The sequence below is a fragment of the Aegilops tauschii genome, chromosome 4, assembly GCF_002575655.3.
Source record: "Aegilops tauschii subsp. strangulata cultivar AL8/78 chromosome 4, Aet v6.0, whole genome shotgun sequence".
Taxonomy (NCBI): domain Eukaryota; kingdom Viridiplantae; phylum Streptophyta; class Magnoliopsida; order Poales; family Poaceae; genus Aegilops; species Aegilops tauschii.
Window position 1 is genome coordinate 47,530,035 of NC_053038.3, and position 71,646 is coordinate 47,601,680.

General features: G+C 44.6%; 4 protein-coding genes across 5 annotated transcripts; 3 read left to right on the plus strand and 1 right to left on the minus strand.

Annotated features, from left to right (window-relative positions):
- Nucleotides 1-17,027: 17,027 nt before the first annotated feature.
- On the minus strand, nt 17,028-19,993 carry LOC120962726 (protein FAR1-RELATED SEQUENCE 5-like). Its single transcript, XM_040386564.3, has 2 exons — nt 19,819-19,993; nt 17,028-18,240 (listed from the first exon to the last, which is right to left on the minus strand). Exons 1-2 carry the CDS (start codon nt 19,906-19,908, stop codon nt 17,293-17,295), a joined length of 1,038 nt encoding a protein of 345 aa, XP_040242498.2. The 5' UTR covers nt 19,909-19,993; the 3' UTR covers nt 17,028-17,292.
- A 354-nt stretch (nt 19,994-20,347) lies between these two features.
- On the plus strand, nt 20,348-42,869 carry LOC109760413 (uncharacterized). 2 transcript variants are annotated; one of them, XM_073496200.1, is made up of 17 exons: nt 20,348-20,695; nt 20,796-25,629; nt 25,707-25,895; nt 26,002-26,116; nt 26,833-27,886; nt 28,982-29,429; nt 29,628-29,681; nt 29,775-32,607; nt 32,805-32,918; nt 33,038-33,168; nt 33,492-33,584; nt 33,884-34,156; nt 34,294-34,843; nt 39,605-39,680; nt 39,778-39,906; nt 42,129-42,221; nt 42,330-42,869. In XM_073496200.1, exons 1-15 carry the CDS (start codon nt 20,469-20,471, stop codon nt 39,875-39,877), a joined length of 11,091 nt encoding a protein of 3,696 aa, XP_073352301.1. In that variant the 5' UTR covers nt 20,348-20,468; the 3' UTR covers nt 39,878-39,906; nt 42,129-42,221; nt 42,330-42,869. The 2 variants fall into 2 exon arrangements, with proteins under 2 accessions (XP_073352301.1, XP_040242499.2); XM_040386565.3 differs by having other exon boundaries at nt 20,349-20,695; nt 39,778-39,893.
- On the plus strand, nt 35,454-36,914 carry LOC141021185 (uncharacterized). Its single transcript, XM_073496201.1, has one exon. It carries the CDS (start codon nt 35,526-35,528, stop codon nt 36,912-36,914), a length of 1,389 nt encoding a protein of 462 aa, XP_073352302.1. The 5' UTR covers nt 35,454-35,525.
- Nucleotides 42,870-44,029: 1,160 nt separating the features above from the next.
- Nucleotides 44,030-48,829, plus strand: LOC109760414 (serine hydroxymethyltransferase 1, mitochondrial). The gene is made up of 16 exons (XM_020319245.4): nt 44,030-44,280; nt 44,427-44,465; nt 44,554-44,640; nt 44,733-44,854; nt 44,975-45,051; nt 45,594-45,718; nt 45,979-46,071; nt 46,335-46,427; nt 46,537-46,734; nt 46,848-46,952; nt 47,056-47,121; nt 47,465-47,542; nt 47,729-47,840; nt 47,928-48,038; nt 48,173-48,346; nt 48,622-48,829. Exons 1-15 carry the CDS (start codon nt 44,203-44,205, stop codon nt 48,319-48,321), a joined length of 1,533 nt encoding a protein of 510 aa, XP_020174834.1. The 5' UTR covers nt 44,030-44,202; the 3' UTR covers nt 48,322-48,346; nt 48,622-48,829.
- Nucleotides 48,830-71,646: the final 22,817 nt, after the last annotated feature.

Genomic DNA, 71,646 nt, shown 5'->3' on the forward strand with positions numbered 1-71,646 from the left:
TCCCCCCTTGGGCGTGCGTCCTCCCCTTGGCCGACCCTCTCCTCCCCCTTTATATACGGAGGAGAGGGGCACCCCATAGACACAACAATTGATCTCTTGGATCTTTTAGCCGTGTGCGGTGCCCCTCTCCACCATAGTCCACCTCGATAATATCGTAGTGGTGCTTAGGCGAAGCCCTGCGTCGGTAGCAACATCATCATCGTCACCACGCCGTCGTGCTGACGGAACTCTCCCTCAAAGCTCGGCTGGATCGGAGTTCGAGGGACGTCATCGAGTTGAACGTGTGCAGAACTCGGAGGTGCTGTGCGTTCGGTACTTGATCGGTCGGATCGTGAAGATGTACGACTACATCAACCGCGTTGTGCTAACGCTTCCGCTTTCGGTCTACGAGGGTACGTGGACACACTCTCCCCTCTTGTTGCTATGCATCACCATGATCCTGTGTGTGCGTAGGATTTTTTTTGAAATTACTACGTTCCCCAATAGTGGCATCCGAGCTAGGTTTTATGCGTAGATGTTATATGCACGAGTAGAACACAAGTGAGTTGTGGGCGATACAAGTCATACTGCTTACCAGCATGTCATACTTTGGTTTGGCGGTATTGTTGGATGAAGCGGCCCGGACCGACATTACGCGTACGCTTACGCGAGACTGGTTCTACCGACGTGCTTTGCACACAGGTGGCTGGCGGGTGTCAGTTCCTCCAACTTTAGTTGAACCGAGTGTGGCTACGCCCGGTCCTTGAGAAGGTTAAAACAGCACTAACTTGATGAACTATCGTTGTGGTTTTGATGCGTAGGTAAGAACGGTTCTTGCTCGGCCCGTAGCAGCCACGTAAAACTTGCAACAACAAAGTAGAGGACGTCTAACTTGTTTTTGCAGGGCATGTTGTGATGTGATATGGTCAAGGCATGATGCTAAATTTTATTGTATGAGATGATCATGTTTTGTAACCGAGTTACCGGCAACTGGCAGGAGCCATATGGTTGTCACTTTATTGTATGCAATGCAATCGCCCTGTAATGCTTTACTTTATCACTAAGCGGTAGCGATAGTCGTAGAAGCATAAGTTGGTGAGACGACAACGATGCTATGATGGAGATCAAGGTGTCGCGCCGGTGACGATAGTGATCATGACGGTGCTTCGGAGATGGAGATCACAAGCACAAGATGATGATGGCCATATCATATCACTTATATTGATTGCATGTGATGTTTAGCTTTTATGCATCTTATCTTGCTTTGATTGACAGTAGCATTATAAGATGATCTCTCACTAAATTTCAAGATATAAGTGTTCTCCCTGAGTATGCACCGTTGCGAAAGTTCTTCATGCTGAGACACCACGTGATGATCGGGTGTGATAGGCTCTACGTTCAAATACAACGGGTGCAAAACAGTTGCACACACGGAATACTCAGGTTAAACTTGACGAGCCTAGCATATGCAGATATGGCCTCGGAACACTGAGACCGAAAGGTCGAGCGTGAATCATATAGTAGATATGATCAACATAGTGATGTTCACCATTGAAACTACTCCATCTCACGTGATGATCGGACATGGTTTAGTTGATTTGGATCACGTGATCACTTAGATGATTAGAGGGATGTCTATCTAAGTGGGAGTTCTTAAGTAATATAATTAATTGAACTTAAATTTATCATGAACTTAGTACCTGATAGTATTTTGCTTGTCTATGTTGATTGTAGATAGATGGCCCGTGCTGTTGTTCCGTTGAATTTTAATGCGTTCCTTGAGAAAGCAAAGTTGAAAGATGATGGTAGCAATTACACGGACTGGGTCCGTAACTTGAGGATTATCCTCATTGCTGCACAGAAGAATTACGTCCTGGAAGCACCGCTAGGTGCCAGACCTGCTGCAGGAGCAACACCAGATGTTATGAACGTCTGGCAGAGCAAAGCTGATGACTACTCGATAGTTCAGTGTGCCATGCTTTACGTCTTAGAACCAGGACTTCAACAACGTTTTGAACGTCATGGAGCATATGAGATGTTCCAGGAGTTGAAGTTAATATTTCAAGCAAATGCCCGGATTGAGAGATATGAAGTCTCCAATAAGTTCTACAGCTGCAAGATGGAGGAGACTAGTTCTGTCAGTGAGCATATACTCAGAATGTCTGGGTATAACAATCACTTGATTCAACTGGGAGTTAATCTTCCGGATGATAGCGTCATTGACAGAATTCTTCAATCACTGCCACCAAGCTACAAGAGCTTCGTGATGAACTATAACATGCAAGGGATGGATAAGACAATTCCCGAGCTCTTCGCAATGCTAAAGGCTGCGGAGGTAGAAATCAAAAAGGAGCATCAAGTGTTGATGGTCAACAAGACCACCAGTTTCAAGAAAAAGGGCAAAGGGAAGAAGAAGGGGAACTTCAAGAAGAACAACAAGCAAGTTGCTGCTCAGGAGAAGAAACCCAAGTCTGGACCTAAGCCTGAGACTGAGTGCTTCTACTGCAAACAGACTGGTCACTAGAAGCGGAACTGCCCCAAGTATTTGGCGGATAAGAAGGATGGCAAGGTGAACAAAGGTATATGTGATATACATGTTATTGATGTGTACCTTACTAATGCTCGCAGTAGCACCTGGGTATTTGATACTGGTTCTGTTGCTAATATTTGCAACTCGAAACAGCGACTACGGATTAAGCGAAGATTGGCTAAGGACGAGGTGACGATGCGCGTGGGAAATGGTTCCAAAGTCGATGTGATCGCGGTCGGCACGCTACCTCTACATCTACCTTCGGGATTAGTTTTAGACCTGAATAATTGTTATTTTGTGCCAGCGTTGAGCATGAACATTATATCTGGATCTTGTTTGATGCGAGACGGTTATTCATTTAAATCAGAGAATAATGGTTGTTCTATTTATATGAGTAATATCCTTTATGGTCATGCACCCTTGAAGAGTGGTCTATTTTTGTTGAATCTCGATAGTAGTGATACACATATTCATAATATTGAAGCCAAAAGATGCAGAGTTGATAATGATAGTGCAACTTATTTGTGGCACTGCCGTTTAGGTCATATTGGTGTAAAGCGCATGAAGAAACTCCATACTGATGGACTTTTGGAACCACTTGATTATGAATCACTTGGTACTTGTGAACCGTGCCTCATGGGCAAGATGACTAAAATGCCGTTCTCCGGAACTATGGAGCGAGTAACAGATTTGTTGGAAATCATACATACAGATGTATGTGGTCCGATGAATGTTGAGGCTCGCGGCGGGTATCGTTATTTTCTCACCTTCACAGATGATTTAAGCAGATATGGGTATATCTACTTAATGAAACATAAGTCTGAAACATTTGAAAAGTTCAAAGAATTTCAGAGTGAAGTGGAAAGTCATCGTAACAAGAAAATAAAGTTTCTACGATCTGATCGTGGAGGAGAATATTTGAGTTACGAGTTTGGTCTACATTTGAAACAATGCGGAATAGTTTCGCAACTCACGCCACTCGGAACACCACAGCGTAATGGTGTGTCCGAACGTCGTAATCGTACTTTACTAGATATGGTGCGATCTATGATGTCTCTTACTGATTTACCGCTATCATTTTGGGGTTATGCTTTAGAGACGGCTGCATTCACGTTAAATAGGGCACCATCAAAATCCGTTGAGACGACGCCTTATGAACTGTGGTTTGGCAAGAAACCAAAGTTGTCGTTTCTTAAAGTTTGGGGCTGCGATGCTTATGTGAAAAAGCTTCAACCTGATAAGCTCAAACCCAAATCGGAAAACTGTGTCTTCATAGGATACCCAAAGGAAACTGTTGGGTACACCTTCTATCACAGATCTGAAGGCAAGACTTTGTTGCTAAATTTGGATCCTTTCTAGAGGAGTTTCTCTTGAAAGAAGTGAATGGGAGGAAAGTAGAACTTGATGAGGTAACTGTACCTGCTCCCTTATTGGAAAGTAGTTCATCACAGAAACCGGTTCCTGTGACACCTACACCAATTAGTGAGGAAGTTAATGATATTGATCATGAAGCTTCAGATCAAGTTACCACCGAACCTCGTAGGTCAACCAGAGTAAGATCCGCACCAGAGTGGTACGGTAATCCTGTTCTGGAGGATATGTTACTAGACCATGACGAACCTACAAACTATGAAGAAGCGATGGTGAGCCCATATTCCGCGAAATGGCTTGAGGCCATGAAATCTGAGATGGGATCCATGTATGAGAACAAAGTGTGGACTTTGGTGGACTTGCCTAATGATCGGCAAGCCATTGAGAATAAATGGATCTTCAAGAAGAAGACTGACGTTGACGGTAATGTTACTGTCTACAAAGCTCGACTTGTTGCAAAAGGTTTTCGATAAGTTCAAGGGATTGACTACGATGAGACTTTCTCACGCGTAGCGATGCTTAAGTCTGTCCGAATCATGTTAGCAATTGCCGCATTTTATGATTATGAAATTTGGCAAATGGATGTCAAAACTGCATTCCTGAATGGATTTCTGGAAGAAGAGTTGTATATGATGCAACCGGAAGGTTTTGTCGATCCAAAGGGAGCTAACAAAGTGTGCAAGCTCCAGCGATCCATTTATGGACTGGTGCAAGCCTCTCGGAGTTGGAATAAACGTTTTCATAGTGTGATCAAAGCATATGGTTTTATACAGACTTTTGGAGAAGCATGTATTTACAAGAAAGTGAGTGGGAGCTCTGTAGCATTTCTAATATTATATGTGGATGACATATTGTTGATTGGAAATGATATAGAATTTCTGGATAGCATAAAAGGATATTTGAATAAGAGTTTTTCAATGAAGGACCTCGGTGAAGCTGCTTATATATTGGGCATCAAGATCTATAGAGATCGATCAAGACGCTTAATTGGACTTTCACAAAGCACATACCTTGACAAAGTTTTGAAGAAGTTCAAAATGGATCAAGCAAAGAAAGGGTTCTTGCCTATGTTACAAGGTGTGAAGTTGAGTCAGACTCAATGCCCGACCACTGCAGAAGATAGAGAGAAAAATGAAAGATGTTCCCTATGCTTCAGCCATAGGCTCTATCATGTATGCAATGCTGTGTACCAGACCTGATGTGTGCCTTGCTATAAGTTTAGCAGGGAGGTACCAAAGTAATCCAGGAGTGGGTCACTGGACATCGGTCAAGAACATCCTGAAATACCTGAAAAGGACTAAGGATATGTTTCTCGTTTATGAGGTGACAAAGAGCTAGTCGTAAAAGGTTACGTCGATGCAAGCTTTGACACTGATCCGGACGATTCTAAATCGCAAACCGGATACGTGTTTACATTGAACAGTGGACCTGTCAGTTGGTGCAGTTCTAAACAAAGCGTTGTGGCGGGATCTACGTATGAAGCGGAGTACATAGCTGCTTCAGAAGCAGCAAATGAAGGAGTCTGGATGAAGGAGTTCATATCCGATCTAGGTGTCATACCTAGTGCATCGGGTCCAATGAAAATCTTTTGTGACAATACTGGTGCAATTGCCTTGGCAAAGGAATCCAGATTTCACAAGAGAACCAAGCACATCAAGAGACGCTTCAACTCCATCCGGGATCAAGTCCAGGTGGGAGACATAGAAATTTGCAAGATACATACGGATCTGAATGTTGCAGACCCGTTGACTAAGCCTCTTCCACGAGCAAAACATGATCAGCACCAAGGCTCCATGGGTGTTAGAATCATTACTGTGTAATCTAGATTATTGACTCTAGTGCAAGTGGGAGACTGAAGGAAATATGCCCTAGAGGCAACAATAAAGTTATTATTTATTTCCTTATATCATGATAAATGTTTATTATTCATGCTAGAATTGTATTAACCGGAAACATAATACTTGTGTGAATACATAGACAAACAGAGTGTCACTAGTATGCCTCTACTTGACTAGCTCGTTAATCAAAGATGGTTATGTTTCCTAGCCATGGACATGAGTTGTCATTTTATTAACGGGATCACATCATTAGGAGAATGATGTGATTGACTTGACCCATTCCGTTAGCTTAGCACTTGATCGTTTAGTATTCTGCTATTGCTTTCTTCATGACTTATACATGTTCCTATGACTATGAGATTATGCAACTCTCGTTTACCGGAGGAACACTTTGTGTGCTACCAAACGTCACGACGTAACTGGGTGATCATAAAGGTGCTCTACAGGTGTCTCCAAAGGTACTTGTTGGGTTGGCGTATTTCGATATTAGGATTTGTCACTCCGATTGTCGGAGATGTATCTCTGGCCCTCTCGGTAATGCACATCACTATAAGCCTTGCAAGCAATGTGACTAATGAGTTAGTTGCGGGATGATGCATTACGGAACAAGTAAAGAGACTTGCAGGTACCGAGATTGAACTAGGTATTGAGATACGACGATCGAATCTCGGGCAAGTAACATACCGATGACAAAGGGAACAACGTATGTTGTTATGCGGTTTGACTGATAAAGATCTTCGTAGAATATGTAGGAGCCAATATGAGCATCCAGGTTCCGCTATTGGTTATTGACCGGAGACATGTCTCGGTCATGTCTACATAGTTCTCGAACCCGTAGGGTCCGCACGCTTAAAGTTCGATGACGATTATATTATGAGTTTATGTGTTTTGATGTACCGAAGGTAGTTCGGAGTCCCGGATGTGATCACGAACATGACGAGGAGTCTAGAAATGGTCGAGACGTAAAGATCAATATATTGGACGACTATATTTGGATACCGGAATGGTTCCGGGTGAGATCGAGATAATACGGGAGCACCGGGAGGTTATCGGAACCCCCCGGGAGGTATATGGGCCTTAATGGGCTTTAGTGGAAAGGAGGGGAAAGGAGCAAGGGAGGGGGCGCCCCCCAAGCCCAATCCGAATTGGGAGGGGGGCCGGCCCCCCTTTCCTTCCTCCCTCCTTCCTCTTCCTTCCCTCTCCCTCTCCAAATAGGAAAAGGAGGAGTCTTACTCACGGTGGGAGTAGGACTCCCCCCTTAGGCGCGCCTCCTCCCCTTGCCCGGCCCTCTCCTCCCCCTTTATATACGGAGGAGAGGGGCACCCCATAGACACAACAATTGATCTCTTGGATCTTTTAGCTGTGTGCGGTGCCCCTCTCCACCATAGCCCACCTCGATAATATCGTAGCGGTGCTTAGGCGAAGCCCTGCGTCGGTAGCAACATCATCATCGTCACCACATTGTCGTGCTGACGGAAATCTCCCTCAAAGCTCGGCTGGATCGGAGTTCGAGGGACGCAGGGCTGGTCCTGGGGCAGGGCGAACGGGGCGGCCGCCCCGGGCCCCCAAAAGTCAGGGGGGCCTCCCAGGTACATATACGTTTCTACGTACAGGCATGCAGTTCTTCGATTGAAAAAAATTGAAGCCAATCTGAACACCTCGCTCAGCCTCTGGTGTGCTAGCCTAAGAAACTAAAAAAGATATGGTGGGCCTGGCCCATGTTTGCGCATACGTGGAGACCGGAGAGGAAAAGGGATCGTTCGATTCACTAATCACGATTTCCTGTAACTTCGGATCGGTTGTTCCTGCCCTTTTGGCTGTTCCGCCATTCCTGTTCGTCTAACCCTCTTTGACTCTGCCTCCTCGTGAACGACGCGATGACTGCGGCAGGTACGTCTCGTCGCGCCCTCTTCCTTCGCATGTTCTTCTTCCTTTCTTTTATTTCCGGTCCTGGTTCCCAACTTGTCGATCGATTGAACATGTTAACAGGGAATTGTTGTTAGGGCGCTCGAATCATTGCGTGCTTGTAGCCACATTAGATTACGGAGAGAAGGTACTATACCATGCCCTAGCAGATTATCATTAGCTTTGCGCTAATTTTATAAGCTAATTTGTTCCTTTTAAATTTCAGCAGGGTCATGTCGAGTTCGGGTAGAAATTATGCATCCGGAAGTGATAAAAGAAAAAGGAAGAAGGAGGCAGATGAGGAGATAGAAGAATTAAGAGGATCTCTTTCTAAATATATTGTAAGAGCGATACAAGCACTCCAAGAAATCCCGACGAGTTGGTAATAGTTATTGCGGGTGACCAAAACTAATCGCAATCAGGAAGATGATGGTCATACTCCAATAGAAGGCACTGTTGACGTCAACATGCATTATAGCAATGTGAGTGTCCAAGTGATCATGAGCCCATATTTATTTCTATTGCATATCGGATTTTCTTTACTATGCATGTTACTGAAAGAAAGTTTTTCAAAGTTGAAATTGTTGAAGAACTACCTAAGATCTACAACGTCGCAAGAGAGGTTAAATGGCTTGACAACTTTATGCATTGAGAAAAAATTGCTTGATGAAATTGATATTGATACTATCATTAGTGATTTTGCATCTCATAATGTTAGGAGAATTTTTTTAAGGTAATATGTAATACATTATGTGATATGTACAATCATTTTGGACGCACTTAATTATTTTCTTTGACACAAATTATATCTTCATATGATGATTATCAATTAGACATTTATATTAAGGGCCCGAGGGGCCCCGAATTGTAGTTTCGCCCTGGGCCCCCGAATTCTCAGGACCGGACCTGGAGGGACGTCATCGAGTTGAACGTGTGCAGAACTCGGAGGTGCCGTGCGTTTGGTACTTGATTGGTCGGATCGTGAAGACGTACGACTACATCAACCGCGTTGTGCTAACGCTTCCGCTTTCGGTCTACGAGGGTACGTGGACACACTCTCCCCTCTCATTGCTATGCATCACCATGATCCTGTGTGTGCGTAGGATTTTTTTTAAAATTACTACGTTCCCCAACAGATTCTAAAGTAACTATTCACACTGATCATGCTGCTATTAAATATCTTATGGAAAAGAAAGATGCTAAACCTAGACTTATTAGATGGGTTCTCTTGCTACAAGAATTTGATTTGCATATTATTGATAGAAAGGGAGCTGAGAACCCCGTTGCAGACAACTTGTCTAGGTTAGAAAATGTTCTTGATGACCCACTACCTATTGATGATAGCTTTCCTGATGAACAACTGAATGTCATAAATGCTTCTCGTACTGCTCCATGGTATGCTGATTATGCTAATTACATTGTTGCTAAATTTATACCACCTAGTTTCACATACCAACAAAAGAAAAAGTTTTTCTATGATTTAAGACATTACTTCTGGGATGACCCACATCTTTATAAAGAAGGAGTAGATGGTGTTATTAGACTTTGTGTACCTGAGCATGAACAGGAACAGATCCTACGCAAGTGTCACTCTGAGGCTTATGGAGGACATCACGCTGGAGATAGAACTGCACATAAGGTATTGCAATCCGGTTTTTATTGGCCTACTCTCTTCAAGGATGCCCGTAAGTTTGTCTTGTCTTGTGATGAATGTCAAAGAATTGGTAATATTAGTAGACGTCAATAAATGCCTATGAATTATTCACTTGTTATTGAACCATTTGATGTTTGGGGCTTTGATTATATGAGACCGTTTCCTTCCTCTAATGGGTATACACATATTTTAGTTGCTGTTGATTACGTTACTAAGTGGGTGGAAGCTATTCCAACTAGTAGTGCTGATCATAACACTTCTATTAAGACTCTTAAAGAAGTTATTTTTCCGAGGTTTGGAGTCCCTAGATATTTAATGACTGATGGTGGTTCACATTTTATTCATGGTGCTTTTCGTAAAATGCTTGCTAAGTATGATGTTAATCATAGAATTGCATCTCCCTATCACCCACAGTCTAGTGGTCAAGTAGAATTGAGCAATAGAGAGCTTAAATTAATTTTGCAAAAGACTGTTAATAGATCTAGGAAGAATTGGTCCAAGAAACTTGATGATGCATTATGGGCCTATAGAACTGCATATAAAAATCCTATGGGTATGTCTCCGTATAAGATGGTTTATGGGAAAGCATGTCACTTACCTCTCGAACTAGAACATAAGGCATACTGGGCCATTAAAGAGCTCAATTATGATTTTAAACTTGCCGGTGAGAAGAGGCTATTTGACATTAGCTCACTCGATGAACGGAGAACCCAAGCCTATGAGAATGCCAAGTTGTTTAAAGAAAAAGTTAAAAGATGGCATGACAAAAGGATACAAAAGCGTGAGTTTAATGTAGGTGATTATGTTTTGCTATACAACTCTCGTTTAAGATTTTTTGTAGGAAAACTTCTCTCTAAATGGGAAGGTCCTTACGTTATCGAGGAAGTCTATCGTTCCGGTGCCATAAAATCAACAACTTCGAAGGCACAAATCCAAAGGTGGTGAATGGTCAAAGAATTAAACATTATATCTCAGGTAATCCTATAAATGTTGAAACTAATGTTATTGAAACCGTAACACCGGAGGAATACATAAGGGACACTTTCCAGAACGTTTCAGACTCCGAAAAGGAATAGGTATGTGGTACGGTAAGTAAACCGACTCCAAAACAGTTCTAATGGCAAATTTTCTCCATTTTGGAATATTTAGAAAAATAGGAAAATAAGAAGCAGTCCGGGAAGGACACGAGGCCTCCACGAGGGTGGAGGGCGCGCCCTACCCCCCTGGGCGCGCCCCCTGCCTCGTGGGCACCTCGTGCGCTCTCCGGACTCCGTTTTCTTGCACAATACTTCTTTCGGTTGGTAAAAATTCATTATATAATCTCCCGAAGGTTTTGACTCCTATATCACGCAAATATCCTCTATTCTTGTTTAGAGCTGTTTCTGCCGCAGATTAGAGCAAGATGTCATCTCAGGAATCTGACGGAGAGAGCTATGTCTCACACCTCACTGCTGACCCCAAGACCTATGGAGATCTATCTCCTTGTGGTCGAACTACGGATGAGGAGGAGGATGCTCATTTGATGAAGATCAAAGATTCAAGTTCGGAGGAGGAATATGTCCCTCTACCTCAACCTGGGGATATGCACGTGAAGTTCAAGAAATCTAGTCTCCCTAAGAGGGCTAAACTATCTAACAACCGATCTATTCCTTCTCGTTTTCGGCAGAAAAGCAAAGGAGATTTATGTGACAAGATCTTGAAGCTGGAATCAGAGGTCGATGATTTAAAGGAGGAAATTGCTCTTCTCAACTACAATATGAAGAAGCTAAAGGCACAACTGTCATCATCAACAACTCCACCATCTTCTCCGCCAGCAAAAGAGATATAATCACATGGGTATGGGCACTCCCCTTGGCAACTGCCAAGCTTGGGGGAGGTGCCCCGGTATCGTATCACCATCACACTCCTATCTTTACCGTTTTTCTTAGTTCGATCCTTTTGGTATTATCTTGATCTAGTAGAATAAAGTTTTAGTATGATCTAGTTGTGAGTTTTGCTTTATGATCTTTCTATGTAATCAAGTCCGTGAGCTATATAATAAAGATTAGTGTTGAGTCAAGGGCTTGATTATCTTGCTATGATTATGAGTGAATAAAAGAAAAGGAAATAATAAAAAGAGATCATATTGATCTTATGGAGAGTAATGACTTCACATAAAAAGAGTATGATGATTAAAAATTGTTGAGAGTTGACAAACATAGTTTTGGTCATCGTTGCAATTAATAGGAAGTAATAAAGAAAGAGAGGTTTCACATATAAATATACTATCTTGGACATCTTTTATGATTGTGAGCACTCATTAAAATATGACATGCTAAAGAGTTGATGTTGGACAAGGAAGACAACGTAATGGGTCATGTTTTCTTATATCTGAGATAAAGTATATTGTCATGGATCATCCAACATGTTGAGTTTGCCTTTCTCCCTCATGCTAGCCAATTCTTTGCACCAAGTAGAAATACTACTTGTGCTTCCAAATACCCTTAAAACCAGTTTTGCCATGAGAGTCCACCATATCTACCTATGGATTAAGTAAGATCCTTCAAGTAAGTTGTCATCGGTGCAAGCAATAAAAATTGCTCTCTAAATAAGTATGATTGATTAGTGTGGAGGAAATAAACTTTATACGATCTTGTGATGTGGAAGAAATAAAAGCGACTGCATAATAAAGGTCCATATCACAAGTGGCAATATAAAGTGATGTTCTTTCGCATTCAGATTTTGTGCATCCAACCCTGAAAGTGCATGACAACCTCTGCTTCCCTCTGCGAAGGGCCTATCTTTTACTTTTATCTTCTACCTTATGCAAGAGTCATGGTGATCTTCACCTTTCCTTTTTACATTTTATCCTTTGGCAAGCACATTGTGTAGGAAAGATCCTGATATATATATCTAATTGGATGTAAGTTAGCATGAACTATTATTGTTGACATTACCCTTGAGGTAAAAGGTTGGGAGGCGAAACTATAAGCCCCTATCTTTCCCTGTGTCCGATTAAAACTCCGTAACCACAAGTATTGCGTGAGTGTTAGCAATTGTGAAAGACTAAATGATAGTTGAGTATGTGGACTTGCTGAAAAGCTCTTACATAGACTCTTTCTGATGTTATGATAAATTGCAATTGCTTCAATGACTGAGGTTATAGTTTGTTAGTTCTCAATGAAGTTTCTGATTCATACTTGACATTGTGAATAGATTATTACTTGAGCATAAGAAATAATATGACAATATCCATATATGTTGCTGTTATAAGAATGATCATGATGCCCTCATGTCCGTATTTTATTTTATCGACACCTCTATCTCTAAACATGTGGACATATTTATCGTTATCGGCTTCCGCTTGAGGACAAGCGAGGTCTAAGCTTGGGGGAGTTGATACGTCCATTTCGCATCATGCTTTTATGTAGATATTTATTGCATTATGGGCTGTTATTACACATTATGTCACAATACGTATGCCTATTCTCTCTTATTTTACAAGGTTTACATAAAGAGGGAGAATGCCGGCAGCTGGAATTCTGGGCTGGAAAAGGAGCAAATATTAGAGACCTATTCTGCACAACTCCAAAAGTCCTGAAAGTCCACGGAAGTTATTTTTACAAATAATAAAAAATACTGAGCGAAGAAAATACCAGTGGGGGCCCACACCCTGGGCACGAGGGTGGGGGCGCGCCCTACCCCTGGGCGCGCCCCCTGCCTCGTGGGCCCCCTGGTGGCCCTCCGGTGCCCATCTTTTGCTATATGAAGTCTTTCGTACAAGAAAAAATCATAAGCAAGCTTTCGGGACGAGACTCCGCCGCCACGAGCCGGAACCTTGGCGGAACCAATCTAGGGCTCTGGCGGAGCTGTTTTGCCGGGGACACCTCCCTCCGGGAGGGGGAAATCATCGCCATCTTCATCACCAACGCTCCTCTCATCGGGAGGGGGCCAATCTCCATCAACATCTTCACCAGCACCATCTCCTCTTAAACCCTAGTTTATCTCTTCTATCCAATCTTTGTCTCATAGCCTGGGATTGGTACCTGTAGGTTGCTAGTAGTGTTGATTACTCCTTGTAGTTGATGCTAGTTGGTTTATTTGGTGGAAGATCATATGTTCAGATCCATTATGCATATTAATACCCCTCTGATTATGAATATGAATATGCTTTGTGAGTAGTTACGTTTGTTCCTGAGGACATGGGAGAAGTCTTGCTATTAGTAGTCATGTGAATTTGGTATTCGTTTGATATTTTGATGAGATGTATGTTGTCTCTCCTCTAGTGGTGTCATGTGAACGTCGACTACATGACACTTCACCATTGTTTGGGCCTAGAGGAAGGCATTGGGAAGTAATAAGTAGATGATGGGTTGCTAGAGTGACAGAAGCTTAAATCCTAGTTTATGTGTTGCTTCGTAAGGGGCTGATTTGGATCCATATGTTTCATGCTATGGTTAGGTTTACCTTAATACTTCTTTTGTAGTTGTGGATGCTTGCAATAGGAGTTAATCATAAGTGGGATGTTTGTCCAAGTAAGGACAGCACCCAAGCACCGGTCCACCCACATATCAAATTAGCAAAGTAACGAACGTGAATCATATGAACGTGATGAAAACTAGCTTGACGATAATTCCCATGTGTCCTCGGGAGCGCTTTTCTCTATATAAGAGTTTGTCTAGGCTTGTACTTTGCTACAAAAAGGATTGGGCCACCTTGCTGCACCTTATTTACTTTCATTACTTGTTACCCGTTACAAATTATCTTATCACAAAACTATCTGTTACCTATAATTTTAGTGCTTGCAGAGAATACCTTGCTGAAAACCGCTTATCATTTCCTTCTGCTCCTCATTGGGTTCGACACTCTTACTTATCGAAAGGACTACGATAGATCCCCTACACTTGTAGGTCATCACCTCTCTTCCTCTCCCACCCACAAGCCAGATCCGATCCATTCTCTCCAACTTCAAACACCCAAGCGACCGAGCCCTCCCCAAGCGAGACCAAGTGAAGATGTAGTTCAACGGGCCGACCTTCAACCGTCTGCCTGTCATGCCGGAGCTGCGCTACCCACCGGGCGTGCTCGTGGAGAGGGAGCTCCGTGTGTGGGCTATTTCAAGGTGGAGGGGTTCCGTCGAACTCACCCGCGCCTTCCTCAGAGCCGGCTATGCCCACCTCCCATGGGGCTTGCCTAGGATGTTCACTCTCAACGAGGTTCGTGACCGCGGCGGCATCCTCCTACTGCTCACGGTCACCTTCACCAACCCGTTTGACGCGCGCGAGCTCCTCGGCCAAGTCTTTTGGTGCGGCTGCGAGGCCATCTTCTTCACCGTGTACAACATCTACACCAACTACGAGAGCATCTTCCCCACTCCAGGCCAGATGCACTCCCTTCCCTACGAGGAGGAGGAGGAGGTGTGAAGATGAAGACGGTGTTGAAGGGGCGCGCGGCCAAGGTGGAAGAAGGAGGTCAAGATGAAGATGTTCAAGCCCGGAGTCAAGCTCGTCATTGTTTCGTATTTATTTTGTTGCTTTTCTATGTCATGTCGTGTCATGTTTCGTCATGTGTCCGTGAACTTATTATTGTAAGGGTACGGTGTGTTGCATCTTATCTAAGTTATTAGGGTTTATTATGTGTGTTAAAAAATGTCCGTGCCCAAACATATCATTTCTTCCCTAAACCAAGTCATGAAGTTCGAGAACTTGTGGTTTTCATTAATGAAAATCGGAGGGGGTGAGAAGCCCTCTGTTTCATTAAAAAAACAAGTCATGAACTAACATGCAAATTTATTCCCTTTAAATCCTAAACCAAGTGCCACTCTAACCCTAAACCAAGTGCCACTCTAACCAAAATCATGTGTCAGTGCAAACATACGTTTTCAACCTTCCAACCCTCCAAAATTTCAGTGCAAAACAAAGGAAAACCACTCTCACATGTGTGCAAACATTCACGGTCTCACCATTTTTTTGACAAATTTCACGGTCTCACTATGTATACCTTCCTTCCATACCCATGTCAAAGTCTTGCCATCTGTCCTAGCGGTCACCAGCGCAGCCCTAAACACCACAAAACCACGCGGTCCTAGGTTCGAGTCCCCAGCCGCACCAATTTTTTGTGCATTTTCCACCCTTCATTTTTTAGACAAATTATTTTTTTCTCAATGTAATGCCCTTAAAAAATGTTCATTTATTTTGGCACCAGGTGTAAACCTCTACCAGAGCTGAGGCACATTTTCCATGACATTTTGGTCTTTGATTTAAATCACGGTGTATTTGAATTGGATTAATTAAATTGCTATTAAATATTTAACAACTCCAAAAAAATTCTAACCTTAATTGTTTGGCTCTGGAATAATTCAATTAGCTTCCACAAAAAGTTTCAGCATTATCATTTACTGCCTAAATTAAATCAGAACAGAAAACAGAAAACACGCAAGAGAACCCCCGAATGGGCCTAATTGGATGCAGTTGGCCCATTAGTCTAGCCTGCACTTGGCTCTACGCTCTGAATTTGGCCCAAGAGCAACCTTTTTTTTGACAGAAAGGCAGAGCAGAGAGCTGCATTTCATTGATCAAAAGTTTCTGAATTCCTCATTTCTTCTCCTTTTTTCAACATATTAAAATGTTGGTCACTTCTTCTCTTTTTTTTCAAAATTTAAACAACTTTGACCAACATTTAAACTAGGTGAATTTCTCATGCAATTTCAAGATTACAAATTTCTCCATAATTCATGCCTTTCCATACATTTTCAACATTACAACCAGTGCGATTACCATACCTACAAATGCCCAAAAGTATTTGCAAATGGGTATTGGTAGTGCTTGATCTTCAAGCTTCCTAACCTTCTTCTTCAACATCCTAAGCTCAACAGCTAGCTCTCTGCCAGTGCGTGCTTTGCCCTCCATCTCTTCTTCCGGAGCTCGTGCTGCGGCCATTGCCGTTCGTGGCAGCATGCGCAACCATTCTTCATGCTCTTCTTGCAGTTCATTCATCAGAGTCCTGGCCAGAGCATCGACCCAAAGAAAGAAGCATGTCACCTGCATGAACACCAAACAGATCAACCCATTGCTCAAAGATCCCGACCACGAAAATGGTGCAATTGCCCCGATTCTTACCCCATTCTCGTTGCACACGTAGAACGGACGATTCTGGTTCCTCGGTGTGTGAGAAACCCTCCGATCAACGCCCGCCCGGCACCATGGACAGACGAAGACAGGCATGTCCACACGCGCCCGGCTCTGCATCCGCGAGGTGGCGCAGGAGCTTGAGGAAGACATGGAGCTCGGAGCCGAAGGGGATCTCAACGCCGTCGCGCCCTCCACAGCTAGCTTCCCACCGCCGCGCCCTCCACAGCTAGCTTCCCACCGCCGTGCTCTCTCTCTCTCTCGCCGTGGTCACCGCCATGCTCTTTGTCGCCGTGGTCACCGCCGCTGTCGCCCGCTTATATAGCACACCCGCAACGGCTCTCTGCTCAACGGCTCTCTGTTGGGTCCCACAAGCCACGCGTGCAATGGTCTGAATAAAATTGGTCGTCTCTGCCGCTTGGTCCCACCTGTAAGGGCCAAGTCAAAAGGTTGACCTGACGGAGACGGCAGAGTTCACGGAACAAGTCGGTGCGCACGGACTAGGGGCAAAACTGAGCACAATTCGCATCTGAGGGAAAAACTGAGTACATGGACACCACTGAGGGCAAAAGGATAATTAACCCTTGCAGGAAATGGGACACCTAGCTGCACCTTTAAAAACACTTGCACTTTGCACACAGGACATTGTTTAGTTGCACAGTGAAGGTAATCAAGTTGCACAACAAGCACCAAAGTGGTTGCACACTAACCTACCCTCCGCAGCAACCTGGTGTCCAACTAATGAAGTTGCATTCAGTACTTTTTTTAGTTTCTAGTTGCACATAAGTGCCATATCACATCAAAACCTGGTGCCCAAAATGGGAAGTTGGACACTAGTTGCACACTTAAGACATTTTAGCTGTACACAAGTACCATAACAGTTGCACACTGGACTGTCTAGAGGGAAACTTAATACTGTAAGGGATATAGAAACACACCTATAGTCAAGTTGCAGTTATACAAGATGCGCAAAAAGTCCTTTTCATCCGGAGAAATGCCTTGGTGGGATCTCAAGTATTTGGTCAACGAAGGTTTGTTCACCAGCGGATGATTGTGGTCACGAACAAAGTGTATCACCTCCCATCGCCCATCTATCAACTTCACCAACATTTTTGCCTTGCATTGAGTCTGTTTTATTGTCTCGCGTTTCCGTTTCTTCTTTTTCTTACTAGGACCAGCCTCCTCTTTAGCAAAGATTGGAGGTTCATCTTCCATTTCCTCATCACCGTCCACAGCGATTGGATCTGGTATAGGGTCCAGGACAGGAGCAGCCTCCGCTCCTCCATCATTAGCTTTGGGCTTCTTGTACTTGTTGCAACAAAACTGTTGTTTTACCAACACATTAGTGTGAGGTGTCCGCCTAGAGGTGTTCATCTTGACAGAGAAACCCATTCGTAGGGCGTAGTTGTTGTAATGATCCTTAGCAACTTGAAGGCTATCAAACCTCATGCCAACATAGGGTTCCATGGGCTGAGACCCAGCCTCATCCTCTCCTTCTTCTCCTTGCACAACACCGTCAACAACCCCCGCTCCTAGCCCAGTCCTGGTTGGACCAGCAACATCTGCCACGGTGCCTGTGTCATCAAGAGTATGGCTCTCTGACTGCAAAGACACCACTACAGGGGCACCACGGGTTGATGACTGCCCTGCCACATTGTCACGGCCCATAGGGTTAGGCCCACGGGTTGGCTGTGTGGAGTCAACAGAGCGCACATTTTCTGTCCCATAATCAACGTTACCTCCTGGTGGAACGCTGGGTTGCTGTTGATCCATATCATGAGGAAGCTCATTAAGATCATGAGGCAACTCATTGAGATCAATCATTTCTTTTTCTTTTTTTTGCTGCTGGCACACCCCCTGCACATAAAAAAGTGATGTCATCAGTTTAATCATCAAACAACCTAAATCTGTTTCTTTATGCTACAACACAATCATAAGCAGTTGCACACCAGTATGATAATCTTAGTTGCAAAAACTACAGGTTAGTTGCACAGAGTGGTCATGTTAGTTTCACAGTTTGCAATAAATTGGTGGCACAGATAAAGAATATGACTTTATTTACTTAAGTGTTTTTCTGACTTCTTTTATCTGTGTGCTATAATGATGTGCAGGTTTTCTGTTGGCAAGGAGCTGATTGAGATTTTTGTGCACATAATTTGGACATAATTTGATGCTACATTTGAGATGAAAAATCCAGGTGAAATAATAAAGAATATTTGGATGGCAGATTATAGATATATGTTTCATAGCCGACTCTGTTATTACTTCTAGTATATTGAACATATTTTACACTATAGATTTGCAATAGGTGTGGGACAAGAACATATGTGTGGGACGAGAATATATGCGTGACTTTTCTTACTATGGTTTGTGGTTTCATTAGGATGGTTTATTTTTCTGTTGCACAAATTGCTGGAGAAGCTGGTATGGATTATTGTGTGATTTTCACAAAAGTTCTAGTGTTTTTGCTGTCATACTACATATTCTTAGTTTTGGCTACAATGCATGGTGAGTTTGGCTAGAATACATGTTTCAATTGGCCATGATGCTTGTTCAGTTGGCCAACATGCATATTCAGTTGGCTAGGATACATGTTTTTCAACTGGCCAGGATGCATGTTCAGTTTGGCCATGATACATGTTTCAGCTGGCCAGGATGCATGTTCAGTTGCACATTTATGAATTTTTGGTTGCACAGATACTACAGTTTTTTAATGTGTTCATTTACAAACAACAAGTTCAAGTCGGTAGAATGCATGTTTAGTTTTGGCTACAATACATATTGAGTTTGGCAAGTATACACGTTTCAGTTTAGGCTATGATGCTTGATATCTGCAACTCATTCCCTATGCTTGATATCCCAACCAAATAGTTTGTGTTATTCATTTTTTTATTGCACATATACTTCAGGGTTTCTAAAGTGTCCACTCACAAACATCCAGTACATGTGTGGTACAATGCATGTTTCTAGTTTGGCTAGCATGCATGCTGAGTTGACCAGAATACAGGTTCAGTTGGCTGGGATGCATGTTCAGTTGCACATTTATGCATTTTTTGTTGCACATTTTTGTGGACAGTCAATGTGTTCATTTGCAAACAATAACTATAAGTTGGTAGAAAGCATGTTTTAGTTGGCTAGAAAACACGTTCTAGTTGGCTAGAATAGCATGGTATTTGCACTCATCCCTGTGTGTGCTTGTTGAACACATCCAGGAGAACACATCCGGGGAAAAACTTGGGTGGCATGCATGTTAGAAAACCATGTTTAGTTGCACGGAAAAAATGTTTTAACTATGCAGAGATCAGATTCACATCTTTTTGTCTTTGTTGATCTCCTTCTCCCTCCAATCATGGAGAATTTGGGTAGATCTGGGAGATTCAGAGGAAAGGAAGAGAAAGTGAACAAGGTTGATCTGGGAGAGGAGAAGGATCTTACCTGATGATGTTTCCTGATAAACTCTCCTCCATCCTGTTGCAGCTGTAGTTCTCCGACCAGCCCTTCTCCTAAGCTTGTTTGATCTGCCATGACAGCTCCTTGATTTTTGGATCGTGACCTCTGGTTCTTCTTTTTCTTTCCAGTCCCTTTTCTTTCATGGAGAAGAAGGCGGAGGCCGTGGGGGAAGAAAGGGTGGGCGAGGGGGGCGTGGGAGGGGTGGAGAGGTGGCGGCTATCACGTGGGCGAGGGCAGGGCGAGGGAGATCTTTTGCTGATTCTGTTTCTAGGCTATTTTTGTTGTGCGCTCTCGACAGGGAAAAGGCGGCCGAAAGATGGTGGGGGTGGGCGTTTTCCTTCCTGGAACAAGGGGGACAGGCAGTTTCCTTTTTTGACTGGCCGCTCGCGAACGCTAGCGAGCACCCTGCCGCTTGCTAGACGCGTCCAATAAATAAACTAAAAAAACACGAGATCCGGGTGTCTAACGCTTTTTTCCTAAAAGAGGAGATCGGACGGCTCAAAAGAGAAGACGGCCAAAGGAGAGCGGGCTCTCTCTTGTCCCCGGCGGCCAGGCTCCGCTCCGCTGTTTCGTTCCCCTCCCCCTTTGCCTTCGCCGGGCAGCGAGCGGAGCGCCGCGCGGCGGACAGTCTGACAATGCAAAACCCTCGCCCCTCCTACGCCCACCACCAGCTCCAGCAGCACCTCGCCTCCCTCCTCTCCGCCGCGGCCGGCGACCCGCCGCACCCCTCCGATGACGCCTCCCGCGCCGGCGCCCTCTCCAGCCTCCGCCTCTCCCTCCTCCACCCGCCCAACCGCCCGCTCCTCCCCTCCCTCGCCCCCTTCCTCGCCCCGCCGCTCTCCGTGCTCCTCGCCGACGACGCGTAAGCGCCCCCTCCCCCCTCCCCCCTCCCCCCTCCCCTCGCGCATCTGTATGTAGGTAGCACGATTCTACTCACCTCTTCGTCCGTGTCTGTTGCGCAGGTCCTACGCCGTTCGGCGCGCCGCCGTGGCGGCCTACGCGGCGCTCAGCGCGGTGCTGTGCGCGCACGAGGCGCCCGGGGGCCTTCCGGACGGGTTCGTCGCCTGGGCGCTGCCGCTCCTGGGGGAGCCCGCCTCGGCCGCCCTCGTCGCCGAGGGGCTCAGGGAGCTCCTGGCCACCGGGGATGCGCACGCGGTCGAGCGTTTCGTGCCACCACTCCTCGCCGCCTGCCGCGACGTGCTCGAGGATGAGCGGACCTCGCTCGCTGTGCTCAGGTGCCTGCTCGGCCTGCTCACGCTCGTGGCCGCCAAGTTCCCCCACTGCTTCCGGCCGCAATTCGTCGATATGGTTGACCTGCTCCTTGGGTGGGTGTTCGTCCCAGACCTTGCCGAAACCGATTGCCGCACCATCGTGGATAGTTTCTCGCAGTTCCAGTGGCACTGGCTCGGTAATCTGCAGTTCTCCCTTGGACTGTTGCCCAAGTTCTTGGCTGATATGGAGGTCCTTGTGCATGATCCCAACCTTGCGGCCAGCCATAACTCTGGCCGGCTTCGTCCGCTCTTTGCTTGCTTCTCGACGGTGTTGCAGATCATGGCATCTGGTGTGGCAGAGAGAAATAATCTGAGAGAACTTGTAGTAGGGCCACTTGAGGCGTTGGCTCCTCAGCTTTTAAGGTGTGCATCAGTGATAGCTTCGAAGATTGGCTGGTCTGAGAGGATGGAAGAAGCATCCAGATGTTTGGTCTTGCTCGCAGAGATTCTGCAGGAAAGGTTCGCTGAGTTCTATGCTATGTTTGTGGATGTGTTGACACAGAGTTTGGATAATGCGTCGTCACAACAGTTGGTGGTAGCACTTAAGACTAACCTGCAAGTGTTGTCACTTCAAAATTTGGGGCTCCATTCGGCTGCTGTGGAGCACTTGCTTGAATTCAGCTCACTTTTATCTCGGCTGCGTCTTCACCCAAACCACAATGTGGTTGTAAATTCAGCATCCACTTATCTTTTTTGTCTGCAGCATGGATTGGAAGATGTAGCTGAGCAAGCAATTGCATCATTGATGAAAGAGTTGGAGCTATTGAAATTTCTGCTTGAGAACATGCAAGTAAGCTACACTGGTATCCAGAGTCACTCCTTAGAGAACAATACTCTAGTAGGGTATTCAGAGCATCAGTTGCTTTCTTTAATGAAATTCGATTTGAAGATTCTACTGGCCACTATTTCAGCTGATTCTGAAAAGATCGACAGGAGAGTGTCTAGGTTGACATCATTCATTTCAGAGAAGCTTGACCCATTTGGCACCCCGTTTCATAATTTCCTTGAGATGCAGTTTCAGATTTTCTCTACACTTCACAGACTGAGCAATGTGGAACTGTCAATTAATATTGAAACATCTGAAGAATTTAAAAGAGGCTCTGGTGATTCAGGCAGTCAAACTCAGATAAATACTGAATCAAGGAAGTCTTTTTGTGACTGTAAAATGAAGTTCATGCATAAATATGGAAAACACATAGTGTGTGGCCTTAGTGCATCATCATCCATGACACTGAAATTAGACGCTTTAGATTGGATAGATTCTTTCGCGAAACTGATTCTTGCCATGGAAAGGGATCTGAACAAGACCAGTCTCTCTTCTGAGTTTGGGGATGCTACCCTTCCGAATATTATTCTCTTCACTATCTTGGATTGCGCTTATGATAGGGAGACTAAAGTAAGATGCCATGTTGCATTATCCTTGGAAGCACTCTTTCTTGGTAGGCTCATCAATCCCATGAGCTTCTCAGTTGTTTCACAGGTTCTTCTTGACAAGCTCAGTGATCCAGACAGTGCTGTAAAAAATGGATTTCTGAGGTTATTTTCAATTGCTTTGCCTATTACGACATACACATTTGGCTTCCTTGAGGATGGATATAGTTATCAGAATTGCCTAGGTATTTCTAACATTACCAAGCACTGCATGAGTTTGAGGCATGTGCTTGCTGTGAAACAACAGCCTAGGAAACTTCACTGGCAGCAGCTTGTTTCTATTCTGAGTTACCTTTCCCTCAGATTGAAGTTGCCTCTTTCTTCTTGGGTTCAACGGCTGGTCTTTAGTTACCGTGGCAAGAAAGATATGTTTTCTGGTCAAATTGATGTCTCTGGAGATACTGATTGGAATGAATTATTCAAAGGGCCTGATGTGGACATAACTATTATTGATAGGATATATTCAGTGAACAATCTTGCTGCAGTTTGGTGGGGCATCCATGAAGCTGCTCGGCACTGCATAAACCTTCGGCTTCGAACTCATCTCGGTGGCCCCACACAGACATTTGCTGCTTTAGAACGCATGCTTTTGGATGTACCGAATTTATTGGCACTGGAAACTAACGAAGGTGAAGGCAGGTATATAGGACCATCTGACATATCCCTATTACCTATGCGCCTGCTATTGGATTTTGTTGAGGCATTAAAGAAATATGTTTATAATGCGTATGAAGGTTCCTTTGTTCTACCAGCCCCCCCAAAGGCAAGTTCCTTGTTTTTCCGAGCGAACAAACGAGTCTGTGAAGAGTGGTTTTCTCGAATCTGTGATCCAATGCTGAATGCAGGACTAGCTTTGCAGTGCAGCGATGCAGTCATTCAATACTGCTCATCTCGGTTACTAGATCTCAGAAACATTGCTGCATCATCCCTCAAGGACAACAGCCGCATGGGAGGAGCTACTGAAAGTAATCATGCTTTTAGAGAGAGGCTAGAAATGGATATTCTGAAGGTTTTGCGACATGCTTCTCTTGCATTGTGCAGGTGTCATGAAACAGACGCCTTAGTTGGACTCCAGAGGTGGGCTGTGTCAACATTCTACACATACTTTGAGCAGGAAAAGCAACTAACACGGGGTGCATCTGATACCCACAAGCACTTTTCCTGGATGTCAGGACTCATCTATCAATCCCAGGGGCAGTATGAAAAGGCTGCTGCACATTATTCTCATCTCTTGCAGTCTGAGGAAGCCCTTACCTCCATGGATTCTGATGTCATCCAGTACATCATAGCACGTGTTATTGAGTGCTACACAGCTCTGTCTGACTGGAAATGCTTGGAGGGCTGGCTTGCAGAGTTACAAGAGCTCCGTGCTGTACATGCTGGCAAACCTTATTCAGGTGCTTTAACGAGTGCTGGCAATGAGCTTAATGCTATTCATGCAATGGCATGCTTTGATGAGGGTGACTTCCATTCAGCTTGGAGTTATCTTGATTTGACTCCTAAAAGCAGCAGCGAGCTTACCCTCGATCCCAAGGTTGCACTTGAGAGAAGTGAATTAATGCTCCTGCGTGGAATGCTTCAGTCTGACAGCAAGCCTGACAAGGCAAGAGAGGATCTTGATAAGGCTAGATTGATGTTGGATGAAGCACTCTCTGTGGCCCCTCTCAATGGATTGACTGATGCTGCAGCATGTGCTGGCCAGCTTCATTGCATCTTTGCATTTGAAGAGGCCACTGGGTTGACGTGCCGAGATGGACCTAATCAACCACCAGCGCTCATGGATTATTTACTGAGACTATTGCAGGATCCTATTGACAGGATCCATCAAGATTGCAGCATGTGGCTGAAGGTCTTTAAAGTGTATCGTACTGCACATCCATCTTCATTACCCACTCTTCTTCTATGTCGCAAGCTTGCTAGTCTTGCTAGAAAGCAGACCAACTTTATGTTAGCTGGCCGCTTAAACCAGTACCTCATAAACCATCCTTTGGAATCATCTGATGAGACGGACAAGGAAATGCTTACTTTGAACATTAAGTATGAAGGTGCCTTGCTGAAGCATTGCGAAGGAAACAATGAGGAGGCTTTAACTGATCTGTGGTCAATGGTTCGTGCTAATGTTCTTTCTTCAGTTAGTGATTCATCTGGCATTGACGATTCACTTATTGCTAAGGCGTGTCTGAAACTCTCGACCTGGATGGAGGAGAGTTCAACTTCCACTCTGAATATGATCGTTCCAAAGATGGTAAAAGATTTTAGTGATTTTGATGGCTTTCAAAATGGGCCAGAGAAACTTTTGTCTGGTGACAGTGGGTCAGTTTCTACTGCAAACTGTCATGTGCTTGCCCAAGAAATCATAGGCAGTGCTCGAAAGATATCCTGGCAACTTTGTCCCAGTATGGGCAAGGCTTGGCTTTCTTATGCATCTTGGTGCTTTACTCATGCCAATCACTCTCTGTCTGGATCCGATTCAAGTGTGCAGAACAGTTTGTCCTCCATTCTCCAATCTGAACTTTCTCCAGACAGATTTCACTTGACAGATAATGAGAAGTCTGAGGTGGAGCGAACAATAAGAAGTTTCTATGCTGATAAATCTGCAAATTATGTCGATCATAATTCCTTAGTGACAACAGGGTGCAGCAACAATTCTGAGCAAGAGTATCCCATGACCATGATAATTGAACAGGCAACTCAACTGTTAGAAACTGCAGCCGGGGCACCAGGTTTTGAGGCCAGTGATGGTGAAGGTGCCTATGCACTGCTATCATCAGAGCTTAACGTTCTCTTTGGTAAATGCGATTCTGCAATGGACAGTGCTATGCCTTTGATTAACAATCTCACTGAAATTTGGTGGTCTTTAAGGAAAAGGAGGGTATCACTCTTTGGGCATGCTGCAAATGCTTATTTTCAGTACCTTTCTCATTCATCAAGTGAGCTTCAACCTTCATATCAGCGTGATGCCCTAAAAGGGAAAACTAGGGGCTACACTTTGAGAGCATTGTTGTATCTCCTCCATATAATTTTGAACTATGGGGTGGAGCTGAAGGAAACACTTGAAAGTGGGCTTTCAACAGTTCCTTTGTTGCCATGGCAGGTAAATGATGATAGTGGTGCATCTATTCTCTAATTATGATAAGGTTAGTGTATAATTATATGTTTGGATCCATGCAGGAGATTATACCACAACTTTTTGCTCGCTTGAGTTCCCACCCAGAGAAGATAGTAAGGAAACAGTTGGAGAGCATATTGGTGAAGCTAGGGAAACTTTCTCCTTATTCTATTGTATATCCCACATTAGTTGATATCAATGCCTGTGAAGGAGAACCTTCTGAGGAGCTTCAGCGAATATTGAACTTTCTGGTATGATGTTTCGTTTGGTACTTATACTATGATCATCTGCTTTAGGCTATGATGATATATCCATGCTACTTCTATATTTTGAACACTTTCTGTTTTTCTTTCATAGGTTAAGCTGTACCCCAAATTAATTAAGGATGTTAAGCTTGTAATTGATGAGCTAGGAATGATAACCGTTCTGTGGGAGGAACAATGGCTGAGTACCTTACAAGATCTCCATTCAGGTAAGCCTCCCCTCGACTTCTGCAGTTCTGTGAAATCAGCTACCCGAGGCAGGCTTCCATGGAAAATGGACACACCTACATAAGAATCAGCTTGTGCTCATTGTTGTGCTTACTACAGAATCTAGCTAGTTAAAGGGAGCCTTTACCGAACCAAGTAAAATACTTCCGTGCCGTAAGAAAGATGTTGTTGGTTATGTAAGAAGTAAAACAAGCCGCTGCAATTCCAAATACACCCTAAGGTCTAAGCCCCAGTTAGTAACCATTATTTTTTCTTGCTCTGATTTTTGAATTAAGTGTTCCTGTAGAGTTAATTACGGAATCATCTTGTTAACTAGATTGCAATACAAATCCTGAAAAATATTGTTGCATAGGATCTCTAGAATGGTGCCTCTCTTGAGTTTTTATGAGATCCTTTAGCTTACTAAGTTTCAGTACTATAAGAATGCTTGCTTGCACGGCAAATGACATTTCCTCCTCACTTGCAATGTACCATTCTAGAAGTTAGGTTGCAGGTTGTCTACTTTGACTGTTGCATTAAATTTAATCTGTCTGTACAATGGTTCATATCTGGTATATGCTTTTGTTTACTTGTTTGTACAAACCTGCATTTAGAAACTTTATGACCAAATAACCAGCAACCACATATTTATATGTAATATACTTTGAGTATTAGTTTGTTGAGTTATCGATGGGACATTTTTTATGTTGCTATGTAGATGTCTTAAGGAGAATCAATATACTTAAGGAGGAAGCTGCAAGGGTTGCTGCAAATTCTACACTGACTTCAGCTGAAAAGAACAAGATCAATGCTGCAAAATATTCTGCTATTATGACTCCAATTGTTGTAGCCTTGGAACGTCGTTTAGCGTCCACATCTCGTGAACCAAGAACACCCCATGAGACGTGGTTCCATAAGGAATATAACGCTCAGCTGAGATCTGCAATCACAAGCCTTAAGGTGCCCCCTGGATCTCCAGCAGCATTAGGAGAGATTTGGCGGCCTTTTGATTCAGTTGCAGCTTCTTTAGTCAGTCACCAAAGAAAGTCATGCGTATTGTTAAGTGAAATTGCTCCACAGCTAGCAACTTTGTCAATCTCTGACATTCCAATGCCTGGTTTTGAGAAGCAGATACTTGATTCCTCGGAATATTTTTTTGCTGGAAATCATGGCACGGTTACAGTCTCTTCTTTCTGCAAAGAAGTTACAATACTTTCTACAAAGACAAGACCTAAGAAGCTCGCCTTGCAAGGATCAGACGGACAGAAGTATATTTATCTTCTCAAGGGACGGGAGGATCTACGTCTTGATTCTCGGATCATGCAGCTTCTGGAGGCGATAAATAGCTTCTTGCATTCATCTTCTGACACTCGAAGTCGAAATATTGCAATACGATTTTATTCTGTTACACCAATTAGTGGACGAGCTGGGCTAATCCAGTGGGTAGAAAATGTAAGCAGCATATACAATGTGTACAAGTCATGGCAAAAACGTACTCAGGTGGCACAGGCACAGCTTTCTTCAGTTAGCACTGGTAACATTCACAACTCAGTACCTCATGTTCCCCGTCCGAGTGATATGTTCTATGGAAAAATAATACCAGCGCTGAAAGAAAAAGGGATCAAAAGAGTAATCTCACGAAGAGATTGGCCACTAGACGTTAAGAAAAAAGTTCTGTTGGAGCTTATGAAGGAGACTCCAAAGCAGATTCTGTGGCAAGAAATGTGGTGTTCAAGTGAGGGCTTCAAAAACTTCAACTCCAAAGTAAAGAGGTATGCATGGTACTTCTGCATTGAGCACTCTATTTACATTTACCAAGTGTCCTTTGTTTCCACTGCTAGGCAAAATAAAAGTACGAATTTGAGAGTTTTTACTTTTATTGTACTACTCCCTCTGTCCCAAAATAAGTGACTCAACTTTGTACTAATTTTGTACTAAAGCTAGTACAAAGTTGAGTCACTTATTTTGGGATGGAGGGAGTACTAAAAGTCTGTCCAAGCTTTTCTGCTGGTTGTCATTCTCATGAAGAATATGCCACTTTGAGCATAGATGACATATTTGAAACTGAAAATTGTGTTGTCAGTTAAGTCGTTGCTCTTAAGCCCTAATGACTCCTTCCTTACACAAAATTGAAAGAAGAGGGAAACCGCTACTCTTTTCCAGAGGGAACCACATAAAAGTTATGCCGAGTTAAATAACTGTGCAAGTCCCTAGTGAATTGGGATCTGGGGAGGCTGAGACAAGCTCTTCAGGGTGCTGTCACTGTTGACAAGCTTCCCTATGAGTTTAATAATGTACATGCCACATAGTTTCCATGATGTAGATTCTAGTGGTGGGGTTAGACAGGGCTCGAGTCCAACCTCCATCGCCGGGGTAAACACCCAGCAGCAAGCAGGCAGAGGCATATGCAGAGATTAGAGGAAGATTATTTAGCCTAGTGACTCAATCCGTCAAGTTGAGCCCCACCTCAGTTTTATTCCTGGAATCACCTCGGATGTATCATTCATGTAACTTTTTTCTTGTATGTTAATTATGGATTTTCAGATTGTAATTTTGGTGGGAACTAAGATCATATGTTTTGTACTAGTATAACTAGTGATTTGTGAAGCAACACGTGCCACACAAATTATTTATCAATACATACATAAAGGGTAACTGAAACATCAGGAAACCAAGAGTGCCTTGAGGCTATTTTAGTAACTAGTTTGTTCACCATAACACATTCATCAAGATATCTTAGTTTTGCAAATAGAGTTCTACAATATATCTGATAAGAGTAGTAACTGAAGATTCCTTTCGTCTATTATTTCCGACAGAAGTTTTCATTATCTGTGAGTGCTTAGCTATCAATCTTTTTCCTGTTGCAGATTCTCTACCAGTCTAGCGGCTATGAGCATGGTTGGCCATATCCTGGGCCTTGGAGATAGGCATTTAGACAATATCCTTATGGACTTTAGCAATGGTGATGTGGTTCACATAGATTACAATATATGCTTTGATAAAGGGAAAAGGTTGAAGATTCCAGAAATCGTTCCGTTCCGTCTTACTCAAACTATTGAATCAGCCTTGGGATTGTCTGGAGTTGAAGGTGTCTTTAGAGCCACATGTGAGGCAGTTATGGGTGCCCTCTTGAAGAACAAAGATATCATCTTAATGTTAATGGAAGTATTTGTTTGGGACCCATTGATTGAGTGGACACGCGGAAATATGCAAGATGAAGCTGGAATAGCTGGTGAAGAGAAGAAAGGAATGGAATTAGCAGTTAGTTTAAGCTTGTTCTCTTCTAGGATTCAAGAAAGTCGTGTTCCGTTGCAGGTAATTGTCTCTTGGAGTTGGAAATTTTCTTTTGCCTCTTGGCAGCAATATTTTTCAACATCAATTGGGAAGTAGTGTTTCAAGAATGTTGCTTCAGGCATATTCGCAGTTCTAGACTCTGTTAAATCAATGAGTTCCGAGTTATTTTTTATGGATATAATTTATTCCCGGTCTAATTGAACTGTTTGTGATGTTCAGGAGCATCAGGATCTTTTTGTGACTAACTTGCCAGCTACAGTATCTGTTCTAAAGGTATTCTTTTTAAACTTTGTAACCACAAAGTGGAAATATCTCAAATAACGTATTTGAATCACCTGATTTTTGTTTTATTCTCACTATATGCAGACATTCTTGGATACTCTAGACCAATATGAGGTTAAGTCTGCTATATTTTATCATGCTGAGAAAGAGAGGTCCAGTGCTTTACATAATGAAACGTCAGCAAAGTCAATCCTTGCCGAGGCCACTTCAGTTGCTGAAAAGTCCCGCACTTCTTTTGAGCTTCATGCTCATGAATTAGCAGAAGCGAAAACATCGACAGTTGATGAAGCTAACACGCTTGCAATATGGGTGGAAAAACATGGAAGGGTTCTTGAGGCCATACGGGATAATTCGATTACAGGTTCAGAGCTATTAATGAAACTAGACAGCAAGGATGAGGCCTTGAGCCTTATTTCAGCTGTCCTTGTATCTGGGGTCCCCCTTACAGTTGTACCAGAGCCAACTAGAGAGCATTGCTATGAGCTGGACAGGGAGGTCTCTGAACTAATTACTGAGTTGCATGATGGGCGGTCCTCTGCTTTACAGGCACTTGGTGAGTATGCTTTAATCTTGCAGCAAGTTCTTCCAGTTAACTACATCACAACCAGTCCAATTACTGGTTGGGCACAAGCTTTGCAGCTATCTGTAACCAGTGCATCACAAGACATGCTTGATCTTGCCAAAAGGCAGGCTGCAGAAGTCATTGCTAAGGTTCAGGGCGAAGGTAGTAATCTAGTACAGCAAAGATACCGGGATCTCTTAAATCAAATGGAAAGTTATGTTGCATGTGTGGAAAGAATTATGAGGGAATGTTCTGAATTGATGAATTCTGTTGGATCGGATAACGAAGCACAGTCGAAGGATCGGATACTTTCTGCATTCATAAACTCTGTTCAATTGTCATCACAAAAGAATGATGAGGATACCGTTCCTTCTTCGCTGGCAGATAATTTGGAGGTCAAACCTCCAGCCCAGGAGGATGTAAAAGAGAAAGCAAGTAAGGTTCTATCTGTTCTTGGGATCGCTGTGAGTCAGTTATACAGTGGCATTAGAGTCAGAGTGTCTGAACTCTCAACTAAAGCTGTTGGGATAACTAAGTTTAGGACAGATGAAGCTGGTCTTCAAGCTGATGCTGGAATGAGTCTGCAATTGTTTGATCAGCAGATCGAAAAATGTGCATTACTTTCTGGATTTGTGAAGGAAGTGCATGAAGTGATGGGAACAAAATTAGGTGAAATAAACGCTGATTATCTGAAGCATCGGCCTGGACAATGGGCTTATACGTTTCAGGCCATTTTGCACTCAAGTACCAACATGATTGAGCAAATGACCGAAGTTTTTCTTCCAGAAATTATTAGATCGTTTGTCTCGTACAATTCAGAGGTAATGGAAGCCTTTGGTTCAATTTCTCGGATACGTGGTTCTGTTGACACAGCTCTAGAGAAGTTGGCTGAGGTAGAACTTGAGAGAACATCACTGACTGAACTGGAACAGAGCTACTTTGTGGAAGTTGGCCGAATCACTGAGCAGCAAGTAGCTCTTGAAGAAGCTGCCATGAGGGGTAGAGACCATCTATCCTGGGAAGAAGCAGAGGAACTAGCTTCACAGGAGGAAGCCTGTAGAGCACAGTTGGAACAACTTCAGAAAACCTGGAGCCAGAAAGATATGAGAATTTCATCAGTTTTGAAAGTAGAAGCCAGTGTCATGAATTCTTTACTTTCTTCTGAAAAGTACTTCTCATCTTTGGTGAGTGCTGATCAGGAAAATGAATTTCATTTCAGAAGCAAGGCTCTGCTTTCAATCTTGACAAAGCCCTTCGCTGACCTGGAATCTCTTGATCATATGCTATCATCTCGTGGCGCCTTCCCTTCCCACATGAGCGGACCAGTTTCTAATCTAAGAGAAGTCTTGGCTGCTAGTTCTTCATTATCTGATGTTATGTGGCCTTTATCTGGCTTATTGAAGGATCATGCTTTTTTTGTTTGGAAGCTCGGGTTGCTTGATTCAATTCTTGACTTGTGCATGCATGAGATTTCATCTTCTGTTGAGCACAGTTGTACTACCAACCAGCTTTACATTACTCTCAAGAAGAAGCTTGCGATCCATGTGGAAAATCAAGTTGGTCAATATATTCTGAAAAGGATTGCTCCTGCACTGATCCTACATTTAGACAAAGAAATTTGTGATTTGCTAGAAACGAGTCAAGGAAGAAGAGAATCAGGTCAACCTACTACGGCTGTAGGAAGGGTTGCATTAATGCTCGAGGAGTACTGTAATGCTCATGAGACAGCTAGAGCTGCCCGGACTGCAGTTTCTCTAAAGCAAAGGCAATTAAATGACCTCACTGAGGCTTTACGCAAAATAATTTTGGAAATAGTTCAGGTTGAATGGCTGCATGATTTTTCGTCGCCTCATGCACAGAAGGCCAAGATTTTTTCACAAAATATTCTTGGTGATGATAAGTTCATGTCCGTGCTTTTAAATCTGAGCAGAAGGAACTTGTTAGATAAGATCCAGTCTTCGATGTCATTGATAACAAGATCAATTGAGTGTCTGCAAGCTTGTGAAAGCACTTCTGTTTCAGCTGAAGGCCAACTTGAGAGAGCAATGGGATGGGCCTGCGCCGGTCCAAATACTTCTGGACCAGGCGGTTCAACTGCAAAGGGTTCAGGAATCCCCCCCGAGTTCCATGATCATCTATCGAAAAGGAGGAAATTGCTTGGGGGCATTCAAGAACAGGCATCTGACCTTGTTAAGTCTTGCACATCCGTTTTAGAGTTTGAAGCATCTAGAGATGGGCTTTACTTTGTTTCTGAGGATAAATCTTCTGGACAATCTACTGATAAGGGCAGGGCATGGCAGCAAACTTTCGTGAATCTACTGACACGTTTAGATGCAGCATACCATTCCTTTACATGTAAGTCGATTACTTCCCGTTTGTACTTTCTTTACATACATGCTCAGAACTGTGAACGTGTTTACTTGTCATGAGGTCACCAATGTCTAGTCAGAAGTTCTACATAATTTTGAATTTCTGATACAATAGTTCCCCCTGCCTGATAGTATGAGTTCTTCTGTTTAATTGTTTTTCCATTTGTTCTTTGTTGCAAGCAGGTGCAGAACAAGACTGGAAACGTGGCCAGCTCAACATGGAAACTGCCGGAAAAGGCTTGTATTCAGCTACCAATCAACTTTCTGTAGTCTCTGTCAAGGCAAAATCTGCTTTAGGTCCGTCCTCTGCCACTTCTGGAATTGTTGTTTGCTTCTTTTATCGTCCAATATTGAAATTTGTAAGATTCCTTTTATTTTAATTCTTGTAGAATAATGCCATGTATATCTTGTCCCAGTTGATCTGCAGGATACTCTGGTAGACATGTATGAACGTGCTTGTGAAGTCAGTGTATCATTATCTGGATTCAAACATATTTCACAGGACCGCACTGCCTTGACTGCAGAATGTGGCTCCTTGCTCGAGGAGGTACATCCGTACATGATTTATTCCCATTTTGTTGACATATCTCTACTTTGACTGCATGGGAACTCCTAGTTGTGAATTCGGTTGTATGCTTTAAGATTTGCAAGTTTAAATGGTCAGGAACTTTTAAGAGATTTAGTCTGCAGTTGAGGAACTAATATCATTCAGCTTCATATCTGAAATGCTGATAAAAATAATAATAGTCTCCAGTTAAGTAAAACTTGGCAGTTAGATAGATATCTCATCTATGGTATGCATATCCTTTCTAGTTATTGGCAATTATTATTCGAAAACTTACTCTTGATTTCCTGGCAAATTATTTACAGGTTTTGGCTATAGCAGAGGGGTTGCATGATGTCTACACTTTGGGAAAGGAAGCTGCTGCATTGCACAGTTCCCTTACGGCAAATATTTCCAAGGTTTGTCATGAATTTCTTCTATTAAATTTCCTCCCTTCAAGATCAATATAAATACTTGCGCCTGGTTACTCATGGTAATATTTATCTTGTACATCACATGTGCATGCTGTTTGATGACTTCGATTGAGATTTTAATAATTCGGTACTGACATGGTGATGATATTTTTGGCTCTTATAAGTAGTCCAGAGAAATGCTAAGCTTTATGCCTAGGACTCAGGAATACATGGCACCTTTAGTGTATTTGGTAGAATATGATATTTTCTCTCTAATGAAAAAGCTTTGTTTTGATGCTTGGCAGGCAAATACGATCTTACTTCCACTTGAAGCTTTGTTGTCTGCTGACGTGGCTGTTATGTCTGAAGCGATCTCAAAGGAAAGAGAGAAGAATAACACCAGTATGCCTCTTAGTCATGGAAAGGCATTATACCAATCTTACATCACTAGAGTAAGGGAAGCTTGCAAAAACATAGAGCCTGTGGTGCCCCTATTAACCGAATACGTGAAGGAGCTGCACTCCATGGTGATTAAGCTTGGACGCCTTTCAAGTCTTCATGCAGGGAATCTTCATAAGGTACTTAGCTAGGACATGTATACTTGTGTCACAGACGCTTAATCTTTTTATTTATTTTTATGTGTTGATGCTTGACCTGAAATTTTCACATGTCTCTTGGTACATGTAATTTCACTCCGCGTTTCTCTTATTCACAGGCTTTAGAAGTTCTTGAAGAAAGTGAAACTGGGAGATCACAGGATATGCCCTCTGCACGTCCAGATCTTCTGCAAAGTGATTCGTCAGTTGAGAAGGATAAAAGCTCTTCTGGAAGCAGGGAAGGTGTCTCTCAGGATTTGGTTATTGATACTGATGGTTCTCTACAAGATGAATGTTGGATTTCTCCACCAGAGCACTCATATACTAGCAGTTCAGGATGTACAACATTGTTGACCCAGCTTACTTCTTCTGAGAATTTGGAGAAAATAGATGCCCTTTTGGACAGCGGGCCTGGAATAGAGGGTCCTGCTGCTAATAGTCAGCAAGCAAGCGATGGTAGAACTGATTCAGAATCAGACTCAAGTAGCAATAAGCAGGCGTTTTCAAACAATGTCACACAAGCTAGCAATATTCATGTGGCTGAAACTTCTTTTGCGGAGGAGGGAAGAATTGAAACTGAGGATAACACTGGAGCCTTCAAACAGGTTAGAGGACAAGAAGGTGACAGCAGTGATAATAAATCCTATTCAGATACTCGAATGACCAGAGGTAAGATATTGTCGTTGCCATTTATATTTTATTATTTCTATTTGAGGTCAAGTAGGTTGCTCTTCAACTTCTTGTAGCAGTGTACTGCCTCCGTTCCTAAATATAAGTCTTTTTAGAGATTTCAATATGAACTAAGGATGTATATAGACGTATTTTGGAGTGTAGATTCACTCATTTTGCTCCGTATTTATTCCATATTGGAATCTCTAAAAAGATTTATATTAGGAACGGAGGGAGTATATAGCATCCAACACCCCTCAGAGCATTGAACACCACGCAGCAGGCCTGGACGCTTGGCGAGTTTCTGGCCGCGGCCACGAAGCACATCAGCGCGTCACTGCCGACTCCAGGGAAGAGGCCACGTCGTCCCCTCAACTTTGCCCCACGGCGAGGCCGCTCCACGGCTACGGCCGCACCCGCGGCGGCGCCGCCGACGGCAGAACGGAGGGCCCATGTGCAGATTCTACGCACACTGGGGTTCGTTGGCACCAACCAGAAGATCACTGCCATCGAGATGAAGGCCTACGACGACATGTTCGCGGCGCCAATCCCCCTGTCCGTGCTCAAGGCCATCGCTGCCCTGGTCGATAGGGAGATCCCAGCGTGCTTCGCCTCTCCCACGCGCACGGCCGTTGCCGGCGACAGTTAGGGCTGCCGGCCACTCATCGTCGACCTCTTGTTCATGGATCACGGACTAAAAATCGCTGTTTGGAATGTACGCGGCCTCAACTCGCGCGCCCGACGTAGTGCCATCCGCTCCCTGTTGGGCACTACCGGAGCCTCCATTGTATGCCTTCAGGAAACAAAGATGGCTTTGATCTACTCGCCCACTGTGCTTGACATTCTCGGCTCCGAGTTCGACGACTTCACATACCTGCCGGCTGATGGCACGCGAGGCGGCATTCTCTTGGCCTGGAAGAGCAGGGCTGTCACGATCTCCGACCCGCTGTTCACGCGGAACGCGCTCACGGCCAAGGTATCCGTGGCCTCCGGGACACCGTGGTGGCTGACGACGGTCTACGGACCCCAAGACGACGCGGATAAAATCTTGTTCCTCCAAGAGCTGCGCGATATTCGGGCGGCATGCCCCGGCCCTTGGATGCTATGTGGTGATTTCAACCTCATATACCGCGACGAGGACAAGAACACGGGTGGCCTGCATCGGCGCATGATGGGTAGATTCCGCCGCGCCATCAATGACCTCGCCTTGAAGGAGATATATCTCAACGGGCGTCGCTTCACATGGTCAAATGAGCAATCGCCGCCCACGCTAGTGCACCTTGACCGCGTCCTTTGCACGTCGGACTGGGAAGATGCGCATGGCGAATGCCACCTCCGGTGCCTCGCTTTGGTCGTGTCGGATCACTGCCCGCTGCTGCTTGATTGCTCCCCCATGCCGGCTGTGCACAAACGCTTCCACTTCGAGGACTACTGGCTCAGACTTGACGACTTCCATGACACCGTTACCGCGGCGTGGAGCTCGGTGCATGACGACGACCCATTCCGGCGGCTGGTCAAGCGTCTCCAGGCCATTGCTCGCCGCTTATCAAGCTGGAGCGCCAAGGCCACGGGCAACATTCGGGACAAGCTCGCCATATCCCGCAAGCTGATCATGCGCTTTGACAAAGCGCGGGAGGACCGAGTGCTCTCGCCTCCGGAGGAATGGCTCCGCAAGCAGCTCAAGCTCGCCTACCTCGGCATGGCATCCATGGAGCGCACGATCGCTCGGCAGCGTGCCCGGATCGCGTCTCTTAAGGACGGCGACGCCAACACGAGCTTCTTCCACCGGCAATGCTCCTATCGGCGTCAGAAGAACCGCATATATAGCCTTAACGTCGACGGGCAGGTGCTCACGGATCATGAGGAGATGGCCAACGCAGCATTTTCACACTTCGATGGCTTGCTGGGCACTGCTGTAGACCGGGCGCACACGCTGGACCTCTCCCAGCTCATCGCGCCCGGCGACCTCGCATGCCTAGACGCGCCCTTCAGCCAGGAGGAAATATGGGACGCGGTCAAACGCATGCCGGCGCGCAAAGCACCCGGACCTGATGGCTTCACCGCGGAGTAAATATGGGACGCGGTCAAACGCATGCCGGCGCGCAAAGCACCCGAACCTGATGGCTTCACCGCGGAGTTCCTGCACGCCTGTTGGAGCATCATCCGCCATGACATATGGGACGTCTTCGAGCTGCTATACACGCTGCGTGGCCGCGGGTTCAGCAAGCTTAACCAAGCGCTGCTAACCTTGCTGCCTAAGCGCATGGACGCTCACAAGCTTGGTGACTACCGGCCGATCTGCCTGATCCACATTGTGGCCAAGATCTTCGCGAAGGTCCTGTCATTGCGCCTCGCCCCCAAGCTCGACACCCTAGTCAGCCGCAACCAAAATGCGTTCATCGCCGGACGTAGCCTCCACGACAACTTCGTTCTAGTCCGGCAATCCCTCAAGATGCTGCACCAACTTGGCGCGCCCAGGATCATGCTAAAGCTCGACCTCACACGCGCCTTCGACTCCATCTCATGGCCCTTTCTCTTTGAAGTGCTGCGCCAGTATGGGTTCGGGGAGCGATTCCGGGAGTGGCTGGCCATTCTACTCTCCTCGGCTAGCACGCGGGTCATGGTCAATGGAGTCCCCGGCCCTCCAATCTGGCACCGTCGCGGCCTGAGACAAGGCGACTCCACCTCCCCACAACTCTTCGTGTTGGCGGTGGACACCCTTGGGAGGCTGATGCGTCTCGCTCTACAAACGGGTATCCTCTAGCAGCTGCACCCCCGGCGAGCCATCCCGGCGATATCTCTTTACGCCGACGATGTGATGCTTTTCTGCCATGCCACTACCGAGGAAATTGCCGCTGTCAAAGGCATCCTGGACGTGTTTGGTACGGCGTCTGGGCTACGGGTGAATTACGCCAAGAGCTCGGCCACGATCCTTCATGCCGACAACCACGGTGTGGGGCTGTTGGAGCCACTTGGGTGCCCCGTCGTGGCCCTGCCGGTCACCTATCTGGGCATCCCGCTCTCCACTCGCCGCCCATCTGCAACCCAGCTGCAACCCCTCGTCGACGCGGTGGCGGGCCGGCTACCCTCCTGGAAAGCTTGGCTGATGAACAAAACGGGACGACTAGCGCTCGTCAAGTCAGTGCTTAGCGCGATACCGATCCATCAACTGCTAGCGCTAGCGCCTCCAAAGAAAACCCTGAAGCAACTGGAGAAGATTCAGCGCGGTTTTCTTTGGGCCGGCCGCGCGGACGCCCACGGTGGTCACTGCCACGTCAACTGGCGCCGGGTCTGCCGTCCACTCGAATATGGTGGCCTCGGCGTCCGGGACCTCGAGCGCACGGGACTATCGCTCCGGCTGCGTTGGCTCTGGCTCGCGCGCACAGACACAGATCGAGCTTGGCAGGGGCTGGACCTGCAATTCACGACGGAGGAGCGAGCGCTCTTTTACGCTTCCACGACCATGGCCATCGGTGACGGCAGGACGGCCCTTTTCTGGGAGGACCGCTGGCTCAGCGGCCAATCCGTCCACGAGCTCGCGCCCATGCTTATCCAGTGCATACCCAAACAGCGCAGGAAGTCCAGAACGGTGGCGGAGGCCCTAGCCGGCAACAGCTGGGCGCGTGACATCCATGGCCTGCTCGGCCTCCCGGAGATTGGACAGTACCTAAAGCTCTGGCACCTAGTTCAGCATGTCGAGCTGTCCAATGAGCCGGACAGGCTGCTCTGGAGATGGACAGCCAACGGTGTTTACACAGCCCAATCTTGCTACCGGGCAACCTTCCAGGGCGCGACGAGCTGCAATTCCTGGAAACTCATCTGGAGGAGCTGGGCACCGCCCAAGGTGAAGTTCTTCCACTGGTTGGCGTGTCAAGATCGCTGCTGGACCGCGGAGAGACTCGCGCGCCGTGGCCTGCAACACCACCCACGGTGCCTTCTGTGCGGCCAGGAACCGGAGACGATTGGACACCTGATGCTTACGTGTCCATTCACTAGGCAGACTTGGCATGAGGTCCTTTCTTGGCTACGCCTACCGGCACCGGCGCCCGAGCACGACGGCTCGCTCATGGATTGGTGGCTGCGCGCAAAGGAATTGACACTGCCAGCACTTCGCAAGGCGCTCAAATCTGTGGCGCTCTTGGTGCCGTGGATGGTTTGGAAGCATAGGAACGCGTGTGTTTTCGACCATATGAGGCCTTCGCTGAATGAGCTTGTAGACAGGATTAAAGACGAGACCCGATGTTGGGCAAAGACTGGAGCTCAAGGGCTCAGGGTCGTTTTGCCACCATCCTGGGATGTCCACTGAGGCCCTCTTGGCTGTGTAAAACTACCTCCTAGGAGGATGTAAATTCCCCTTTCTTTCCAATGCAATGAAATGCAAAAGCCATTTGCGTTTTCTCGAAAAAATTTAAATTGTAAGTGCTCTGTCAGCACCATTTTAACACTGCGTATAATTTTTCGTCAAGGAAGAACTAGCAATTATACACGCTGCAGAAAATATTTTCAGCACAACTTTTACTTTCTCAACCGTTTCTGTTTAATACTTAATCTTACTTCTCATCTGTACAAAAAATACTGATGCACGAAATGGATATATTTAATATTTTCAAATTGCACCATTCCTACGTAGATTGTATATTACAGATCATCATAAGCCTTCCTATTTTCGTAGCTCGTTCTGTGTGAAATTTTCATGAATATTAGGCCTTTAAGAATTCTGAAGCTGAGACAGATTTATATTGATATGTTTCTGCTCCACAGGTAAAAATCCTTTTGCTCTGTCTATCCTGAAGCAAGTGGAACATAAGTTACATGGACGAGATATAGATGGTACCAGGTGAGCAAATAAGAGGGAAGAGTTTTAGTAGCCATCCAGATCTATTGCTGTATGGTATCCAGTTTTATTGATCTCATTCTCATATCATTCTCTTTAGGTCCTTGAAAATTTCGGAGCAAGTAGACTATCTTCTTAAGCAGGCGACAAGCATCGACAATTTGTGTAATATGTACGAGGGTTGGACACCTTGGATATGAGACAACTTTCATCAATGTATGCTGTCCAGGTACTAGCTGAATATTCTGCTGAAGCCCTGTAGTAGTAACTCTTTTGTTCATCTGTATGTTTTTAAAATGCAAGATCTCCCTGTAGGTGAGTGTAGATGTTACAAGCTAAGAATTGTCTTCATTTCTCCGCAGTCCGTTTGGTGACCTTCTTGAGATAGAAAGGAGCTGTTCAAACAGTGAGATCTCTGACCAAACCTGAGTAGTGACCTTGAGATAGAAAGGGCTGTTCAAACAGTAACAACTTCTAATGAAACCTAAATTGACGTGCTCAGCACTGGCTCGGCCTTCTTTAGTCTTTAACCTGGATCAGTCAGTGCCTAATGGGCTGACTAGTAATGAAACTTGCCAGTAAGCCTAGTGTACACTACAGGTTCCTAAACATGTAATGTTGCACCAGTCATGTCCGGAAACTTGTTCATTAAGTACTGATATGGTGGTGGAACAAACATGTGGTCATCTTACTTTTCCAATAAGGGGACAACAACAGGGGTCTTATTTATTCCAACGAGGGACAAAAATAAGGTTTCAATAACTGCTCAGGATGATGTAAAACATTTCTATAGTATCTTAGAAAACCAGAATGAGTCGGTAGATCCAAAACCAGAAAGTACTATTTCCACAGTTTTTCTCACCATGAGAAGTCGAGGCCTCGATTGACATGTCTTCTGATATATTTTTTCCGTTTTGATGTCAGTATCCAATCATCTAAGTTGATATCTCTGATTCCATTTTTAGTTCAGTGGCAATTTTAGCATAGGAACAGGTCTCTACTTTTGGTCCCTCAGCTATTGCCGACATTAATTTTAACCGTGAACCTTTTACTCCATCAACTCTCAGAAACAGACAAATCTTATCCGAAGCATGGTTGTGGGGTGGTTTTGCCATGTTAGCTAACAGTTATCAACCCTTCCACATAGGCTACCACATCATCAAGCTGACCCAATGTGTCAGTCTCTCTATCTTCTCATCTTTGCATCTCTCCTTGCTGCATCCATCCAAGCAGGTGGCTATTCAGAAGGAGGCGGCGGCAGCGCTGCATGGGAATGTCCGAGTCAGCGTTGAAACTGGGACCTGGTATTCAGAAGGACCTGGTCTTATAACTCTACATGTCCGAGTCAGCGTTGGCAAGGTAGAAGGATGGTGGTGAACAGAATGAAAAAGATCAATTTTGGAGAAGAGTCAATCGATGAAATGAATTTCATAGTGTTGCTAAAAAGAAGCTCACCAAGCTTGAGGAAGAAAGTGGCAGTCCCCTGCCTCTTCATATGAACGTGAAAGAGGATGGAGATAGGGGCACCAGTGGGGCGGCTTGCGGCTTCCTACCTTAAACTACATACAGGTGCTTGCCACCAATTGGTTGGGGCTGCACACCAATGCCCGCGTTTGGTACATTGCGGCAGCCTGCCAGCCATCACAACTGCCAAATAGAGGCATAGAGCTACAACAGAACTGCTGAAAACCTTTTCCCAGATTTTGTCTCAGTCAGCAGAAAACCACTTGGGAGAGGGCCAAGGGAGTAAAGTAAACTAATCCATGAGTTCAAGGTTAAAAACAACCGGTTTCGGAGTTCAAGGTTGAAAAATGAACTTCTGCAATAGTTAAGGGTTGAAAACTATAATGACACATAATCAAGAAAGCACTTACATAAACAGTTTCAGGACAACCTATGCACAGTTCTGAAGTTGATTGACGTAAAATAAACGGCGTTGAAGTTAGGGTAAAATTTAAACTCAGCCGATCGTTGAGGGACCAAAAGCAGGGGCTCAAGGGCGCAGGGTTGTTTTGCCCACATCCTGGGATGTCCACTGATCGGGCTTATGGCCTTGTAAAACTCACCTCCTAGCAGGATTGTACTCTCACCCACCTTTTCAATGCAATGAAGGTCCTTTGTGTTTTCTCAAAAAAAAATGTTTTGCCATTTTTAGATAATTTAGTTTCCTTTTTTTAGATAATATATAGTTTTGCTTTATATTTTTGTTAATACCAATCAGTTTTACTACTTTTTTTTTGCAAGGGACCTATGTGTTTTACTTAGCTACATTTTAATTGTTACATGGTAATGCTTGACTTGCAACCGAATCACTCTCCTTGTTATGTTTTCACCTCTTTTTACCTGTGGGGAAATTCCCTTTCGTGCTCATTTTCAATTTTGACTTCTGTTTTTTTTAGAACTAGCTCTAAAATATAGGTGATTTACCCAAATCATGTTACCCCTTTTCAGAGTTTCGGGCAGAAGACATTCCATGGCAAAAGCAGGATAGCATGTCAAGCAATTGTATGGTTGCTATGAATGACGGCGAGCCAAGTTAAAGAGGTTTGGCCGCACCTACTATTTTCATCTGTTTAACCATTTTTTTAAATATGGCTGCTTGCACATCTGTTTAACCATTTTTTAAAATATGGCTGCTTGCATTTGATCCAGCTCTACCGGTGTCATTTATAAGACAGCGAGGCTCGACTTCCCTGCAGCTTGTGTCATGAACGGCTACGGATGCTTCCAAGCAGAGGAGGGGCACCACTTCGGTACTGTTGGCCTCTGCATCTACAATGTTAGGTTGCCATTCACATGCATTCTGGGATCCAGACAATGACATTGTGGAATGCTGAAGCTTAGCATGATATGAACGAAAATACCCTAAGCATTCGCAATTTGCATGGACATGCGGCGCGCTCACCCACGGGGATTCGAAATTGGTAAAGCTGTCAAATGTACATAATACGTTCCCTGTACATCTGATATTTTGGAAGCTCCTTTCCATGATCCAACTAGCATATTGGAAAGCGTAGGCGCTGGATATGCAACTGTGAAAATGCCGTTTGTATTCCACGACTCCTCGTGGATCATCAGGTGTAAATAGAAATGTTCAATGTCGATCCATGATCACAGTATATTGATCGGAGTTAATTGCGAGTGTAGAGCTATTCAACATGCTAGTAATGGGAACGTATCCGTTATCTCCCAGATGAGATCCTTGCAGTAACTTATGTCCACTCTTGCTGCTTTCTGTTTTTTTGTTTTTGTTTTTTTGTGCAGGTTCAGATTGATTGGAAATCCTAAGCACAGCCTTGCAAAGTGACACGTTACTGGTGAGTTCGTGACAGGAGGAAAAAAAGGAAATCTGCTGCTTATCATGATCAATCAATTCCTGTTCTCTTATTATTGTTATTATTTGAGTCGGAGATTGATCGCTTTATCTACATCCGGGTACGAACGCACGGCTTGTGGTCATGGGAAAGATAGGGCTTGGGTGGCCTGTATGCACGTAAGCAATGCAGCAAGCCAGCAACACCCTGGCCTTGCCCTCTCCTTTTTTTTTTCTGGCCTGCTGTTATTTCACGCTGTTATTTTTTCTCGTGCTTTTTGTATGGCAATAAAAGTATGTGCTCGGTAAATATCTAGTATATAGGCGTGTGCATCATTTAAAAAAAATATAGTAAATTTCCATGAGAACAAAATTCAGTTGTGGTTACATTTCCTTCTTTTGAAGAAGAAATTGGTTGTCGCTTTCCATTTGTTAGGTGATGGATGACAGTGCTGGTGCTATTTCCTTTGCGATTTGGTGTCCTGCTTTCTGATTAGCAGTTAACCACATCACTTTTATATGTGCAACCTCTGGGCCTCCAGGCACAAGATTTGTTTGGTTCAATACTTTTTTCCCGGTGAAGAATCTTGCCTGCTGTGGTTGGTGGTGATGGGGAAAGCTTAAGAATACTTTAAGCTAACACACTCGCATAAACTAGAGTGAAAATTGTAGGGATGCCCGGCTTATGTGATCAACGTCCCTAGCCCGTTAACAGCATCTGAATGCCTCCGATTCGAAACATGTTTTCTGTTTGCATGGAATAGTTCTCTTCAATTATGAAAACATGGTATAATCTAACAAAAAGGGAGCATCTTGCTAGTGCAGGCTAAGTTCCAAAGATAATCAGATAAATTAATTGCTTGCGAAAAAAAGGGAAAACGAGGTAACCAGATAAAATCCTATTGAAATCCCTGAAGGAAAAATTAATTTTTTTTCATAAACTAACCACCCCAAAAAATAACAAGAAAACAAAATCTCCCATTTTTCTCTTTTCTGAAACCGAGGGAAAATGAAGATAATAAAAGGGAAAATGCTTGGATTGAGGGGTTGGTGAGGGTGATGCGTCTGGTGGATGCTGATCACTCAGCCCACATCTGCTGCCTCCAGTTAAAATAAAGGACGCTCGGCCATGCGATCCACTACCTCCCAAACCCGACACTCCAACCCCTACCGAGAGGTGCACGAGGAGGCCGCCCACCACCACCACCCACCATGGCCATGGCGACGGCGCTCCGCAAGCTCTCCGCCCGCGGCCAGCCCCTCTCCCGCCTCACGCCGCTCTACTCCATGGTACGCTACGCCGCCCTCCGCTCTCCCCCTTTCCCTCTTCTTGTAAATCATTTTTGGCGGCGGTCCTCTGTTTTATCGGCGCCCGCTCCCGCTCTTCCGAAACAATCACGCTCATCCATTTTTCCTTGTTTGATTTGGCTTCGCAGGCGTCCCTGCCGGCGACGGAGGAGAGATCCGCAGTCACCGTATGTTCGATGCGCCCATTGCTCCCTGTCCGTTTGTCTGTTTGTTTGTTTGTTTGTTGCCCGTGCTTATCTTGTTTGTTTGGTGCAGTGGCCGAAGCAGTTGAACGCGCCGCTGGAGGAGGTCGACCCCGAGATTGCCGACATCATCGAGCTCGAGAAGGCCCGCCAATGGAAGGTCATCACTGCCACCATGATTCGCTGTATTGTGTCTGGGTGCTTTCTCCAGGACATTTGCTGAATCGCGTCAGTCTGTCTGGTGGTTTGCAGGGGCTGGAGCTCATCCCGTCGGAGAACTTCACCTCCCTGTCGGTGATGCAGGCGGTGGGATCCGTCATGACCAACAAGTACAGCGAGGGGTACCCCGGCGCGAGATACTACGGTGGAAACGAGTACGCCCTCGTTCCTTCCTTCTATGTATTTATATCTGAAAATTGCTTGGAGCAGAAATTAAATGGATGTGGGGGTCAATGATGTGAACTGGCTGTCGTTTTGGCTTTGCTTGCCCGCAGATACATTGATATGGCCGAGACGCTGTGTCAGAAACGTGCTTTGGAGGCCTTCAATTTGGACCCAGAGAAGTGGGGAGGTAAAATCTTGATGGTGGTTTTATTCTTAATTTCCTTATTAGGTTCTCTCGTGTCCAGTAGAACTAACTAATGACTCTGTAGAATATTTTTATATAAATTCTATCCTTTATGCAGACATAGGGTCATAAGTCTTTTTTTCTCTACTGCTTTTGGTGATGCAAATGAGAGAGCAGAATGAAAATAAATAAGATGCTCTGGTTCGAGCAAATCTTATTATGCTCCACAGTTGGCAAAATTTTACTTGATGGGAAATAGGGTAATCTTCTAAAGTAGTCAAGTCATAAAGTTAATGGGTCAAGTCCACAGTAGGTTCTTAGTCTGCATAAGAAATTTGTGTTGGCATATGTGCGTACACCATTTACTGACCAAACTATCTTGGTCAATTCCAAAGCTTACATATGGTACACAGCTGGGATTAGACAGTATTTGTCTATTTTTAATATTTAGCTTACATTGCTAACCACTATGTTCTTGGAGTGATAATTGTCCTTCCACCAAATTGGGGGCGAATTAACTGGATGACCAATTTCTGCCTCTGCAGTGAATGTGCAACCTCTATCGGGTTCACCTGCCAACTTCCATGTATACACTGCTCTGCTGAAGCCACATGACAGAATTATGGCTCTGGATCTTCCTCACGGTGGACATCTTTCCCATGGCTACCAGGTACATCTATCTGCTTCTTTATTATGAACCTATTGTTTTTTATTTCTCTGATGGGATGCAAGCATGATCAGCCATTGCTTGCTTGTTGCCATCTTTCTGTGTAGTTTGCTGTTTCTTTTATTTTTTATGTCTAGTATTAGATAAGCACTTCATACTGTAATGTAAAATACATACTAATAAGCTCATAATTCTCAATTATGTTTAGATGTGATGTTTGAGAAATTCCCATGGCTCAATGGTTCTTTTCTTGTTGTTTGCAGACTGACACAAAGAAAATCTCAGCAGTTTCAATATTCTTTGAGACAATGCCTTACAGACTGGATGAAAGCACTGGCTTGATTGATTATGACCAGGTGAACTCCTTATTTATTCATTTCATGTCATGGAAGTTTTGGGATCTCCTGATCAGTTTTAACATTACTTATGCATGTTTCGTGAAGTGGAAAAAGTGCGTATTTTTTGTTTTTTAGCAACATTCAGCTAAAATAAATGGTTTCTTGCTGCATTGTCTAGGATATTTTCATTGTTATATGTCTCCTTCAGTAGTCAAATTATTTCAAGATGAATTATCTTAACTCCTTCATATGTTGCTAAGCTTCATTTGGTACTTCTGCAGTTGGAGAAAAGTGCCGTTCTGTTTAGGCCAAAGTTGATTGTTGCTGGTGCTAGTGCATATGCCCGCCTTTATGATTATAACCGCATGCGGAAGGCAAGTTCATTTTCTTCAGTAATGAACAATGAATCCCCCCCACCCCCCCCCCCCCCCCCCCCCCCTCCTAATCAGTGATTAACTTCAATTTCTATTGTGCAATTGGCAGATCTGTGACAAGCAGAAGGCAGTTCTTCTGGCAGACATGGCACATATCAGTGGGCTAGTTGCTGCTGGTGTAATTCCGTCTCCTTTTGAGTATGCAGATGTGGTGACTACCACTACCCACAAGTCACTCCGTGGTCCACGTGGAGCCATGATCTTTTTCCGGAAGGGAGTGAAAGAAATAAACAAACAAGGGAAGGAGGTATTGCCGGAGAAATACAATAAAATGATAGTAGAGTGTTGAAGATGTTTGTTAACCTGCAGTACTCATATTACCTGCAGAATGCAAAGGCCTAACAATCTATCTTGATATAGGTTAAGTATGATTTTGAGGACAAAATCAATGCTGCTGTCTTCCCAGGTTTGCAAGGTGGACCCCATAACCATACTATTACTGGCCTGGCAGTTGCGCTTAAGCAGGTCTGCAGCACTTCTGTTCCTTAATATTCTATACATTATTTTGTATTTTATACAGTTTGTCGTTCTGATTAACTAATGCCCTGATGTGCTGTTTAAACTTCAGGCAACTACTCAGGAGTACAGAGCTTATCAAGAGCAAGTTATGAGCAACTCTGCTAGATTTGCTGAGGTATTTTGTGGTTAGAATTTGCTAGAAATATTTACCCAGGAAAACTGGACCTATGATACCTGTCAGTCACTATGACGAGTAACCTCTTTATGGTTATGTTAGTAGCAGCTTGTAGAAAATCTAATTAGGTTATATCTACCGTATATTTTGTCTCATGCCAGCATTAAGTACCAGCTTGTAGAACTTACTTCAAATTGCTTTGTTGAAGTAGGAGTACTGAGTACCAACATTAATTAATTGCAAACAGGATGTTTGGAAATGCAAATATATATTACACTAGCATGATTAGTTGTACTTTACTTTTAAGGATGTCCGTATTTGATGGCAATATTCTCATTTCCAGAGCTTAACTTCAAAAGGCTACGATATTGTTTCTGGTGGGACTGATAACCATTTAGTTTTGGTGAACCTCAAGAAAAAGGTAACAGAGTACTTTATATTTTTTTTTATTCTTTCGACCAGAATGTTGCTTGATATCCATCTGACCTGAAACTTACTGTTTCTTTATACACCATAGCTAGATGTACTAATTACAGCAAAACTTAGTCATTTTAGAATATTATGACATGTCAGGACACTTATCATTCCTTTCAAATTTTATGTCTAGGGAATAGATGGTTCACGTGTGGAGAAGGTTTTAGAAAATGTGCATATTGCAGCAAACAAGAACACGGTTCCTGGTGATGTTTCAGCTATGGTACCCGGAGGCATCAGGATGGGTAAACACATATGTTCATATAATGGTTATTCTAATTTTCTTTAAACTATGTTAACAAAACCTGATTACCTGTTCCATGATCTTTTAGGAACCCCCGCACTTACATCAAGAGGATTTGTTGAGGAGGACTTCGCCAAGGTTGCTGACTTCTTCGATTCGGCAGTGAACTTGGCCTTGAAGGTTAAAGCTGCAGCAGCAGGTATTAGAAGTCATAGAACTTTTTTCAAACTTTTTTTCTGTTGCTGTCCATAATCACACTTCCTTGTATTTGTATGCCCTTACCTACTACAATGATCATATTATTGATATTCTGTTGTTTCTCTTTCAATTTAGGTACCAAACTGAAGGACTTTGTTGCCACTTTGCAATCCGACAGCAACATCCAAGCTGAAATTGCAAAGCTTCGCCACGATGTGGAGGAATATGCGAAACAATTCCCAACAATTGGATTCGAGAAGGAGACCATGAAGTACAAGAACTAAGAACTGCTGTGTTTCAACAGCAAAGGTGTGCTCCGAGAAATAAATTATTTCTCATCCAGTCCTTAAGAAACACATAGGAGTACAATATATTGATTCAGTTGTCATCAGGAGAAGGAATCCCCTTGACCGTCTCGTTTGCTCCAGTCCTGGGTTGTTCACCGTTTTAGATCTTGGACCAAGCTTACATCTGCAGTAGTTTTTTTTTTTGCCCATCACCCTTACCTCTTTGCATAAGCACATAGACGATTAGTGCTGCTTTTCGCGTAATCACCGACATTCTGCTTTGGGTTTTTCTTGCAGGAAGCAAACAAGAAGCACAGCTGAGGACAAGTCCATGTAAACAATAGATCCATGATGAAGCGCCACCATATGTAAAAGGAATCCAAGCATTTTACAGAATATGGGAACTTTGTCGATAGTTTCTTATTGCAGGCACATACTGTAAGATGCTTCGCTGATATGCTATATGAACTGCCATCCTTCTTGGATAAACATTTACTTACACGCATTTATCCATGTGCTCTGGGGATAACACGTATGATTCGGCTTTGAGATCTTGAGCGGTTCGTGAGCTCATGTAGGAACGTTATCTTATGAAGTTCCTGCCAAATTGTGTCCCAACCACGATTCGGCAAAATCTGTCCCTTGCCGTCCAGCCCCGTTGAGCAGGCAGTGTTCAATGCGTAGAATGTCGCTATGAATATGAAAATTCTGTGTAATCCTGGGTGGGTAAGGGCGACATTTTCCAACTTATCCGAAATTTTGGTGATACCCAAGGGGATGCACCAAATGTCTGGACCTTCATCTATATCTATATCTATCTATATTTATACCTACTAATAAAGCAACGTGCGTTTCTTCAATTTTTTATCCGTTCACCACCGAAAATATTTTTTTATATCCGAGGTGGTATTAAAATTTTGTGATCCATCTGCTAGAAAAAAAAGGAGTTTTGCCCAGAATTTCGTACGTGGGCCGCACGCGGTAAGGCCCAGAAAAGCCACCCATATAGGCCCACAAATATCCTGCGCACGCAGCTGTAAACCTTATTTGTCGCACAGAGCGGCATACAATTGGAGCTTCCCATCGGTCGCCCAATGTTGGGCCAGCCCATTTTCCTTTTTTTCTCTCTCCTTTATATATTTTTCTTTTTTCCTTTCAAGTTATTTTCTCCATTTCCCATAAATTTAATTTTTTATTTTTTCAAAATTTCTGTTTTTGTACTAATTTTCGTTAACTCTTAGAATTTTAAAATTTGTTTATATTTTCAAAAATATTTGGAAATTAAAATTTTATTTTATTTCAAAATTTGTTCGAAATATAAAAAATGTTCGCATTTTTCCCAAAAAAAATCCAATTTTTTCGAGATTTGTAAAATAAATTTCATTTTAAAAATAATATAAATTCGAAAAATATTCTTTTTATTGAAATGTTCACAAATTCAAAATAATGTTGTGATTAAGAAGACATTTTTGAAAATGGTTTTGAATGTTCAAAACAAGTTTCCATTTTAAAAACTTGTTCACAAATTCGAAAAATGTTCGTTTCTCCGCCTTAAAAATGGTTCTATTTTCAAAAAATGTTTGTGAATTTAAAAAATCTTCCTCTTTCATGTTTTGTTTGCCTTTTTCAGAAATTAATGATTTTTTCAAATAAAATGCTCGCATGTTTAAAAAAAAGTCAGGAGGTCACGACAACCTTGACAAGGAGACAGACCTGGAGGAAAAAAAGGCACGAGTTGGGTAGTGGCCGCCACTCTGACCAACTCCACTACTATAAAGATCTCGCGGGCCAAACATGACGCGCGAGAACATCACAACTCTCCGCTCTGTCGCCCCACTGTTGTGGAGACCGTTTTGCATCCTAGGTTAATTATACCAACCACATTCATCAAAGCGCCATAGTGTTACTTAATTATACATAACATATAAGTAACTAAACATGGTACTTAATTAAACCTAGCTTAAAAACAAGCGGTAAATGGGCGACCAAAGTTGAGGTGGAGCTCGAAGGCGGTCGGGCGGCCTCCGACATCATCGGAGGAACCGCACGGTGTCTCCTTGGCTAGCAGTGGCTCGGATGCGAGCTTCGCGCTCGGACTTCACGATGAATTGACTCACACATTACTCCTATAAAGGAGCTGAAGTACCCGCTTTCCGGGGCATCCGTATTCATGAGTCCGCACCGTCCGTTTCAAGCACGCCTCATGCCGGTGCCTCCCTGACGCACTCCCGATCGTTCGATCTCTACAGGCACCCCACACCCACTCGGTTTCCTCGAGGGTCCATGACGTGTGGGCCATAGGCGCGCTCGGGGGCACCTTTCTGGGATGATTTTTGTTGCGCCTGCCTGCACGCGCCATTGTGCGCGTTTCCCCTCGTTCACTGGGTCCGCGGTTATGGACGACTAGGAGCTTAGTGCTTGCCCTTATTCGAATAGATTTATCCCTGGAATGTTAGTGCTTGCCCTAAACCACATCCCCTTCTTTGACAATGTTGCACCGTGCTCACCTTTGCTATAAACAATAATCCACTACAGAGGACTATTTCCACGACGATACTTCTGGACTGAGTACTACAATGGCGATGAGTAGTTTTTTTTGGAGAAATTGGCGATGAGTAGCTAGGACATCCTGGGTGCGTGCACAAGACCTCATGGGATTGAACCGTTTGCTTTTCCTTTCAGCCCATGTAGGCATTTTGCATCTTGTCTGTACACAGACTCGCCTCGCTGATTACTAACAATGTAACATTGAAGGGTAATGTTACATGAAAATCAAAAAATTTCTTACGAAACACCCAAGATTTAATTTAGGAGATGCATAACAACGAGAGGGGAGTGTGTCTATGTACACCGAGAGCGTTAGCATATGTAACACGGTTGATGTAGTCGTACTCTTCGTGATCTAATCACGACCCAATCCAATCTAGTGCCGAACGGACGGCACCTCCGAGTTTAGCACACGTTCAACTCGATGACGTGCTCTCCTTCTTGATCCAGCAAGCGACGAAGAGGAGGTATATGAGATCGGGACCAGCCCAACGGTGAGGTGGTGGTGGTGGCAGCAGAAACACAACAGGGCTTCACCAAGCAACTGTGCGAGGGGGAGGAGTATATGGGAGAGAGGGAGGCGCCAGGCATATGGGTGCAGCCCCCCCAACGCCCCCACCTTATATAGGGGTGTCAGGGCCGTCTCCAGAAATTCGGGGCCCCGGTGCGAAATGGGAAAGGGGGCCCAAAAATATACAAAAAATTGTATAACTAATATAACTAAACATATTTTCACTTATGTATATAGCTTCCAATATGTGTTATTTTGTACAATATTTGGAAATATATCATATATTGTAATGCTAAAGAGTAAATGTAGTACTGGAACAATAAACTTTAATTTTCTTTTGAATTATACTTAAACAGTAAACTGACCGCATGTTCTACCAAAAAGTATCATCCGTCTAGTAATTGTTGAAACAAAATGTTGGGGAACGTAGTAATTTAAATTTTTTCCTACGCACACGCAAGATCATGGTGATGCATAGCAACGAGAGGGGAGAGTGTTGTCCACGTACCCTCGTAGACCGTAAGCGGAAGCGTTATGACAACGCGGTTGATGTAGTCGTACGTCTTCACGATAGACCGATCCTAGCACCGAGAGTACGGCACCTCCGCGATCTGCACAGTTCGGCTCGGTGACGTCCCACGAACTCACGATCCAACAGAGTGTCGAGGGAGAGCTTCGTCAGCACGACGGCGTGATGACGGTGATGATGAAGCTACCGGCGCAGGGCTTCGCCTAAGCACTGCAACGATATGACCGAGGTGGATTATGGTGGAGGGGGGCACCACACACGGCTAAGAGATCAATGATCAACTTCTGTGTTCTAGGGTGCCCTCCTGCCCTCGTATATAAAGCAGCAAGGGGGGAGGCCGGCCGGCCCTTGGGGCGCGCCAAGGAGGGGAGGAGTCCTCCTCGTAGTAGGAGTAGGACTCCCCCTTTCCTAGTCCAACTAGGAGGAGGAAGGGGAAAGGAAGGAAGAGGAAGAGGAGAAGGAAAGGGGGGGGGGCGTGCCCCCCTCTTCCCTATGGCCCATGTAGGCCCAACTTTCCCTGGGGGGGGGGGGGGGGGTTCCGGTAACCCTCCAGCATTCCGGTTTTCTCTGAAACCACCCGGAACACTTCCGGTGTGCGAATATAGCCATCCAATATATCAATCTTTATGTCCCGATCATTTCGAGACTCCTCGTCATGTCCATGATCACATCCGGGACTCTGAACTACCTTCGGTACATCAAAACACATAAACTCGTAATACCAATCGTCACCCAACGTTAAGCGTGCGGACCCTACGGGTTCGAGAACTATGTAAACATGACCGAGACACGTCTCCGGTCAATAACCAATAGCGGAACCTGGATGTTCATATTGGCTCCCACATATTCTATGAAGATCTTTATCAGTCAAACCGCATAACAACATACGTTGTTCCCTTTGTCATCGGCATGTTACTTGCCCGAGATTCGATCGTCGGTATCTCAATACCTAGTTCAATCTCATTACCGGCAAGTCTTTTTACTCGTTCCGTAATGCATCATCCCACAACTAACTCATTAGTCACATTGCTTGCAAGGCTTATAGTGATGTGCATTACCGAGAGGGCCCAGAGATACCTCTCCGACAATCGGAGTGACAAATCCTAATCTTGATCTATGCCAACTCAACAAGTACCATCGGAGACACCTGTAGAGCACCTTTATAATCACCCAGTTATGTTGTGACGTTTGGTAGCACACAAAGTGTTCCTCCGGTATTTGGGAGTTGCATAATCTCATAGTCATAGGAACATGTATAAGTCATGAAGAAAGCAATAGCAACATACTAAACGATCAAGTGCTAAGCTAACGGAATGGGTCAAGTCAATCACATCATTCTCTAATGATGTGATCCCGTTAATCAAATGACAACTCATGTCTATGGCTAGGAAACTTAACCATCTTTGATTCAACGAGCTAGTCAAGTAGAGGCATACTAGTGACACTCTATTTGTCTATGTATTCACACATGTACTAAGTTTCCGGTTAATACAATTCTAGCATGAATAATAAACATTTATCATGATATAAGGAAATATAAATAACAACTTTATTATTGCCTCTAGGGCATATTTCCTTCAGTCTCCCACTTGCACTAGAGTCAATAATCTAGTTTACATCGCTATGTGATTTAACACCAATAGTTCATATCACCATGTGATTAACACCCATAGTTCACATCGCCATGTGACCAACACTCAAAGGGTTTACTAGAGTCAGTAATCTTAGTTCACATCGCCATGTGATTAACACCCAAAGAGTACTAAGATGTGATCATGTTTTTCTTGTGAGAGAAGTTTAGTCAACGAGTCTGCCATATTCAGATCCGTATGTATTTTGCAAATTTCTATGTCAACAATGCTCTGCACGGAGCTACTCTAGCTAATTGCTCCCACTTTCAATTGTTGGAAATATGCCCTAGAGGCAATAATAAATTGGTTATTATTATATTTCCTTGTTCATGATAATCGTTTATTATCCATGCTAGAATTGTATTGATAGGAAACTCAGATACATGTGTGGATACATAGACAACACCATGTCCCTAGTAAGCCTCTAGTTGACTAGCTCGTTGATCAATAGATGGTTACGGTTTCCTGACCATGGACATTGGATGTCGTTGATAACGGGATCACATCATTAGGAGAATGATGTGATGGACAAGACCCAATCCTAAGCCTAGCACAAGATCGTGTAGTTCGTTTTCTAAGAGCTTTTCTAATGTCAAGTATCATTTCCTTAGACCATGAGATTGTGCAACTCCTGGATACCGTAGGAATACTTTGGGTGTACCAAACGTCACAACGTAACTGGGTGGCTATAAAGGTGCACTACAGGTATCTCCGAAAGTGTCTGTTGGGTTGGCACGAATCGAGACTGGGATTTGTCACTCCGTGTAAACGGAGAGGTATCTCTGGGCCCACTCGGTAGGACATCATCATAATGTGCACAATGTGACCAAGGAGTTGATCACGGGATGATGTGTTACGGAACGAGTAAAGAGACTTGCCGGTAACGAGATTGAACAAGGTATCGGGATACCGACGATCGAATCTCGGGCAAGTAACATACCCATTGACAAAGGGAATTGTATACGGGATTGATTGAATCCTCGACATCGTGGTTCATCCGATGAGATCATCGAGGAGCATGTGGGAGCCAACATGGGTATCCAGATCCCGCTGTTGGTTATTGACCGGAGAGTCATCTCGGTCATGTCTGCATGTCTCCCGAACCCGTAGGGTCTACACACTTAAGGTTCGGTGACGCTAGGGTTATAGAGATATTAGTATGCGGTAACCCGAAAGTTGTTCAGAGTCTCGGATGAGATCCCGGACGTTACGAGGAGTTCCGGAATGGTCCGGAGGTAAAGATTTATATATGGGAAGTCTTATTTTGGTCGCCGGAAAAGTTTCGCACTTTATCGGTATTGTACCGAGAGTGCCGAAAGGGGTCCGGGGGTCCACCAGCCCCGGGGGGCCACATGGGCTGTAGGGGTGTGCACCTTGGCCTATATGGGCCAAGGGCACCAGCCCCAAGAGGCCCATGCGCCAAGAGATAAGGGAAAGGGAGAGTCCTAAAGGGGGAAGGCACCTCCGAGGTGCCTTGGGGAGGATGGACTCCTCCCTGGCCGCACCCTTCCTTGGAGGAAGGGCCAAGGCTGCGCCCCCCCCTCTCCCTTGGCCCTATATATAGTGGGGGGAGGGAGGGCAGCAATACCTAAGCCCTGGCGCCTCCCTCTCCCTCCCGTGACACATATCCCTCCTCCCGCAGCGCTTGGCGAAGCCCTGTTGGAATCCCGCTACTTCCACCACCACGCCGTCGTGCTACTGGATCTCCATCAACCTCTCCTCCCCCCTTGCTGGATCAAGAAGGAGGAGACGTTGCTGCTCCGTACGTGTGTTGAACGCGGAGGTGCCGTCCGTTCGGCGCTAGGATCATCGGTGATTTGGATCACGACGAGTACGACTCCATCAACCCCGTTCTCTTGAACGCTTCCGCTCGCGATCTACAAGGGTATGTAGATGCACTCTCCTTCCCTCTCGTTGCTAGTAAACTCCATAGATTGATCTTGGTGATGCGTAGAAAATTTTGAATTTCTGCTACGTTCCCCAACAGTGGCATCATGAGCTAGGTCTATGCGTAGTTTCTATGCACGAGTAGAACACAAAGTAGTTGTGGGCGTCGATTTTGTCAATTTACTTGCCGTTACTAGTCTTATCTTGATTCGGCGGCATCGTGGGATGAAGCGGCCCGGACCGACCTTACACGTACACTTACGTGAGACAGGTTCCACCGACTGACATGCGCTAGTTGCATAAGGTGGCTAGCGGGTGTCTGTCTCTCCCACTTTAGTCGGATCGGATTCGATGAAAAGGGTCCTTATGAAGGGTAAATAGAAATTGGCATATCACGTTGTGGCTTTTGCGTAGGTAAGAAACGTTCTTGCTAGATTCCCATAGCAGCCACGTAAAACATGCAACAACAATTAGAGGACGTCTAACTTGTTTTTGCAGGGTATGCTATGTGATGTGATATGGCCAAAAGGATGTGATGAATGATATATGTGATGTATGAGATTGATCATGTTCTTGTAATAGGAATCACGACTTGCATGTCGATGAGTATGACAACCGGCAGGAGCCATAGGAGTTGTCTTAATTTATTGTATGACCTGCGTGTCAATGAAAACGCCATGTAATTACTTTACTTTATTGCTAACCGTTAGCCATAGTAGTAGAAGTAATAGTTGGCGAGACAACTTCATGAAGACACGATGATGGAGATCATGATGATGGAGATCATGGTGTCATGCCGGTGACGAAGGTGATCATGCCACGCCTCGAAGATGGAGATCTAAGGCGCAAGATGATATTGGCCATATCACGTCACTTTATGATTTGCATGTGATGTTTATCATGTTTACATCTTATTTGCTTAGAACGACGGTAGCATAAATAAGATGATCCCTCACTAAAATTTCAAGAGACGTGTTCCCCCTAACTGTGCACCGTTGCGAAGGTTCGTTGTTTCGAAGCACCACGTGATGATCGGGTGTGATAGATTCTAACGTTCGAATACAACGGGTGTTGACGAGCCTAGCATGTACAGACATGGCCTCGGAACACATGCGAAACACTTAGGTTGACTTGACGAGCCTAGCATGTACAGACATGGCCTCGGAACACAAGAGATCGAAAGGTCGAACATGAGTCGTATAGTAGATGCGATCAACATGGGGATGTTCACCGATGATGACTAGTCCTTCTCACGTGATGATCAGACACGGCCTAGTTTGACTCGGATCATGTATCACTTAGATGACTAGAGGGATGTCTATCTGAGTGGGAGTTCATTAATCAGATGAACTCAATTATCATGAACATAGTCAAAAGGTCTTTGCAAATTATGTCACAGCTTGCGCTTTAGTTCTACTGTTTAAGATATGTTCCTAGAGAAAATTTAGTTGAAAGTTGATAGTAGCAATTATGCGGACTGGGTCCGTAAACTAAGGATTGTCCTCATTGCTGCACAGAAGGCTTATGTCCTTAATGCACCGCTCGGTATGCTGAACCTCGACATCGTCTGTAGATGTTGCGGAACATCTGGCATACACGTTTTGATGACTACGTGATAGTTCAGTGCATAATGCTAACGGTTTAGAATTGTGGCACCAAAGACGGTTTTGAAACGTCGCAGAACATATGAGATGTTCCGAAGACTGAAATTGGGATTTCAGACTAGTGCCCACGTCAAGAGGTATGAGACCTCTGACAAGTTTCTTAAGCCTGCAAACTAAGGGAGAAAAGCTCAATCGTTGAGCATGTGCTCAGATTGTCTGAGTACTGCAATCGCTTGAATCGAGTGGGAGTTAATCTTCCAGATGAGATAGTGATGGTTCTCCATAGTCACTGCCACCAAGCTATTAGAGCTTCGTGATGAACTATAACATATCAGGGATAGATATGATGATCCTTGAGCAACTCGCGATGTTTGACACCGCGAAAGTAGAAATCAAGAAGGAGCATCAATTGTTGATGGTTAGTAAAACCACTAGTTTCTAGAAGGGCAAGGGCAAAAGGGATACTTCATGAAACAACAAATCATTTGCTGCTCTAGTGGAGAATCCCAAGGTTGAACCCAAACCCGAGACTAAGTGCTTCTGTAATGAGGGGAACGGTCACTGAAGCAGAACTACCCTAGATACTTGGTAGATGAGAAGGCAGGCAAGGTCAACAGAAGTATATTGGATATACATTATATGAATGTGTACTTTACTAGTACTCCTAGCAGCACCAGGGTATTAGATACCGGTTCGGTTGCTAAGTGTTAGTAACTCGAAATAAAAGCTGCGGAATAAACGGAGACTAGCTAAAGGTGAGATAACGATATGTGTTGGAAGTGTTTCCAAGGTTGATGTGATCAAGCATCGCATGCTCCCTCTACCATCGAGATTTGGTGTTTGCGTTGAGCATGATTGGATTATGTTTATCGCAATACGGTTATTCATTTAAGGAGAATAATGGTTACTCTGTTTATTTGAATAATACCTTCAATGGTCTTGCACCTAAAATGAATCTCGATCGCAGTGATACACATGTTCGTGCCAAAAGATATAAAATAGTAATGATAGTACCACATACTTGTGGCACTGCCATTTGAGTCATATTGGTATAGAACGCATGAAGAAGCTCCATGTAGATGGATCTTTGGACTCAATCGTTTTTGAAAAGATTGAGACATGCGAACCATGTCTATTGGTATATATGCATGAAGAAACTCCATGCAGATGGATCGTTTGGACTCACTTGATTTTGAATCACTTGAGACATGAAAATCATACCACATGGGCAAGATGACTGAAAGGCCTCGTTTTCAGTAAGATGGAACAAGAGAGCAACTTGTTGGAAGTAATACATTTGATGTGTGCAGTCCAATGAGTGCTGAGGCACGCAGTGGATATCGATGTGTTCTTACTTCACAGATGATTTGAGTGGATGCTGAGAATATTTACTTGATAAAACACAAGTCTGAATTATTGAAAGGTTCAAGTAATTTCAGAGTGAAGTTGAAGATCGTCGTGACAAGAGGATAAAATGTCTATGATATGATCATAGAGATATCTGAGTTACGAGTTTGGCACACAATTAAGACATTGTGGAAAGTGTTTCACAATTAATACCGCCTGGAACACCGCAGTGTGATGGTGTGTCCGAACATCATAACTGCACCCTATTGGATATGGTGCACACCATGATGTCTCATATCGAATTACCACTATCGTTTATGGGTTAGGTATTAGAGACAACCGCATTCACTTTAAATAGGGCACCACACAATTCCGTTGAGACGACACCGTTTAGAGAAACCTAAGTTGTCGTTTCTTAAAAGTTTGGGGCTGCGATGCTTATGTGAAAAAGTTTCAGGCTGATAAGCTCGAACCCAAAGCGGATAAATGCATCTTCATAGAATACCCAAAACAGTTGGGTATGTAGGGGAATGTAGTAATTTCAAAAAATTTCCTACGCACACGCAAGATCATGGTGATGCATAGCAACGAGAGGGGAGAGTGTTGTCCACGTACCCTCATAGACCGACAGCGGAAGCGTTATCACAACGCGGTTGATGTAGTCGTACGTCTTCACGATCCGACCGATCAAGTACCGAACGTACGGCACCTCCGAGTTCTACACACGTTCAGCTCGATGACGTCCCTCGAACTCCGATCCAGCCGAGTGTTGAGGGAGAGTTTCGTCAGCACGATGGCGTGGTGACGATGATGATGTTCCACCGACGCAGGGCTTCGCCTAAGCTCCGCAACGGTATTATCGAGGTGTAATATGGTGGAGGGGGGCACCGCACACGGCTAAGAGATCTCAAGGATCAATTGTTGTGTCTCTGGGGTGCCCCCTGCCCCCCGTATATAAAGGAGCAAGGGGGAGGCAGCCGGCCAAGGGGAGAGGCGCGCCATAGGGGGGGAGTCCTACTCCCACCGGGAGTAGGACTCCTCCTTTCCTTGTGGGAGTAGGAGAAGGGAAGGGGGAAGGAGAAAGAAGGAAGGGTGCGCCCCCTTCCCTAGTCCAATTCGGACCAGACCATGGGGAGGGGTGCGGCCACCTTTTGAGGCCTTTCTCTCCTTTCCCGTATGGCCCATTAAGGCCCAATACGAATTCCCGTAACTCGCCGGTACTCCGAAAAATACCCGAATCACTCGGAACCTTTCCGAAGTCCGAATATAGTCGTCTAATATATCGATTTTTACGTCTCGACCATTTTGAGACTCCTCGTCATATCCCCGATCTCATCCGGGACTCCGAACTCCTTCGGTACATCAAAACTCAATAAAACTGTCATCGTAACGTTAAGCGTGCGGACCCTACGGGTTCGAAAACTATGTAGACATGACCGAGACACGTCTCCGGTCAATAACCAATAGCGGGACCTGGATGCCCATATTGGCTCCCACATATTCTATGAAGATCTTTATCGGTCAGACCGCATAACAACATACGTTGTTTCCTTTGTCACCGGTATGTTACTTGCCCGAGATTTGATCGTCGGTATCTCGATACCTAGTTCAATCTCGTTACCGGCAAGTCTCTTTACTCGTTCCGTAATACATCATCCCGCAACTAACTCATTAGTCACAATGCTTGCAAGGCTTATAGTGATGTGCATTACCGAGTGGGCCCAGAGATACCTCTCCGACAATCGGAGTGACAAATCCTAATCTCGAAATACGCCAACCCAACAAGTACCTTTGGAGACACCTGTAGAGCACCTTTATAATCACCCATTTACGTTGTGACGTTTGGTAGCACACAAAGTGTTCCTCCGGTAAACGGGAGTTGCATAATCTCATAGTCATAGGAACATGTATAAGTCATGAAGAAAGCAATAGCAACATACTAAACGATCGGGTGCTAAGCTAACGGAATGGGTCAAGTCAATCACGTCATTCTCCTAATGAGGTGATCCCGTTAATCAAATGACAACTCATGTCTATGGCTAGGAAACATAACCATCTTTGATTAACGAGCTAGTCAAGTAGAGGCATACTAGTGACACTCTGTTTGTCTATGTATTCACACATGTATTATGTTTCCGGTTAATACAATTCTAGCATGAATAATAAACATTTATCATGATATAAGGAAATAAATAATAACTTTATTATTGCCTCTAGGGTATATTTCCTTCAGGGTATACCTCCTATTTCAGATCTGGAAGCAAAAGTAATTGCTTCTAGAAACGAGTCCTTTCTCGAGGAAAAGTTTCTCTCGAAAGAATTGAGTGGGAGGATGGTGGAGACTTGATAAGGTTATTGAACCGTCACTTCAACTAGTGTGTAGCAGGGCACAGGAAGTTGTTCCTGTGGCACCTACACCAATTGAAGTGGAAGCTTATGATAGTGATCATGAAACTTCGGATCAAGTCACTACCAAACCTCGTAGGACGACGAGGATGCGTACTTCTTCAGAGTGGTACGTGATTCTGTCTTGGAAGTCATGTTGCTAGACAACAATGAACCTACGAGCTATCGAGAAGCGATGGTGGGCCCATATTCCGACAAATGGTTAGAAGCCATGAAATCCGAGATAGGATCCATGTATCAGAACAAAGCATGGACTTTGGTGAACTTGCCCGATGATCGGCAAGCCATTGAGATAAATGGATCTTTAAGAAGAAGACAGATGTGGACGGTAATGTTACCGTCTATGAAGCTCGACTTGTGGCAAAGAGTATTTTCACAAGTTCAAGGAGTTGACTACAATGAGATTTTCTCATCCGTAGCGATGCTTAAGTCCGTCGGAATCATGTTAGCATTAGCTGCATTTATGAAATCTGGCAGATGGATGTCAAAACAAGTTTCCTTACCAGTTTTCGTAAGGAAAGGTTGTATGTGATACAATCAGAAAGGTTTTGTCGATCCTAAGGATGCTAAAAGGTATGCTAGCTCCAGCGATCCTTCCATGGACTAGAGCAAGCATCTCGGAGTCAGAATATACGCTTTGATGGAGTGATCAAAGTTTTTGGGTTTATACAAAGTTTGTTAGAAACTTGTATTTACAATAAAGTGAGTGGGAGCGCTACAACATTTCTGATAAGTATATGTGAATGACATATTGTTGATCCGAAATGATGTAAAATTTCTGGAAAGCATAAAGGGTTGTTTGAAAGGAGTTTTTCAAAGGAAGACCTGGATAAAGCTGCTTACATATTGGGCATCAAGATCTATAGAGATAGATCAAGACGCCTGATGATACTTTCAAAGAACGCACACCTTGACATGATTTTGAAAGAGTTCAAAATAGATCAGCAAAGAAGGAGTTCTTGGTTGTGTTACAAGGTGTGAGTATTGAGTAAGACTCAAGACCTGACCACAGCAGAAGAGAGAGAAAGGACGAAGGTCGTCCCCTATGCTTTAGACGTAGGCTCTACAGTATGCTATGCTGTGTACCGCACATAAAGTGTGCCTTGCCATGAGTTGGTCAAGGGGTACAATAGTGATCCGGGAATGGATCACATGACAGCGGTCGAACTTATCCTTAGTATCTAGTGGACTAAGGAATTTTCTCGATTATGGAGGTGAAAAGGAGTTCGTCGTAAAGGGTTACGTCCATGCGAACTTTGACACTAATCCGGATGACTCTGAGTAGTAAACCGGATTCGTATAGTAGAGCAATTATTTGAAATGGCTCCAAGTAGCGCGTGGTAGCATCCACAAGATGACATAGATATTCGTAAAGCACACACGGATCTGAAAGGTTCAGACCCGTTGACTAATAACCTCTCTCACAAGCATAACATGATCAAACCAGAACTCACTGAGTGTTAATCACATAGTGATGTGAACTAGATTGTTGACTCTAGTAAACTCTTTGGATGTTGGTCACATGGTGATGTGACCTGTGAGTGTTAATCACATGGTGATGTGAACTAGATTATTGACTCTAGTGCAAGTGGGAGACTGTTGGAAATATGCCCTAGAGGCAATAATAAATTGGTTATTATTATATTTCCTTGTTCATGATAATCGTTTATTATCCATGCTAGAATTGTATTGATAGGAAACTCAGATACATGTGTGGATACATAGACAACACCATGTCCCTAGTAAGCCTCTAGTTGACTAGCTCGTTGATCAATAGATGGTTACGGTTTCCTGACCATGGACATTGGATGTCGTTGATAACGGGATCACATCATTAGGAGAATGATGTGATGGACAAGACCCAATCCTAAGCCTAGCACAAGATCGTGTAGTTCGTTTGCTAAGAGCTTTTCTAATGTCAAGTATCATTTCCTTAGACCATGAGATTGTGCAACTCCCAGATACCGTAGGAATGCTTTGGGTGTACCAAACGTCACAACGTAACTGGGTGGCTATAAAGGTGCACTACAGGTATCTCCGAAAGTGTCTGTTGGGTTGGCACGAATCGAGACTGGGATTTGTCACTCCGTGTAAACGGAGAGGTATCTCTGGGCCCACTCGGTAGGACATCATCATAATGTGCACAATGTGACCAAGGAGTTGATCACGGGATGATGTGTTACGGAACGAGTAAAGAGACTTGCCGGTAACGAGATTGAACAAGGTATCGGGATACCGACGATCGAATCTCGGGCAAGTAACATACCGATTGACAAAGGGAATTGTATACGGGATTGATTGAATCCTCGACATCATGGTTCATCCGATGAGATCATCGAGGAGCATGTGGGAGCCAACATGGGTATCCAGATCCCGCTGTTGGTTATTGACCGGAGAGTCGTCTCGGTCATGTCTGCATGTCTCCCGAACCCGTAGGGTCTACACACTTAAGGTTCAGTGATGCTAGGGTTATAGAGATATTAGTATGCGGTAACCCAAAAGTTGTTCGGAGTCCCGGATGAGATCCAGGACGTCACGAGGAGTTCCGGAATGGTCCGGAGGTAAATATTTATATATGGGAAGTCTTATTTTGGTCGTCGGAAAAGTTTCGCACTTTATCGGTATTGTACCGAGAGTGCCGAAAGGGGTCCGGGGGTCCACCAGCCCCGGGGGGCCACATGGGCTGTAGGGGTGTGCGCCTTGGCCTATATGGGCCAAGGGCACCAGCCCCAAGAGGCCCATGCGCCAAGAGATAAGGGAAAGGGAGAGTCCTAAAGGGGGAAGGCACCTTCGAGGTGCCTTGGGGAGGATGGACTCCTCCCTGGCCGCACCCTTCCTTGGAGGAAGGGCCAAGGCTGCGCCCCCCCTCTCCCTTGGCCCTATATATAGTGGGGGGGGAGGGACGGCAGCAATACCTAAGCCCTGGCGCCTCCCTCTCCCTCCCGTGACACATATCCCTCCTCCCGCAGCGCTTGGCGAAGCCCTGTTGGAATCCCGCTACTTCCACCACCACGCCGTCGTGCTGCTGGATCTCCATCAACCTCTCCTCCCCCCTTGCTGGATCAAGAAGGAGGAGACGTCGCTGCTCCATACATGTGTTGAACGCGGAGGTGCCGTCCGTTCGGCGCTAGGATCATCGGTGATTTGGATCACGACGAGTACGACTCCATCAACCCCGTTCTCTTGAACGCTTCCGCTCGCGATCTACAAGGGTATGTAGATGCACTCCCCTTCCCCTCGGTGCTAGATTACTCCATAGATTGATCTTGGTGATGCGTAGAAAATTTTGAATTTCTGCTACCTTCCCCAACATCAATTATGTATCCAGATTGAGACTTAGAGTCATCTGGATCAGTGTCAAAACTTGCATCGACGTAACCCTTTACGACGAACCTTTTGTCACCTCCATAATCGAGAAACATATCCTTATTCCACTAAGGATAATTTTGACCGCTGTCCAGTGATCTACTCCTAGATCACTATTGTACTCCCTTGCCAAACTCAGTGTAGGTATACAATAGATCTGGTACACAGCATGGCATACTTTATAGAACCTTGGCTGAGGAATAGGGAATGACTTTCATTCTCTTTCTATCTTCTGCCGTGGTCGGGCTTTTAGTCTTAATCAATTTCACACCTTGCAATACAGGCAAGAACTCCTTCTTTGACTGTTCCATTTTGAACTACTTCAAAAATTTGTCAAGGTATGTACTCATTGAAAAAACTTATCAAGCGTCTTGATCTATCTCTATAGATCTTGATGCTCAATATGTAGGCAGCTTCATCGAGGTCTTTCTTTGAAAAACTCCTTTCAAACACTCCTTTTATGCTTTTCAGAAAATTCTACATCATTTCCGATCAACAATATGTCATTCACATATACTTATCAGAAAGGTTGTAGTGCTCCCACTCACTTTCTTGTAAATACAGGCTTCATCGCAAGTCTGTATAAAACTATATGCTTTGATCAACTCATCAAAGCGTATATTCCAACTCTGAGATGCTTTGCACCAGTCCATGGATGGATCGCTGGAGCTTGCACATTTTGTTAGCACCTTTAGGATTGACAAAACCTTCTGGTTGCATCATATACAACTCTTCTTTAAGAAATGTAGTTTTGACATCCATTTGCCAGATTTCATAAAATGTGGCAATTTGCTAACATGATTCAGACAGACTTAAGCATCGCTACGAGTGAGAAAATCTCATCGTAGTCAACACCTTGAACTTTGTCAAAAACCTTTTTCGACAAGTCTAGCTTTGTAGATAGTAACACTACTATCATCGTCCGTCTTCCTCTTGAAGATCCATTTATTTTCTATGGCTTGCCGATCATCGGGCAAGTCAATCAAAGTCCACACTTTGTTTTCATACATGGATCCCATCTCAGATTTCATAGCCTCAAGCCATTTCGCAGAATCTGGGCTCGTCATCGCTTACTCATAGTTCGTAGGTTCGTCATGGTCAAGTAATATGAACTCCAGAATAGGATTACCGTACCACTCTGGTGCGGAACGTACTCTGGTTGACCTACGAGGTTCGGTAGTAACTTGATCCGAAGCTTCATGATCATCATCATTAACTTCCTCACTAATTGGTGTAAGCATCACTTGAACTGATTTCAGTGAAGAAATACTTTCCAATTCGGGAGAAGGTACAATTACCTCATCAAGTTCTACCTTCCTCCCACTCACTTCTTTTGAGAGAAACTCCTTCTTTAGAAAGGATCCATTCTTAGCAACAAAGATCTTGCCTTTCGGATCTGTGATAGAAGGTGTACCCAATAGTCTCTTTTGGGTATCCTATGAAGACACATTTCTCTGATTTGGGTTCGAGCTTATCAGGTTGAAGCTTTTTCACATAAGCATCGCAGCCTCAAACTTTAAGAAACGACAACTTGGGTTTCTTGCCAAACCACAGTTCATAAGGTGTTGTCTCAACGAATTTAGATGGTGCCCTATTTAACGTGAATGCAGCTGTCTCTAATGCATAACCCCAAGACGATAGTGGTAAATCGCTAAGAGACATCATATATTGCACTATATTCAATAAAGTACGGTTATGACGTTCGGACACACCATTATGCTGTGGTGTTCCAGGTGACATGAGTTTGTGAAACTATTCCACATTGTTTTAATCGAAGGCCAAACTCGTAACTCAAATATTAGCCTCTACGATCAGATCGTAGAAACTTTATTTTCTTGTTACGATGATTCTCTACTTCACTCTGAAAATCTTTGAACTTTTCAAGTGTTTCAGACTTGTGTTTCATCAAGTAGATATACACAAATCTGCTCAAATCATCTGTGAAGGTCAGAAAACAATGATATCCGCCGTGAGCCTCAACACTCATTGGACCGCATACATCGGTATGTATTATTTGCAATAAGTCAGTGGCTCGCTCCATTGTTCCGGAGAACGGAGTCTTAGTCATCTTGCCCATGAGGCATGGTTCGTAAGCATCAAATGATTCATAATCAAGTGCTTCCAAAAGTCCATCGGCATGGAGTTTCTTCATGCGCTTTACACCAATATGACCTAAACGGCAGTGCCACAATAAGTTGCACTATCATTATTAACTTTGCATCTTTTGGCTTCAATATTTATGAATATGTGTATCACTACGATCGAGATTCAATAAACCATTTAAATTGAGTGTATGACCATAAAAGGTTTTTATTCATGTAAATAGAACAACAATAATTCTTTGACTTAAATGAATAACCGTATTGCAATAAACATGATCCAATCATATTCATGCTTAATGCAAACACCAAATAACATTTATTTTAGGTTCAACACTAATCCCGAAGGTAAAAGGAGTGTGCGATGATGATCTTATCAACCTTGGAATCATTTCCAACACACATCGTCACTCGCCCTTAACTAGTCTCTGTTTATTTTGCAACTCCCGTTTCGAGTTACTACTCTTAGCAACTGAACTAGTATCAAATACCGAGGGGTTGCTATAAACACTAGTAAAGTACACATCAATAACATGTATATCAAATATACCTTTGTTCATTTTGCCATCCTTCTTATCCGCCAAGTATCTAGGGGCAGTTCTACTTCCAGTGACCATTTCCTTTGCAGTAGATTATTGACTCTAGTGCAAGTGGGAGACTGAAGGAAATATGCCCTAGAGGCAATAATAAAGTTATTATTTATTTCCTTATATCATGATAAATGTTTATTATTCATGCTAGAATTGTATTAACCAGAAACATGATACATGTGTGAATACATAGACAAACAGAGTGTCACTAGTATGCCTCTACTTGACTAGCTCGTTAATCAAAGATGGTTATGTTTCCTAGCCATAGACAAATATTTGTCATTTGATTAATGGGATCACATCATTAGGAGAATGATGTGATTGACTTGACCCATTCCGTTAGCTTAGCACTTGATCGTTTAGTATGTTGCTATTGCTTTCTTCATGACTTATACATGTTCCTATGACTATGAGATTATGCAATTCCCATTTACCGGAGGAACACTTTGTATGCTACCAAACGTCACAACGTAACTGGGTGATTATAAAGGTGCTCTACAGGTGTCTCCGAAGGTACTTGTTGGGTTGGCGTATTTCAAGATTAGGATTTGTCACTCCGATTGTCGGAGAGGTATCTCTGGGCCCACTTGGTAATGCACATCACTTAAGCCTTGCAAGCATTGCAACTAATGAGTTAGTTGCGGGATGATGTATTACGGAACGAGTAAAGAGACTTGCTGGTAACAAGATTGAACTAGGTATTGAGATACCGACGATCGAATCTCGGGCAAGTAACATACCGATGACAAAGGGAACAACGTATGTTGTTATGCGGTTTCACCGATAAAGATCTTCGTAGAATATGTGGGAGCCAATATGAGCATCCAGGTTCCGCTATTGGTTATTGACCGGAGACGTGTCTCGGTCATGTCTACATAGTTCTCGAACCAGTAGGGTCCTTACGCTTAAAGTCCGATGACGGTTATATTGTGAGTTTATGTGTTTTGATGTACCGAAGGTAGTTCGGAGTCCCGGATGTGATCATGGACATGACGAGGAGTCTCTAAATGGTCGAGACATGAAGATTGATATATTGGACGACTATATTCGGACACCGGAATGGTTCCGGGGGTTATCGGATATATACCGGAGTACCGGGGGGTTACCGGAACCCCCCGGAGGTTATTGGGCCTCATGGGCCCAAGTGGAGGAAGAGGAGAGGCGGCCAAGGGGTAGCCGCGCGCTCCTCCCCCCCAAGTTTGAATTGGACAAGGAGGGGGGGGGCGCCCCCCCTTTCCTTTCCCCCTCTCTCTCCTTCCCTCTGCTCTCCTACTCCAACATGGAAGGGGGGAGTCCTACTCCCGGTGGGAGTAGGACTCCTCATGGGGCGCGCCAAGGGTGGCCGGCCCCTCCCCCTCCTCCACTCCTTTATATACGGGGAGGGAGGCACCCCCTAGAGACACAACAATTGATCCCTTGGATCTCTTAGCCGTGTGCGGTGCCCCCCTCCACCATAATCCACCTCGGTCATATCGTAGCGGTGCTTAGGCGAAGCCCTGCGTCGGTAGAACATCATCATCGTCACCACGCCGTCGTACTGACGGAACTCTCCCTCAAAGCTCGGCTGGATCGGAGTTCGAGGGACGCCATCGAGTTGAACGTGTGCTGAACTCGGAGGTGCCGTGCGTTGGTACTTGATCGGTCGGATCGTGAAGACGTACGACTACATCAACCGCGTTGTGCTAACGCTTCCACTTTCGGTCTACGAGGGTACGTGGACACACTCTCCCCTCTCGTTGCTATGCATCACCATGATCTTGCGTGTGCGTAGGATTTTTTTTGAAATTACTACGTTCCCCAACACCAACAATACCGCCGAATCAAAGTATGACATGCTGGTAAGCAGTATGACTATTATCGCCCACAACTCACTTGTGTTCTACTCGTGCATATAACATCTACGCATAGACTTGGCTCTAATACCACTGTTGGGAACATAGTAATTTAAAAAATTTCCAGCGCACACGCAAGATCATGGTGATGCATAGCAACAAGAGGGGAGAGTGTTGTCCACGTACCCTCGTAGACCGTAAGCGGAAGCGTTATGACAATGCGGTTGATGTAGTCGTACATCTTCACGATCGACCGATCCTAGCACCGAAAGTACGGCACCTCCACGATCTGCACACGTTTGGCTCGGTGATGTCCGACGAACTCACGATCCAGCAGAGTGTCGAGGAAGAGCTTCGTCAGCACGACGGCGTGATGATGGTGATGATGAAGCTACCAGCGCAGGGCTTCGCCTAAGCACTGCAACGATATGACCGAGGTGGATTATGGTGAAGGGGGGCACCGCACACGGCTAAGAGATCAATGATCAACTTCTGTGTTCTAGGATGCCCGCATGCCCCCGTATATAAAGGATCAAGGGGGGAGGCCGGCCAGCCCTTGGGGCGCGCCAAGGAGGGGAGGAGTCCTCCTCCTAGTAGGAGTAGGACTCCCCCTTTTCTAGTCCAACTAGGAGGAGGAAGGGGAAAGGAAGGTAGATGAAGAGGAGAAGGAAAGGGGGGGCGCGCCCCCCTCCCTAGTCCAATTCGGACTCCCTATAGGGAGGGGGCGCGGCTGCCCCTTGTGGGTTGCCTCCCCTCTTCCCTATGGCCAATGTAGGCCCAACTTTCCCCCCCCCCCGGGGGGGGGGGGGGGTTCCGGTAACCCTCCGGCACTCCGGTTTTCTCCGAAACCACCCGGAACACTTCCGGTGTCCGAATATAGCCGTCCAATATATCAATCTTTAAGTCCCGATCATTTCGAGACTCCTCGTCATGTCCGTGATCACATCCGGGACTCCGAACTACCTTCGGTACATCAAAACACAAAACTCGTAATACCGATCGTCACCGAACGTTAAGCGTGCGAACCCTACGGGTTCGAGAACTATGTAGACATGACCGAGACACGTCTCCGGTCAATAACCAATAGCGGAACCTGGATTTTCATATTGGCTCCCACACATTCTACGAAGATCTTTATCGGTCAAACCGCATAACAACATACGTTGTTCCCTTTATCATCCGTATGTTACTTGCCCGAGATTCGATCGTCGGTATCTCAATACCTAGTTCAATCTCGTTACCGGCAAGTCTCTTTACTCGTTCCGTGATGCATCATCCCGCAACTAACTCATTAGTCACATTGTTTGCAAGGCTTATAGTGATGTGCATTACCGAGAGGGCCCAAAGATATCTCTCCGACAATCGAAGTGACAAATCCTAATCTCGATCTATGCCAACTTAACAAGTACCATCGGAGACACCTGTAGAGCACCTTTATAATCACCCAGTTACGTTGTGACGTTTGGTAGCACACAAAGTGTTCCTCCGGTATTCGGGAGTTGCATAATCTCATAGTCATAAGAACATGTATAAGTCATGAAGAAAGCAATAACAACATACTGAACGATCAAGTGCTAAGTTAACGGAATGGGTCAAGTCAATCATATCATTCTCTAATGATGTGATCCCGTTAATCAAATGACAACTCATGTCTATGGCTAGGAAATTTAGCCATCTTTGATTCAACGAGCTAGTCAAGTAGAAGCATACTAGTGACACTCTGTTTGTCTATGTATTCATACATGTACTAAGTTTTCGGTTAATACAATTCTAGCATGAATAATAAAAATTTATCATGATATAAGGAAATATAAATAACAAATTTATTATTGCCTCTAGGGCATATTTCCTTCACAAAAATCTTTATATTGAAAAGAAAAATACTAGTAGTGTAGCAGGCGAGCACACAACGATGAATTAGTACTAGAATTAGAAATTATATTATGGGTACATGCCTAATCGAGGAGTACTGCTGTACTACTAGTGATTGCATTAGATACGACAGGAAAATATCAAAAGAGTCAGAGAGCGATTTGTATGACAAAGAAATAACTCTAACTAGTCTTCCGTTCATCTAGTTTGCTTCCGGCTTATGGCTTACGGCTTACCTTGGAAAATATTGGGGGATGCCACATGCCAGAAGTGGCTACTGCAGTTGGGAAACAGGCGGCGACGGCTGGATGCCGCGGCCGCTATCTATCGGCAGCTCATCTCCTCGTCGAAGCAGGCAGGCGCCTCCCTGTTCTTTCTCACCAAGTTGTGATCTCTGCTAACGAGTAGGCCCAATAGCGTAACTAGCCTGCCTTGTTTTTCTGTTTGGATCTTGGATCGATGCTAGGCCGACTAGGCCCTGTTGGCTGGGTACTAGTCGAATAAACTAGCGGCCTCACCGTAACGTGCGTCCTCTTCATCAGCCAAAAAGCCAGCCAGCCAGCGTATGAACCGGACGGTTTCCTGGTTTATTCCTTCGATCGGGCCCCTACAATTTCGGGCCCTGTGCCATCGCACAGCCTAGTGGACGGGCCTGAGGGGTGTGGGAGGGGCCGGCCAGCCCTAGCCCCTCCTCCAAGGGAGGGGCAGCGGCCAAGGAGGGAGGAGTGCCCTCCAAGCCAAGTGGAGGCCCTCCCCTTTAGGGTTTCCCTTCCCCAGGCACATGGGCCTTGTAGGGGCTGGTGCGCCTGGCCCAATAAGGCCAGGGTGCCCTCCTACAGCCCATGCTAGCCTAAGGGACGTGGTGGAACCTTTCATGGACTTCCGGACCATCCGGAATCCTCTGAAACCTTCTGGAAGCTTTCCGGTACAATATTGGAAAAAATCAAGCCTTTTCCGGAACCCAAAATATGACTTCTCATATATAAATATTTACTTATGGACCATTCCGGAGCTCCTCGTGATGTCCCGGATCCCATCCAGGACTCCAAACAACCTTCGGACTTCGCCATATTAATATCTCATTACTACCCTAGCGCTACC

Coding starts and splice junctions, on each gene's coding strand:
- LOC109760413 (XM_073496200.1), top strand. CDS start 20,469: ATGCAAAACCCTCGCCCCTCCTACGCCCACCACCAGCTCCAGCAGCAC. Junction 25,630..25,706: donor TTCCTTTGTTGCCATGGCAG/GTAAATGATGAT, acceptor GGATCCATGCAG/GAGATTATACCACAACTTTT. Junction 29,430..29,627: donor AAAGTCGTGTTCCGTTGCAG/GTAATTGTCTCT, acceptor TGTGATGTTCAG/GAGCATCAGGATCTTTTTGT.
- LOC120962726 (XM_040386564.3), bottom strand. CDS start 19,908: ATGGCAGATCAAACAAGCTTAGGAGAAGGGCTGGTCGGAGAACTACAG. Junction 18,241..19,818: donor TTATCAGGAAACATCATCAG/GTAAGATCCTTC, acceptor TTTTATGTGCAG/GGGGTGTGCCAGCAGCAAAA.
- LOC109760414 (XM_020319245.4), top strand. CDS start 44,203: ATGGCCATGGCGACGGCGCTCCGCAAGCTCTCCGCCCGCGGCCAGCCC. Junction 44,466..44,553: donor AGGAGAGATCCGCAGTCACC/GTATGTTCGATG, acceptor TGTTTGGTGCAG/TGGCCGAAGCAGTTGAACGC. Junction 45,052..45,593: donor GGACCCAGAGAAGTGGGGAG/GTAAAATCTTGA, acceptor CTGCCTCTGCAG/TGAATGTGCAACCTCTATCG.
- LOC141021185 (XM_073496201.1), top strand. CDS start 35,526: ATGGATCACGGACTAAAAATCGCTGTTTGGAATGTACGCGGCCTCAAC.